The 72089-nt window shown below is 36.1% G+C and overlaps 3 protein-coding genes across 4 annotated transcripts; 2 read left to right on the top strand and 1 right to left on the bottom strand.

Annotated features, from left to right (window-relative positions):
- Window positions 1–34772: 34772 nt before the first annotated feature.
- Window positions 34773–46133, top strand: LOC104086420 (linoleate 13S-lipoxygenase 2-1, chloroplastic-like). The gene is made up of 10 exons (XM_033653454.2): window positions 34773–35167; window positions 36486–36754; window positions 39231–39468; window positions 40411–40731; window positions 41487–41572; window positions 42616–42726; window positions 43210–43511; window positions 43640–43906; window positions 44111–44451; window positions 45629–46133. Exons 1-10 carry the CDS (start codon window positions 34813–34815, stop codon window positions 46045–46047), a joined length of 2709 nt encoding a protein of 902 aa, XP_033509345.1. The 5' UTR covers window positions 34773–34812; the 3' UTR covers window positions 46048–46133.
- A 2725-nt stretch (window positions 46134–48858) lies between these two features.
- LOC104086421 (linoleate 13S-lipoxygenase 2-1, chloroplastic-like) lies at window positions 48859–58420 on the top strand. Of its 2 annotated transcripts, XM_009590666.4 has the most exons (10): window positions 48860–49276; window positions 51117–51385; window positions 53109–53346; window positions 54007–54324; window positions 54556–54641; window positions 55020–55130; window positions 55750–56051; window positions 56615–56881; window positions 57072–57412; window positions 57931–58420. In XM_009590666.4, the coding sequence occupies exons 1-10, from the start codon at window positions 48931–48933 to the stop codon at window positions 58347–58349; spliced, it is 2697 nt and encodes an 898-aa protein (XP_009588961.1). In that variant the 5' UTR covers window positions 48860–48930; the 3' UTR covers window positions 58350–58420. The 2 variants fall into 2 exon arrangements, with proteins under 2 accessions (XP_033509346.1, XP_009588961.1); XM_033653455.2 differs by lacking the exon at window positions 56615–56881 and having other exon boundaries at window positions 48859–49276.
- A 515-nt stretch (window positions 58421–58935) lies between these two features.
- Window positions 58936–67654, bottom strand: LOC104086422 (G-type lectin S-receptor-like serine/threonine-protein kinase RLK1). The gene is made up of 2 exons (XM_009590667.4): window positions 66993–67654; window positions 58936–61093 (listed from the first exon to the last, which is right to left on the bottom strand). The coding sequence occupies exons 1-2, from the start codon at window positions 67519–67521 to the stop codon at window positions 59211–59213; spliced, it is 2412 nt and encodes an 803-aa protein (XP_009588962.1). The 5' UTR covers window positions 67522–67654; the 3' UTR covers window positions 58936–59210.
- Between the last annotated feature and the right edge of the window lie 4435 nt (window positions 67655–72089).

The raw sequence follows: 72089 nt of genomic DNA, 5'->3' as shown, positions 1-72089 counted from the left end.
ACGCCCACACGCCCATCACCTAACATGTGTGTCACCTCAAAACCAATCACATATCACAGAATCCGGGGTTTCATACTTTCAGTACCAAATTTAGAACTGTTACTGACCTCAAACCGTAAAATTCTTTATTCTGTTATGCCCTTGCCTCGCGAATCGGCCTCCGAACGCCTTGAATCTAGTCACAATTAATTTGATTCAGTCAATATAAATTATAGGAATTAATTTCATATGAAAATACAAAGTTTCCAACAAATTCCGAAATTGCACTCAATATTCACCCATGGGGCCCACATCTCGGAACCCGACAAAAGTTATAAAATATGAATGCACGTCAACCCCCGAGTCTAACCATATAAATTTTACCAAATTCCAATATCAACTCGACCCTGAAATCTTCAAACTAAACCAAGAGGGTTTTCATAATTTTTCAACTTAAATCACCAATTAAATATTAAAAACAACCATGGATTCAAGTAATTTGACCAATATTGAGTTAAGAACACTTACCCTGTTATTTTCCTTGAAAGGCTCCCGAAACTAACCTCTTCCCGAGCTCGAATTCGTCAAAAATGGAGTCCCATTTTCAGAACTTAGACTTTCTGTCCAGACCTTTCTTCTTCGCGTTCGCGGCCCTAGCTTCGCGTTCGCGAAGCACAAAAATATGCTGCCAAAATTTTCTCCTTCACATTCACGACCTCCTCGCCGCGTTCGCAAAGCCTTCCGACTTCTTCCCTCCGCGTTCGTGAGCCACGAGCCGCATTCGCGAAGGCTTAACGCTAGACAGGCCCCCAGCTCCCCTTCCTCTTCGCGTTCGCGTCCGCCCACTCACGTTCGCGTAGGCTTCCCCAGCCTCTTCTTCTCATTCACATCTCCTTCATCGCGTTCACGATGGGAAAATCCCGGCAGCCCAAAAGTCCTTCTTCGCGAAAGCATGATACCCTTCGCGTTTGCGAAGAACAACACCAGACACCAGTTCCAGCAGTTGCAAAACAAGGAAAAATGGTCTGAAATCACCCCGAGTCACACCCGAGGCCCCCGGGACCTCAACCAAATATACCAACAAGTCTTAAGACATCATACAAACTTAGTTGAGACCTCAAATCATATCAAACAATGCTAAAACCACGAATCATACCCCCAATTCAAGCTTAATGAAACTAAGAAATTCCAACTTCTACATTCGATGCAGAAACCTATCAAATCAAGTCTGATTGACCTCAAATTTTGCACACAAGTCATTAATGACATAACATACCTATTCAAATTTCCAGAATCAGATTCTGACTTCGATATCAAAAAGTCAACTCCCCGGTCAAACTTCCAACTTAAATTTCCTATTTTTGCCATTTCAAGCCTAATTTAGCGACGGGATTCCAAATAATTTTCCGAACACGCTCCTAAGTCCAAAATCATCATATCGAGCTATTTGAATCATCAAAATGTTATTTTGGGGTCGTTTACACATAGGTCGACATCCAACCAACCTTTTAACTTAAGTTTTAAACTTTGGAACTAAGTATTCCAATTCATTCCAAGACCTCACCGGACCCGAACTAATTACTCCGCTAAGTCATATAACAACTGTAAAGTACAAATTGAGTAGTAAATGGAGAAACAGGGCTGTAATACGCAAAATAACTGACCGGATCGTTACAGATGTATAAATTTATTTAGCATTTTCCTTTAGATCTTGTGACTTATTTCTACCGCGTTTTTGGAGTTATAACTATTTTGAATTATAGTTTTTATATTTCAGATGATGAGGTTCGAGTTTCAGCTTTATATTCAGTTATTCCGCATAATTGTTAGACTTAACTAGTCTTGGAGACTAGGTGAATCTTACAAATGGAATTGGGGTCATGACAGAAAATAATTATATCATCAGCATATGCGAGGTGATTAATGATAGGACCTCTATGTTCCATGGTAAAAGATGTAAATTTTGTATGGCCAGTAAGATTGTTCAAGAATCTTGTAAGTACCTCAACTCTAATGATTAAAAGTGATGGTGATAAAGAATCACACTTTTTAAGACCTTGTGTGGAGGTAAAGAAACCTTTTCTGGTGCCGTTAATAATGATTGAATACCAAACCTCATCCACCAGACCCCAAATAAGATCTATCAATTCTTTTGAAAATCCAAACTTCTTCAAAACAGACATTAAAATATTTCAAGATATTTTGTCATAGGCTTTAGCCATATCCATCTTTATGATCATGTTTCCTCCTATGTTGCTTTTGTTGATATTCTGGGCAATTTCTTGAGCCAGAAGGATGTTTTCAATAATCATCCTTCTTTTGACAAATCCACTTTGACTTTTTGAAATGAGTATTCCAAGCATAGGACCTACTTGAGAGAAATTTTGATATGATATTGCTAGTGAAATTTCTCTGACTAATATGACTAAGCTCAGAGAAGTTAGTTTGGGCATCCAATTTTGGAATAAGGACCAGACAAGTGTGTGAAAAAAATAGTCATTCTTTTTTATTGAAACAATCCTAGATGAAGTCCTTGATATCCTCCTTAATAATCTCCACATTTATGAAAGAAGTGCGATTGTGACCATCTGGACATGCAGCACTAAAGGCACTCATGTTGAAAATAACTTATTTAATGGAAGTAAGAAGAGTATTGTCCTCAACAATGATGAATTTAGGAATAGAGTTGAAAATGTCATAATCACTAAATTGATGCTTGATGTTAAACAACTTCTAGAAATGATGAATCGCAGCATTGGATATGTTGTCATCACATTCAACCCATTTATTTCTGTGATCTTTGATTTTATGAAGTTGAAGCCTCATTCTCCCGTCTCTGATGATACTATGAAAACAATTGATATTGGAGTCTCCTTCTTCAAATCCTTTTATTCTAGACTTCTGTCTCAAAAGAGCATCTTGTATACTCATCCATTTGATATATTCAGCCTGGCTGTTATGCAGTTCCACTCTTAATGTGTCTGTGTTGTTGTCCAAGTCCAGCTCCTCTAGATTATGTACTTTTGCCTCCCATACATGAACTCGATCATATATATTATCTAAATACTCGTTGAACCATTGAGAGAGTCTGCTATTAAGTAGTTTCAGCTTTTGTTGTAGTCTCCATATAGTGTTTTCATTTATCCAAGTGTTCCAAACTTCCTCCACCAGTTGCATAAGACAAGGTTGCTCTGCCCAGAAGTCCAAGAATCTAAAATACTTTATCCTATTCTGGCTATCATTGTAACATTTAATCATAAGTGGCATGTGGTCAGAACTGATTCTTGGTGGGTGTCTAACTATATTATTTTAAAAAGGTTTGCACCATTGGTCGTTAACAAAAAATCTATCCAATCTTTTCTAGATTCTTCTTTTAGGTTCCCAGTTGTTACACCAACTGAACTTAGGCCCAACGAACCTCAAGTCTATAACTTCATAATTATCCATACAACTGTTAAAATCCAATCTTTTGTATATTTTGTGAGGTATACCTCCTTTTTCATCTGGATCCAGAATAATATTGAAGTCTCCTCTGATGTACCATGGTCCATCAATTTGCGCATTGAATATTTTTTAAACTACACCATAAGTCTTTCCTTTCTTCTACAGTACATTTAGCATATACAGAAGTTAAGAAAAGATTATCATCAGTAGTCCCATTTTGCATTTTGATGGTAATCGGTTGATCATCGTTCTCAACCGCACTTGTCTGGTTGTTCCCTAGCCATATAAGCCAAATTTTTCCATTGGTGTTGGAGATGTAGTATTGAAATCCTAAGAATTTCATGTACCTCTCAATTTTGTTCATACTAACAAAAGGTTCCATGATGGAAATGAACTCAACTTTGTTGATGATACTAAGTGTTTTGAGCCTTGGCAAGGCTCTTTTGGTGTTAACTCCTCTCATATTCCAGAAGATAGCACTTATCATGGAAGAAAAGAGGGGGATTATTTTGATTACATAGGATTTGTCTTTATTCTTTTTTCGCTTCTTTTTTTTTATGTTCCCACCATTAATAACTAGAGACAATCCATCATCTTCACCCTCGTTTCCTTGTTCATATTGCACTTAATCTTCAGGAATGACTACAATGACTATATTTGGGGAAGTGACTTCTATTTGTTGTTGAGGCACCTCCAAGTCTTGACCTCTTTTCATGTATTTTTGCTCTTTTTCAGAATTTAGATCCACTACCAAGTCAATTCCCGGCATAGCCTTAATTTCTGTTGAGATACTAGTAGATCCATTAGCATATTCCTGCAAATTTGGAATTTCCTAGTTTTTGACATCCTGAATGTTGGTCGACTCATGTACAATCTCATCTAGATTGTAGGAGGTTGTGTTGACAGCTTCCTTACAAATTGCTTGAGTGTTTTCTTTGATTCCATGATTCTGATCAATCTCCCTTGAACCATGAGTTTCTTTAGTCTCACTTGTGTTGTTGCCCTCTTGTTTAATAGTTTTATCCTTTTCCTGCACATCTTTAGCCATCCCTTGACACTTTTCCTCTAGCTGCCTGTTGGTAAATAGGTTTAAAGGTCACCTTGGATTCCTTCTTCAGAAGTTTCTTATATTTGACAGTGTTCTTCTTTTTTAAAGTTCTAGCTTTGATATTTTGAGCCTTCTCCTACTTGTACTCTTCCATCCCAGCAGTAGTATTTTGTTCTATATATCCACTTGGACTCTCTTTGTTCATAACCTTGTCGTGATCTCCATTGCAAGTACTCTGATATTTGCCCTTATGTCCCGGCCTAATGTTGCTTTCCTGTTCCAATATTTCATTTGTGTTTTCCCCTCCCTTCTCTAGTTGTACATTCTTTACCTTTTCCTCATTCTCTTTTTTGTTGTCTTGCTATTTATTCTTTACCAATTTCTTTCTCTCCAAAACTCTACAATTAATCATATTATGCCCAAGTTTCCTACATATACAGTCTCTGGTTGTTGCTTTAGCAAGTTAATTTCGATTCTTACCATAGCCATACTAGGCCTCGTTCTCCCCCTTGTTGCCTAATCCATTTTCGGCGGTATACTAATCGAGCTAACTACTTGTTTAACATAATACCATGTATGCATCTGAAAATGGAGGCCAGGAAGAAGTACCCATGTCGGAGCTACGGGAAGATCTTCCTCTGGTTTGAAATCGGGAGACCACTTATATAGCCACATCTGTTGTCCCTCAATCTCAATTACAAGCTTATACCAGACCATGTTGAAATCATCTTCATTAATGAAGACAAGAAACACATTGTAGTTATCAAATACTCCAATTTTTATTGAACCCTTCATTGAGATCAGTTCCTTGAATTTTGACCTAATTCGGTCAATTTGGGGTCTGGGTTTGAGAAATCTCCCCACAATAGTGAGCCTGCATTCCGCCGCCATGACGTCGCAGTAGTCACATGCCTTGAAAAGGACTGCCGGCATTCCATTATGTGTGGTATGTTTTGCTATTATAACCTCCTTTTCCCGGTGAGTAGGTGGAGCCAAAAAGTGAGTGGAAGTGGCGATGTTCGCCGCATAAGAGAGTTTTCCGTCAATTGTTTCATTACAAATAGTCGACGTTGGATTTGGGATAGATTGACCTTTCAGACGCGTCAGAATGGCCCCATCCGGTGGATCCATTGGCTGGAGCGTGAAGTTACTCGCTTATCGTAAGTGCCGTTGGTGTTTTCTACGAGAGAGAAAGAGTTGCAGGACGTGATGCATTTTATCATTAATTGATCCACTAAGCTATTTTTGGCAAATACCGAAAATCTGTTCAAAAAGCAAAAACAATAGTATGTACTACGTAAGTAATAATAATCTATACTATATTAAAAGCACGAAAGACCTTAATAAAATGTCGTTCGTCCTTTTTACCCTTTTAAAATATAGTTCACACTAGACAAAATAATCATTTAATTATTATTCCTAATATTTAGCATTTTGAAGTCAACTAAAACTTTATTTATTAAAGTTTTCCTTATTTGAACAACTACACAGAAAATTCTAATATTTAGGGCATCAAAATCAATTATATTTACCATATATAATATTATAATATTATAATACAAAAAATATAAATGTTTGCGTGTCATATTTCCTAAGAGGATGTGCATATAATGTAATGGAAGGAAACGGCCAAAATTATAATAGAATAGTCTGACCGTAATTTGAAAACTAACAAAGGCAGCAAAAATTTTATATTAAAATAAATAAATAATGGAGCTCTTAATTAACTGATAAAAGAAAACATTCAATTTAATTCTTTTTCAACTTCATCATACTAGTAAATTTATTTTTCAAATTGACAAATAACTTTTGAAAAAAAACTTGACAATTGTACTTCAGGTTCAAATAATCTAATTTAAGAGGAGATATAAAAATACGATCTTATCATTTTACTTAATTATATCAAGCATATGCTAATGTCACGACCCAAAATCTCACCCGTCGTGATGGTGCCTATCTCGATACTAGGCAAGCCGTTAATCTCACTAAGCCACAATTTCTTTTATGTTTGAAAATATAATATTTAAATATAATACAAAATTTCCCAAATACAAATATTAACGCTCCCCAAAATCTGGTGTCACCGAGTACATGAGCATCTAATATGAATACAAATCTAGAAAAGTACGGTCTACAATAGTCTAAGACAAAAAATACAGTAATACAGAGATAGGGAAGGAGAGACAAGGTCTGCGAAATACGACAGCTACTTCTGAATCTCCGGAAAATCAGCTGTACGAAAGAATCAACACCCGCTATGTCCGGGAATACCTGGATCTGCACACGAAGTGCAGGGTATAGTATGAGTACAACCAACTCAGCAAGTAACAATAATAAATAAGGAACTGAAGATAGTAATGAGCTACACAGTTATGGTTCATTTCCAGTAATCTCAGCAAAGAATAGATATGCTATCAAATCTGGCAGTTTAATGTCAAATCAATTTTTATACAGTTCCTGTTCATGTAATCCGTATATCAATAATTTTTCAGAAATTTCACAACAATGACAGATAGCAACGAAATGCAACAACAAATGGAATGCAAGTACAACCTCTCAGAACAACAATCACTCACTGGGCTCCCAGCCCTCATCACTCTCTGGGCTCCCAGCCTTCATCACTCAGTCAATGGGTACCCGCGCTCACTGGGAGTGTACAGACTCCGGAAGGGCTCCTACAGTCCAAGCGCTATAATTTACACGGATAACTCACGTGCCATAATATAAATATCTGGATCCGCACGGCCAACTCACGTGCCATAATATAAATATCTGGATTTGCACGGCCAACTCACGTGCTGCACGGCCAACTCACGTGCCATAGTATAATATAAGGATTCGCACGGCCAACTCACATGCTATAGTATAATATAAGGATCTGCACGGCCAACTCAGGTGCTGCACGGCCAACTCACGTGCCATAGTATAATATAAGGATCCGCACGGCCAACTCACGTGCTATAATATAATGTAAGGATCCGCACGGCCAACTCACGTGTTATGGTATAATATATCTCACAATCACGCCCTCGGCCTCACTCAGTCATAAATCTCTCTAGTCTCTCGGGCTCTCAATTATCATGAAATCAGCCCAAACAACAATGATATGATGTATTATTAATAATAACCGAGACTGAGATAAAATGTGCAAGGAAAAACTGAGACTAAGTGCATATAGCATTTAGCAGGTAATTCAACAAGTACGCGATCTCTGTAGGTCCCAACAGTACTATCACATAGCCTAAGCATGATTTCTAACATAATTTACAGTCAAATTTTATCAACACATAGAGAACATATAGCTAACAACTAATTATTCAACTTTACAGATTCCCGGGACGGACCAAGTCACAATCCCCTCGGTGCACGCCCATACGCCTGTCACCTAGCATGTGCGTCACCTCCAAAATAATCGCATGATACCAAAATTCGGGGTTTCATACCCTCAGGACCAGATTTAAAACTGTTACTTACTTTAAGCCGTGAAATTCTTATTCTGCAATGTCCTTTCCTCGTGAATTTGTCTCCAAACGCCTCGAATCTGGCCATAAATAATTCGTTTCAGTCAATAAAATTCATTAGAATTAATTCCATAAGAAAATAATAATTTTACATAAAATCCAAAAATTAGCTCAAAAATCGTCGTGGGGCCCACGTCTCAGAACCCGACAAAAGTTACAAAATCCGAAAGCTCATTCAACCACGAGTCTAACCATACCAATTTTACCAAAATCCGACCCCAACTCGAGCCTCAAATCTTCAATTTAAACCAAGAGGTTTTCAATTTTTCCTAACTCAATTCACCAATTAAATGATAAAAACAATCATGAATTCGGGTAATTTAACCAATATTGAGTTAAGAACACTTACCACGTTGTTTCCTCTGAAAATTGCCTCAAATTCGAGCTCCAAATCGTCAAAAATGAAAATGGAACTCACTGCCCAGGCTTTTCTTCTTCGCGAACGCGGTCAGTGCATCGCGTTCGCGAAGCACAAAATATCTCCCGTCCAATTCCTTCTTCGCGAACGCAACATCACCCTCGCGTTCACGAAGCACAAATGCCTCTGCCTCAATGCCTTCTACACGAACGCGTTCAACCCATCGCGAACGTGATGCCTCTTTCCCCCTCACTACGCGAACGCGACTTCCCCTACGCGAACGCGTAGACCAATTGCCTGAGGTCCTCAGCTGCTTCCTCTCTTCTTCGCGAACGCGTAACACCTCTCGCGTTCGCGATGCACACCCAGTCCACCCTTCGCGAGCGCGTGCTCCTCTTCGCGAAGGTGAAGAGCAAATATTTCCAGCCTCTTAGTTCCTCTTCGCGAACGCGAGGCTCCACTCGCGAACGTGATGAAGGAAACCAGATAGAGCATCAGAAATATTCCAGTAGAGTTCCAAGTCCAAAATCCAACCCATTAACCATCCGAAACTCACCCGAGCCCCTCGGAACCTCGACCAAATATACCAACAAGTCCTAAAACATCATACGGACTTAGTCGAATCCTCAAATCACCTCAAACAACGCTAAAACCATGAATTACACCCCAATTCAAGCCTAATGAACTTTGAAATTTCTAATTTCTACAAACGACTCCGGAACCTAACAAATCACGTCCGATTGACCTCAAATTTTACACACAAGTCATAAATAACATAACAGAGGTATTTCAATTTTCAGAATCGGATTCCGACCCCGATATCAAAAAGTCAAACCCCCGGCCAAACTTCTCAAAAATTAAACTTTCGGCATTTCAAGCCTAATTCCTCTACGGAGCCCCAAATAATATTCCGGACACGCTCCTAAGCCCAAAATCACCATACAGAGCTATTGGAATCATTAAAATTCAAATTAGAGGTCGTTTACACATAAGTCCATATCCGGTCCACTTTTCTAGCTTAAATTTTCAATTATGAGACTAAGTGTCTCATTTCACTCCGAGCTCCTTCCGGACCCGAACCAACTAACCCGATAAGTCATAAATCAATTACAAGACATAAATTGAGCAGTAAATGGGGGAACGGGGTTACAATATTCAAAATGACCGGCCGGGTCGTTACATTCTCCCCCTCTTAAACAAACGTTCGTCCTCGGACGAGTTTAGAATAATACCTGGAGTCTCAAACAAGTGTGGATATTTGTTCTGCATCTCCTGCTCAGTCTCCCAAGTAGCTTCTCCGACTGGCTGGCCTCTCTACTGCACCTTCACTGATGCTATGTTCTTTGACCTTAGCTTTCGAACCTGTCGGTCTAAAATAGCCACCGGCTCGACATCATAAGTCAAATTACTGTCCAGCTGTACTGTACTGAAATTCAGAATGTGAGACGGATCCCCGACATACTTTCGAAGCATGGATACATGGAACACCGAATGAACACCTGATAGACTAGGTGGCAAACCAAGTTCATAAGCCACCTCCCCAATTTGCTTAAGTATGTCAAAAGGCCCAATATACCGAGGGCTCAACTTTCCCTTTTTCTCGAACCTCAACACACCCTTCATGGGTGAGATCTTGAGCAGAACCTTCTCCCCAACCATGTGAACAACATCACGAACCTTCCTGTCGGTATAACTCTTCTGTCTAGATTGTGCCATGCGAAGCCATTCCTGAATTACTTTGACCTTCTCTAAAGCATCCTGAACCAAGTCATTACCCAATAGTCTAAACAAGCCATCTGAATGCTTGACTGGTGGCTATTATTGTAAGCAAACTCTGCGAGTGGCAGAAATTGATCCCAAGAACCCCCAAAATCAATGACACAAGCGCGTAGCATATCCTCCAATATCTAAATAGTGCGCTCGGACTGTCCGTTCGTCTGAGGGTGAAATATTGTACTCAATTGAACCTGTGTGCCCAATTCTCGTTGCACTGCCCTCCAAAACTGTGAGGTAAGCTGCGTACCCCGATCTGAAATAATGGACACCGGCACACCGTGTAGGCGAACAATCTCGCGAATATAAATCCCAGCCAACCACTTCGAAGAATATTTAGTACCAACTGGAATAAAATGCACAGATTTGGTCAACCGATCTAGTATCACCCAAAAAGCATCAAACTTTCTCAAAGTCCGTGGGAGTCCAACTACGAAGTCCATGGTAATATGCTCCCACTTCCACTCCGGAATTTCAATTCTCTATAGCAATCCGCCCGGTCTCTGGTGCTCATACTTTACCTGTTGACAATTTAAACATCGAGATACAAACCCAACTATATCTTTCTTCATCCGCCTTCACCAATAGTACTGTCTCAAATCCTTATACATCTTTGCGGCGCTTGGATGAATAGAGTACTGCGAACTGTGAGCTTCCTGGAGAATCAGCTCACGCAAACCATCTACATTAGGTACACATAGCCTGCCTTGCATCTGTAATACGTCGTCATCTCCAATAGTGACTTCCTTGGCATCACTGTGCTGAACCGTGTCCTTAAGGACAAGCAGATGTGGATCATCATACTGGCGCTCTCTAATGCGATAATATAAAGAAGACCAAGAAACCACACAGGCCAAAATTCGATTCAGCTCGGAAACATCCAATCTAACAAAATGATTAGCCAAGGCCTGAACATCCAAGGCTAAAGGCCTCTCTACTACCGGTAAGTATATTAAGCTGCCCAAACTCTCCGCCTTATGACTGAAGGCATCGGCCACTACATTGGCCTTTCCGAGATGATAGAGAATGGTGATATCATAATCCTTAAGCAACTCCAACCACCTTCACTGCCGCAAGTTAAGATCCTTCTATTTAAACAAATATTGCAGACTCCGATGATTTGTATACACCTTACACTGGACACCGTACAAGTAATGCCGCCAAATTTTTAAGGCATGAACAATAGCTACCAACTCAAGATCGTGGACTGGATAATTCTTCTCATGTACCTTTAACTGCCTGGACGCATAGGCAATCACCCTACCGTCTTGCATAAGTACTGCACCGAGACCAATCCGCGACGCGTTACAATACCTGGTATAAGACTTTGAATCTGTAGGCAACACCAATACTGGAGCTGTAGTCAAAGCTGTCTTGAGCTTCTGAAAGCTCTCTTCACATTCATCCAACCACCTGAACGTGGAACCTTTCTGGGTCAATTTAGTCATAGGCGATGCAATATACGAGAAACCCTCCACAAAACGATAATAACCGGCCAAGCCGAGAAAACTCCGAATCTCAGTGACTGAGGATGGTCTGGGCCAATTCTGAACTGCCTCTATTTTCTTCGAATCCACCTTAATACCTTCACTGGACACTATATGTCCCAAGAATGCCATTGAACTAAGCCAGGACTCACACTTCGAGAATTTGGCATAAAGTTTCTCCTCTCTCAGCCTCTGTAATACAATACCCAAGTGTTGGGCATGCTCCTCCTGGCCACGTGAGTACACCAGAATATCATCAATGAATACCACGACAAATAAATCAAGATATGGCTGAAATACACTATTCATCAAATACATAAATGTTGTTGGGGCATAGGTAAGCCCAAAAGACATCACAAGAAATTCATAGTGGCCATAACGAGTCCTGAATGCCATTTTTAGAATATCCGAATCCCAAATTTTTAATTGGTGATACCCAGACCTCAAATCAATTTTGGAGAATACCCTCGCTCCCTGAAGCTGCTCAAATAAATCATCAATATGCGGCAATGGATATTTATTCTTGATTGTAACTTTGTTCAACTGCCTATAATCAAAGAACATCCGCATAGTACCATCTTTCTTTTTCACAAACAGAACTGGTGCACCCCAAGGTGACACACTAGGCCTAATAAACCCCTTTTCAAGGAGTTCCTGAAGTTGCTCTTTCAATTCTTTTAACTCTGCTGGTGTCATGCGATACAGAGGAATAGAAATGGGTTAAGCGCCCTGCACCAAGTCAATACCGAAATCAATATCCCTTTCGGGTGGCATACCCGGCAGGTCTACAAAAAATACATTCGGAAAGTCTCGCACGACCGGTACTGAATCAATAATAGGAGCATCTGCATCAACGTCTTTTACAAAGGCCAAATATGACAAGCATCCCTTTCCAACCATATGTTGGGCCTTCAAATAAGAAATTACCCTGCTAGGAACAAGATCTTGAGAACCCCTCCATTTAACCTTTGGCAACCCCGACATCGTCAACATCGTAATTTTTGCGTGACAGTCCAGAATAGCATGACATGGAGACAACCAATCTATACCTAGGATTTCATCGAAATCAACCATACCGAGTAATAAGAGATCAACTCTAGTCTCCAGTTCCCCAATAGTTACTACACACGACCGATCCACACGATCCACAGTAATAATATCTCCCACCGGTGTAGATACACAAACAGGTGAAATTAAGGACTCACAGGGCATATCCAGATAATGAACAAAATACGATGATACATATGAATAAGTGGAACCAGGGTCAAATAATATAGAAGCCTCCCTATGGCACACTGAAACAATACCTGTGATTACTGTGTCTGAAGCAGCAGCATCTGGCCTGGCAGGAAAAACATAGAATCAAGCCTGCCCGCCTCCTGATCGGCCTCCCCCTCTAGGGCAACTCCTAGCTACCTGACCCCCCCACCCTACGATGGTAGGGCGGGTGGTGTAACTGCTGGTGCTGGTGTCGTCGGTCGAGAACTCTGTTGTGCAACCCCACTCAATAGCTTAGGACACTCTCTCTTGAAATAGCCAAATTCTCCGCACTCGAAACAACCCTTCCTCTGACGGAACTGCTGATCCTGCTATCCCGAGGGATGACCTGCCGAAGCCTGTACGGATGAGGCATGATGAGAAATCTGCGCTGGTAGTGCACTGAATGAAGACTTACCTGAGTGAGCACTGTAAGAACCATGGCTAGCTGATGCACCACGATGAGTTGGACGACCCGTCTGAGCGTGTCTGTAAGAACGACCCTTACCTCGGTGAAACTGACCCCCTGAAGGAACACCGCTGTAATCACCCGGACCACGAGGCCTCTTAGCCTCTCTCTCACCACGTTCCTGGCTACGAACCATCTCTATCTGCCAAGTAATGTCCACTACCTCATCAAAGGTAGCACCAGATACTCTCTCCCTAGTCATAAGTAACCGCAGCTGATATGTGAGGCCATCAATGAATCTCCTAATCCTCTCCCTATCAGTAGGAACCAACTAGATTGTGTGATGAGCCAACTCAGAAAATCTCATCTCGTACCGCGTCACGGACATATCACCATGGCGAAGCTGCTCAAACTGTCTGCACAGCTCTTCTCTGCGAGACTGAGGTACAAACTTCTCCCAAAGGACCACGGAGAACTGATGCCAAGTAAGGGCTGTTGTGCCAACTAGCCTACGCCTCTCATAAGTCTCCCACCATCTGAGTGCAGACCCAGAAAACTGAAAAGTAGTGAATGAGACCCCACTGGTCTCCAGAATACCTGCTGTCCGACGCATCCGTTGACACCTATCCAGAAAATCCTGAGCATCCTCTGACTCAGTACCGCTAAATGGTGGAGGTCGAAGCCTCTAAAATCTCTCAAGTCTCCTCTGCTCATCATCTGCCATAACAGGAACTACCGGGGCCTAAGCAGCTGCAACCGGTTTGGGCTGGTACTACCCCCGGTATCTGAAGTCCCTGTACTACCTGGTCTGGAGTACGGGCAACGGGGGTATGAGTACCTCTCCCAGCCTGAGAAGTGGCAGGTGCGGCATGAGCCGAAACCACCTGAGCAAGACCAGTGCAGGGCGCCAATATTTGGGCCAAAGTCTCCCGAATGCCTGCAATCTCAATGGGCACAGCTGGTGCTTGAGCTGATCCTGTCGGCTCAACTATATCTGGAATCTGCCCCTGAGCTGGAACAACTAGTGGTACTACAGGTGTTGTTCCAACTATGGTACGAGCTACACCTCGACCTCTACCTCGACCCCGGCCTCTACCATGGTCTGGCCTCTCGCGGCCCTAACTGGTAGCACTGGTGGCTGATAGTCCGATCCGGTAGTACGTGTCCTCACCATCTATGAGAGAATAGAATAGCAAAAATTTAGTTTCCAGAATCAACAAATTCGCATGACAGAATACAAGAAAGTGAAATTTGCCTAAGGTTTCTGCAGCCTCTCGAAGATAAATACAGACATCTCCGTACCGATCCGCAAGACTCTACTAAATCTGCTCATGACTCGTGAGACCTATGTAACCTAGGCTATGATACCAACTTGTCACGATCCAAAATCTCACCCGTCGTGATGGCGCCTATCTCGATACTAGGCAAGCCGTTAATGTCACTAAACCACAATTTCTTTTATGTTTGAAAATATAATATTTAAATATAATACAAAATCTCCCAAATACAAATACGAACACTCCCTAAAACCTGGTGTCACTGAGTACATGAGCATCTAATATGAATATAAATCTGGAAACGTACGGTCTACAATAGTCTAAGACCAAAAATACAGTAATACAAAGATAGGGAAGGAGAGACAAGATCTGCGAAATACGGCAGCTACCTCTGAATCTCCAAAAAATCAGTTGTACGGAAGAATTAACACCCGCTATGTCCGGGAACACCTGGATCTGCACACGAAGTGCATGGTATAGTATGAGTACAACCAACTCAGCAAGTAATAATAATAAATAGGGAACTGAAGATAGTAACGAGCTACACAATTATGGTTCATTTCCAGTAATCCCAGTAAAGAATAGACATGCTATCAAATCTGGCAGTTTAATGTCAAATCAATTTTTATATAGTTCCTGTTCATGTAATCCGTATATCAACAATCTTTTAGAAATTTCACAACAATGACAGATAGCAACTAAATGCAACAACAAATGAAATTCAAGTACAACCTCTCAGAACAACAATCACTCACTGGGCTCCCAGCCCTCATCACTCACTCAATGGGTACCCGCGCACACTGGGGGTGTATAGACTGCGGAGGGGCTCCTACAGCCCAAGCGCTATAACTGCAGGGATAAATCACGTGCTATAATATAAATATCTGGATCCGCACGGCCAACTCACGTGCCATAATATAAATATCTGGATCCGCACGGCCAACTTACGTGCTGCACTACCAACTAACGTGCCATAGTATAATATAAGGATCTGCACGGCCAACTCACGTGCTATAGTATAATATAAGGATCTGCACGGCCAACTCACGTGCCATAGTATAATGTAAGAATCCGCACGATCAACTCACGTGCTATAGTATAATATATCTCAGAATCAGGCCCTCGGCCTCACTCAGTCATAAATCTCTCCAGTCTCTCGGGCTCTCAATTATCATGAAATCAGCCCAAACAATAATGATATGATGTATTAATAATAATAACAGAGACTTAGATAAAATGGACAAGTAAAAACTGAGACTGAGTACATATAGCATTTAGTAGGTAATTCAACAAGTACGCGACCTCTGTGGGTCCCAACAGTACTATCACATAGCCTAAGCATGATTTCTAACATGATTTACATTCAAATTTTATCAACACATAGAGAGCATATAGCTAACCATAAATTATTCAACTTTACAGTTTTCCGGGACGGACCAAGTCACAATCCCCTCGGTGCACTCCCACATGCCCGTCTCCTAGCATGTGCGTCACCTCCAAAATAATCGCATGATACCAAAATCCGAGGATTCATACCCTCAGGACCAGATTTAAAATTATTACTTACTTCAAGCCGTGAAATTCTTATTCTGCAATGTCCTTTCCTCGTGAATTTATCTCCAAACGCCTCGAATCTAGCCATAAATAATTCGTTTCAGTCAATAAAATTCATTGGAATTAATTCCATAAGAAAATAATAATTTTACATAAAATCCAAAAATTAGCTCAAAAATCGCCGTGGGACCCACGTCTCGGAACTCGACAAAAGTTACAAAATCCGGAAGCCCATTCAACCACGAGTCTAACCATACCAATTTTACCAAAATCCGACCCCAACTCGAGCCTCAAATCTTCAATTTAAACCAAGAGGGTTTTTAATTTTTCCCAACTCAATTCACCAATTAAATGATAAAAACAATCATGAATTCGGGTAATTTAACCAATATTGAGTTAAGAACACTTACCCCATTGTTTCCTCTGAAAATCACCCAAAATCGCTTCAAATTCGAGCTCCAAATCATCAAAAACTGATTCATAACTTAAACTCACTGCCCAGGCTTTTCTTCTTCGCGAACGCGGTCAGTGCATCGCGTTCGCGAAGCACAAAATATCTCCCGTCCAATTCCTTCTTCGCGGACGCAACATCACCCTCGCGTTCGCGAAGCACAAATGCCTCTGCCTCAATGCCTTCTACGCGAACGCGTTCAACCCATCGCGAACGCGGTGCCTCTTTCCTCCTTACTACGCAAACGCGACTTCCCCTACGCGAACGCGTAGACCAATTGCCTGAGGTCCTCAGCTGCTTCCTCTCTTCTTCGCGAACGCGTAGCACCTCTCGCGTTCGCGATGCACACCCAGTCCACCCTTCGCGAGCGCGTGCTCCTCTTCGCGAATGCGAAGAGCAAATATTGCCAGCCTCTTAGTTCCTCTTCGCGAACGCGAGGCTCCATTCGCGAATGCGATGAAGGAAACCAGATGGAGCATCAGAAAAATTCCAGCAGAGTTTCAAATCCAAAATCCAACCCGTTAACCATCCGAAACTCACCCGAGCCCCTCGGAACCTCGACCAAATATACCAACAAGTCCTAAAACATCATACGGACTTAGTCGAATCCTCAAATTACCTCAAACAACGCAAAAACCATGAATTACACCCCAATTCAAGCCTAATGAACTTTAAAATTTCTAATTTCTACAAACGACTTCGGAACCTAACAAATCACGTCCGATTGACCTCAAATTTTACACACAAGTCATAAATGACATAACAGAGGTATTTCAATTTTCAGAATTAGATTTCGATCCCGATATCAAAAAGTCAACCCCCGGTCAAACTTCTCAAAAATTAAACTTTTTGCATTTGAAGTCTAATTCCTCTACGGACCTCCAAATAATATTCCGGATACGCTCCTAAGCCCAAAATCACCATAGGAGCTATTGGAATCATTAAAATTCAAATTAGAGGTCGTTTACACATAAGTCCATATCCGGTCCATTTTTCTAGCTTAAATTTTCAATTATGAGACTAAGTGTCTCATTTCACTCCGAGTTTCTTCCGGACCCGAACCAACTAACCTGATAAGTCATAAATCAATTGCAAGACATAAATTGAGCAGTAAATGGGGGAACGGAGTTACAATACTCAAAACGACCGGCCGGGTCGTTACAGCTAATTAATCAAAAAATTAAGAAGATAATTAAATAACTTCGATAAGCAAAGCGAAAAATCATAATAAAGCATCTGACGATTTATGTAAGACATGATTTCTTCTTAAGCTAGCTAAATAGGATTAACATTCATCATTTTCAGGACTTTATATTTTTTCCTATAATATTTTTAATAACTCATACACATTGGTTAATATGGATATGCAATATTTAAAAGTTATATGTTCATGAATATAAAGTTGCCTTTTTTATCCTTAAAAAATAGAGTTCGCTAAACAAAATAGTCATTTAATTATTATCCTAATATTTAAGACTTCTTACTATTTCTTTTAAGTTAAGGAGTCCTTTTTTTCCTTTGGTAGCACAATATTTTACTTAACCAAAAATAGAATTCTAAATAAACGTTGCCTCTGTGAACAATTTCAATACAAATATAACTCCTATCAAGTCGACAAAAATTTATTGTATATTTCTTACCGCCTTATAGTCATAATGGGATTCATATAGCTATTGTTGAGTCTAAATCAAAATCTAACATGTAAACTATTACAAGTATTTTTAGTGCAAGTTAAAGTTAGCCTCCGACCAAATCGTCGCTACTTATATGTTCTTGGTCAGGTTCGTAAAGTTCGGATCTTTATTTTATTCATCTTTGATCTTTATTTTATTTATCTTTATTTGTTTTGTATTTTTCGTCCTCCTGTGTTATGGTATAAAAGCTGATTTTTGTCTATGTGAAGCTATTGTATATCTTTCATATAGAACTTTTGTGACTACCAAGTATTGATATGTGAAAATGTCTTGATTATGGAATCGATCTGTTGGTTGATTTTCTATTATTTATGATCTATTAAATTTATTAACACTTATATGTTCTCCGGATTCTTTGGAGCACTAGAGTGAAGATAACATGAGTATCTTTTAGAGTAAAGATAGCATGAGTACCTTTTTTCTTTTTCTTTCTTTAATGGGTACGAATTATTCTGTGTGTTCTTCTATTTTTATTTGTAATGACTAAGAAATTTTTTAATTCTATATGTAATTTGTGTATCCTCTAACTCGAGCAAAGGTCTGGTCAAAAGATAGGCTCAATTATTAATTTTCCTTCGTAAATATGCTATAAAGACTAAATTGATAAGAAAACAGTAATTGATTCATCCATTTTTATCGTGGCTACAGTTTTATTTGGAGCTTGATTATATTTTATTTTGGGTGAAATAGATTGAGTCATATTAAAACTTTTAGTTATGTTTTTCACACCTTGTTACCATTTTATAATCTTATATATAACTTATTTTATTGGACATTTTTGAAAAAATAAAGTAGAACTATCACACATGTATTTAATCATTAATTTTTAACAATCTGTTCTTTGTGTGCAACACATAGTATCAGAAGATTTTGTATGTAGGTAGATTAGACTATGGATGCTTTGTGCATATGAAGTAAGAGACTACGGAAATTGAAGAGGGCTATAAAACATGGTCAAAGTGTTTGTATTTGTTTGTTTATAGACTATGTGTTGTCGTTGAGCGCCTTTCTATTTTCCCTGTAGAAGATTCAACCCATAAAGATCTTTTGAATTAGATTCTATGCAAATCATATAGTTATTAATTTTGTAATTTTTTGGGTATCGCTGAAGATTTTAGCTTAATCTAGAGATTGAATTCTTGTTCACATTTGTTCATTACTGTGGATTGTTTTTGTTTAATGATTAGAGAATGATTTTTTGCTTTTTAGAAGAAATTAATCTACCCGTGGACCAACTGTGGTACCTTTTAAAAATATATTTACAAACTTGTAATTTAATTTTTTTCTTAATTTAGGATTTTAAAATCAATTAAAACTTATATATTATATCTTTCCTTATTTGAACTATGTACAAATTCTAATACTTAAAAATTTAAAATCAATTATAGCTTATATAATATTTTTTTCCTTATTTGAATTCTTTTAAATAACTATAATACATTCCATATTAATTTTTCTAAGGATTCATCTCCACATTGATTTCTTTCCAAGTTTTTGCTTCATGTTTGAAACACATATGAGTGTAGTTATTGCTTTTATTGCTCTTAGCAATTGATATAGAGACCATTATAACCAAAAAAGAATTAATTCTTAAAGTGGAATGTCAATCACAAAAATATTTAAAAATATTCATTGACTCTTATTAGGTGCCAGGTTTGAGAGTGGTTTAGTTATTCTACCTAAATTTAACAACAAATTATAGACTATCTTGGTAAATAGAATAATTTATAAATTTTCCTAACAATCTGAATTATCACTTCAAATTGATAATAAATAAGTGTTCCCGTTGGTTTGATACTCTGTTGATTGAATCACGACAACACTGATCATGAAGTCCAAGTCGAGATCTAATATATAAAAGTTTCAATCACTACAAAGTATTGAGTATGAAGTCCAAATCAATTTCTAAAATAACAACGGTACAATTTACAACTAGATGATCCAAAATGTCATCTTTAAATTTAACAATTAATTTTGTATTCTAAGACCTCGAAAAGTATTATTTATCATTCCTCGACTTGTGTGCGCAGTCCGTAAAATATTTCGGAAAGTTTTCAGGTGAAAAATGAATTAAATTGTGAATTAGAGCTATAAAACTCAACTGAGTTGACTTTGGTCAACATTTTGAGCAAACGGACTCGGATCAGTATTTTGATAGTTTTGGTAGGTCCATATCGTGATTTGGCACTTATGCGTATGCCCTGAATCAAATTCTGAGGTCCCTAGCCCGAGATATAGAGTTTTGATGAAAAATTAAAAGTATAAGTTCAAATAGTGACCGGATGTTAAATTATGTGTAAACGACCCCAGAATAGAATTTTAATGGTTCCAACAGCTCCGTATGGTGATTTTGAACTTAGGAACATGATCGGAATTTTATTTGGAAGTCCATAGTGGAATTAGGCTTAAAACTTAAATTTTAGGGAAGTTTGACCGGGGGTTGACTTTTTGATATCGAGGGCGGAATCCGATTCTGGAAATTGGAATAGGTCTGTTATATCATTTATGACTAATGTGCAAAATTTGAAGTCATTTCGAATTGATTTGATATGTTTCGGCATAAGATATAGAATTTGAAAGTTCAATATTCATAGATTTTGATTTGATGTGCGATTCGTCATTTTGATGTTGTTTGATGTGGTTTGAAGCCTCGACTAAGTTTGTATTATATTTTGGGATATGTTGGTATAATTGATTAAGGTCCCGAGGGTCTTGGGTGGATTTCAAAAGGTAAACGGAATGGATTTCGGACAAAGAAGGCTGCTGGAAATTTCTGTTGTAGAAATTTCGCCAAAACTTTCTGGTGCGTTGAGCCAAATTTGGAAGCTTATATCGCGCAATCTATAAGGAATCCGAAAAGTTTCAAAACATACATGTTGTAGCCCTTTGATTCTAGTTTTTCGAAAGTTACACCATTCATCATTTAGACATTTGTACAGAAAGTTATGATGGATTGAATGAAGGCTGGTAGAGCAGTTTTGCCGGAAATTTCGCCAGAAATTTTTGATGTGTGGAGCCGACTGTGGAAGCTTATATCTCGAAATTCATAAGGAATCGAAAAATGTTCAAAACATGAAAGTTGTAGTCGTTTGATTCTAATTTCCAGAAAGTTACACCATTAATCATTTAGACATTTGTAGATAAAGTTATTATCGATTGAAGGAAGGCTGGTAGAGCAGTTTCTGGTGGACTTTTAGTGACGAAAAATGGACTTTTAGTGATGGAAAATGGACTTTTAGTAACGGATTGGTAGAAACTTAAGGACCAAAAATGGTCATTTCATTCATTTCGTTGTGGATTTTTGGAGCACGGTTTTTGTGCAATTTTTGGGCGATTTTCACAGGAAAATATTGGGGTAAGTGTTGCTTATCCTATATTGATTATATTTCATGATTCCATACTCATTTACATCATGAATCTGTGAATTTATGGAAGAAAAATTAAGATTTTTGTAAAATCTTCCAAAAACGAAAATTTAAGATTTGGAGGTCGAGTTGTTATCGGAATTTGGTAAAATTAGTATGGGTGGAGTCGTAATTGAATGGGTTGTCCGATTTTGTAAGTTTCGCCGGATTCCGAGATGTGGGCTCCACGAGCAAATTTTGAGCTAATTTTGGAATTTATTGAAAATATAATATTTTCTTATGAAATTGATTACTATAATTTTTGTTGACTGTATCAAATTAATTATGACTAGATACGAGTCGATCGGAGTCAGAAAATCGAGGAAAAAGCATAATACTTGGTTAAATTGGAGCAAGTCGAGGTAAGTGACTTGTCTAACTTTGTGTGGGAGAAATTTCCCTAAGATTGATAATTGTAATGTGTGGAAAGTCGTTTGAGGTGACGAGTGTGTGCACGGGCTAAATGTGAAAGATTATGTTTTAAATTGTGTAGATCATTGTTGCGCATTGATTAAATTATTTCATTTTGTTATATTCTTCATTATTGATTTAATGTTTATATTTTTTAAATTTGCTTGACCTTTTCCTGTTAATTATTTTTTTTGTTTAATTGAAACTTGATTTCTTTTATACTGTGCATTATTTGAAGGTTGATTTTTTTTAAATTAAATATTATTAATATGAAGTATTTGACATTTTTAAATTTGATATTGAAGTAACGTATTAAAAATTTAAAATATTATTTTTCTGAATTATTTATTCTTGCATAGTTTTGTAAGATTGTTTTTTTTGGATTATTCAGGCATGAGCCGTGAGCTCTTTATTATTGAAAACTATTGTTGTTGATTTTTTTGTGGAAAAATTGAAATATTGGGCACTTTAGGTGCAAATTGTGATATATTGTGATATTGATACGCATGCGGTGGTATAAGGTCTGGGTGTTGAAACGCATGCGGAGAGATAAGGGTGGCTTGATACGCGTGGCTAGTAGGGGTGACTACTAGAAGTCATGCGGTGTGATAAGGGTGGCTAAAACGCGGGATGCTATTTCGGAAAAAAATATGTTTTCTTTAAATAAATTGTGAAGACTCCTGCGGTGATATAAGGAAATGAGATATTGTGAAATTATTTATAACTTGGGACTACGAGGCGGTACCTCGGTAGTGCCCTTGTTGATATTGATTTATGGCCATAGTTGCTTTCGATTAATTGTTGTGATTTTCATAAAGTTGAAGGAAATTCTGTTTCGATTCCACGAGATATTATTTGCAATTATTTGGTGTCATTAAATGTGACATACTATTTGATTCATTTCCAATGTCATTTTATTTTACTACATTGATAAATATTTTACCATGCCATTATTATATTCCAGTAGGGCCTCAGCCGACCTCGTCACTACTCTACCGAGGTTAGGCTTGGCACTTACTGGGTACCGCTGTGGTGTACTCATACTATGCTTCTGCACATCTTTTTGTGCAGATTCAGGTACATTTTTACCAGCCTAGACATCAGTGAGTTACCTGCGCACAGAGACTTCGAGGTATCTGCCAGCGTCTGCAGACTCCGGAGTCCCCTTCTATCATTTTATGCTGCTTCCTTATATTTTATTTAGACCTTGACATATAGAGACGTTGAGAATAAATTCTTAGAAGCTTGTGACTTATTTCTACCGGGTTTTGGGAGTTGAAATTGTTTGAATTTTAGTTTATTTATTTCAGATATTTATTATTATTCTGCATTGATAGGCTTACCTAGTCTTGGAGACTAGGTTCCATCACGACATCCTACAGAGGGAATTTGGGGTCGTGACAAGTTGGTATCAGAGCACTAGGTTCATAGGTGTCATGAGTCACAAGAAGGTTTAGTATAGTCTTGCAGATCGGTATGGAGACGTCTGTACTTATCTTCGAGAGGCTATGGAACTGTTAGGAAATATTCACTTCTTTGACTCCTTATCGTGCGGCATTGATTTAGCTTGAAACATATATCTTATATTCCTTTGTATCCACTCGTGTATGACATTGCACACTCGGTATCAGTTGTGCGTCGACGGTTCGTGATGCCGTAGATGGACTATGAGGGAGCCAGAGATGCTCAAACATTGCCTCAACGTGTGGTTCCGACTGAAGATGCGGGCGTATTGAGAGATCACCTAGTGAATCATGTGGGGGTGCAACGGACGTTGGCGTCTGATTGATTTATACAAGCTGTGAAGGTTATTATTGTGGATCATCGGACGTTGTGACCTATGACTTCGCGCCGAGTAGGGGGAGTCCACTACGAATGGGTGGATTGCGGGGTCATGTATTATATCAGTTTTGGCCTGAAATGTATATATGTGGTACTTAAAGGTTCCCTAAAATTTACACATGTTTAAGACCTGAGATTTTGTAGAGGATAAGGTTGGGACTTGCGGTATGTCCGCCTCCTTAATAATCCAATACTTCAAAACCAAAGGAGTTATAGAAATAACTCTAAATTTGTAGAAGGTCTACTCAGCGTGGACGTCACTGTTGTGGATTTTGGGGTGCTTCGGAGTAAGTACACTTGTTGACGAGAGTCTGGACGATGTGGTTCGTGACAAGATTTGTCTGTATGGAGCTCTACTTTTGTGATCGTTGTGTATAAATAGGGGTAAGGGTTACCCCAAAGAAGAGTCGAAGAGTATGTTAAGAAATTGGTCAGCTCAACAGTGTAGAGTCAGTATAACAAAAGAAGAAATTCGCCTTGGGAGAGATAATTCTCCACCGGTGTTCGTGGCAAGCCTATGAAGAGAGCAGACCGTCCAATACAACACCACCCACTTGGCTCAGTTCTCAGAAACGCTTTTGAAAGAGTTTATTTTCTGGACTCTCCGTAATACGTGGCGCATAGGATTTGAACGGTTGCGTCATGTCACCATTGACAATGTTAGAATATGCCATCAAGTTCAATAATTTAGCCCGTCATACTCCTACTTTGCTTCCTACAGCCAGAGGGCGAGTCTATAGACTCATTAAAGGACACAATTATGATCGTAAAATTTTGTACGACTCGAAAGCTACAAGTTGATACTTCATTTCTGCTAGTTGTACAAATTGCCAAGATATTAGAATGTGTTCGGGGTGAGGAAAAAAAAGGAAACTAAGGAGACCAAGACGTCTCAAAGTTCTGGGGGATTCAGTGGATTCTACACTACAAGTATAAATCATTATGGAGGGGGGTCGGGCAGTCGGTCAGCCTAGTCCGCACATCGGATTACTCGGGGTATTCCAGTAAGTTCTTTTAATGCACCACCGACATGAGTTCTTACAATGGTTATTCCAGTTATCTGGCACATACTCAATATGAGCAGCCTAACCCGTAAAAGGGTTGTTATGAATACGGTGATACTAGGCACATCATGAGAAAAATTGTCAAAAACTTGGGAGAGACTTATTTCATCAAAGCACTCAGGCTACGTGCCCCATTGCAGTTACAACACCACCCACACGACCAGTTAGGGGTGGAGGACAGACGGGTAAAAGGCGTCCTAGAGGTGGAGACCCAGCCGTTGATATATCTGTTTTACGATATGGCGGGGGTCGCTACATCAGATGGTGTCGTTACAGGTACGACCTCGATTTAATATAAAGAAATAATTTCCTTAAGTTGATTCGGTTCTCAATATCGAAACGAGTCTTCCTATTGTGCTCCACTTATGAGTGAGCTTCATAATTCTATAATCTACTTATGTGTTTACCCCTGTTGGGAGATTTTATGGAGATAACTATGCCTATCATTTCGTGTTGGTCACTAATAAGAGCTGCGAGGCTAAATGTGGCTTTCTGTTACTCATTTCGATAAATTTTGATGTAAATTCCGAATAATTAATTGCAAATTATGAATTATATGCCCTACCGGTGTGGGGTTCATTATGTGTTGTGATTTGGTGTAACCAAAATTATTTAAAAGGAGAAAATGGAAATTTTCAATTGGCACGATGTGCATATTACTTGTGATTCAGAACTGAGGACGAGATCCTCATATTTTTATATAAATTGATATTTTTAAACCGGGCTACGAGCTGCGGTGGAAGTTATATAAGGACGAGATCCTTGTGAGGAAAATTCTTGTGTTTAAGTTCTCCCTTGTGAAATTAAATTTGTACTATAGTACTAATAGGGAGTCATGCCTGTTAGGCTTATTTGAAAATTCTTATATGAAATTCTCTGTGCATAGTTGTCAAATTCGTGTTGTAATTATTAATTTTTAACCTACGAGGTAGGTGCCCGCCTAGGTGGCGTTAAATGTGACTCGTTAATTAGGGTAAATAATTATGAAGTCTTCATGCCTCGCATCTAGTTATCAGTATTATGAAGGTTTGCAACGAGATTTTTGTTAACATGTGGTTAAATAACGATTCTGTAATTGATTATGAACAACTATTAAGACCAAATTGATCCAAGAGGGTGCCCCATTTACAGGGTCAGACGAGTGTGAGTTAAGCTTTCAGAAGCTCAAGATCACTTTGACTCCGACACAAGCGTTGGTATTACTTACATGTTCAAGGTCTTATACTGTGTATTGTGACGCGTCGTGTATTGGTCTCAGCGCGATATTGATGCAAGACGGTAGGGTGATTGCTTACGCGTCCAGACAGTTAAAAGTACATGAGAAAAATCAAAATTCGGTCCATGGCCTTGAGTTAGCAGATATTGTTCGTGCCTTTAAGAATTTGGCGGCATTATTTGTACGGTGTCCATTGTGAGGTCTACATCGATCACCAAAGTCTACAACATCTGTTTAAACAGAAGAATCTTAATTTACGGCAGCGGAGATGGTTGGAGTTGCTTAAGGATTATGATATCACCATTCTCTATCATCTTGGGAAGGCCAATGTAGTGGCCGATGCCTTGAGTCGTAAGGCAGAGAGTTTGGTCAGCTTAGCATATTTACCGGTAGTAGAGAGGCCTTTGGCCTTGGATATTCAGGCCTTAGCCAACCAGTTTGTCAGATTGGATATTTCCGAACGGAGTCGAGTTTTGGCTTGTGTGGTTTCTCAGTCTTCTCTTTATGATCGTATTAGGGAGAATCAGTATGATGACCCCCATTTGCTTGTCCTTAAGGATACAGTTAAGCATGGTGATGCCAAAGAAGTCGCAATTGGAGATGACGATGTATTACGGATGCAGGGAAGGCTATGTGTGCCTAATGTAGATGGTTTTCGTGAATTGATTCTCCATGAGGCTCACAGTTCGCGGTACTCCATATATCCGGGTGCTGCAAAGATGTAACAGGACTTGAGTCAACATTATTAGTGGGGGAAGATGAAGAAAGACATAGTGGAGTATGTAGCTCGGTGTCTAAATTGTCAACAAGTGAAATATGAGCATCAACGACCGAGTGGATTGCTTCAGAAGTTAGTGATTCCAGAATGGAAATGGGAGAGGATCACTATGGATTTCGTTATTGGGCTCTCACGGACTCAGAGGAAGTTCAATGCAGTTTGGGTGATTATGGATAGATTGACCAAGTCAGCTCATTGCAATCCTATAATGACTACCTACTCTTCCGAGCAGTTGGCTCGAATCTATATTCGCGAGATTGTCAGATTTCACGGCATACCATTATCTATCATCTCTGACTGGGGTACACAGTTTACATCACGGTTCTAGAGGGCAGTACAACGTGAGTTGGGTACTCGGGTAGAGTTGAGTACAACATTTCACCCTCAGACGGACGGGCAGTCCGAACGCACTATTCAGATACTGGAGGATATGCTTCGTGCATGTGTGATAGATTTTGGGGGTGCTTGGGATCAGTTCTTACCACTTGCGTAGTTTGCTTACAACAACAATTGTCAATCAAATATTCAGATGGCTCCGTATGAGGCCTTGTATTGTAGGTGGTGTCAGTCCCCAGTGGGTTGGTTCGAACCGGGCGAGGCTAGGCTATTGGGTACAGACTTGGTTCAGGATGCCTTGGAAAAGGTTAAGTTGATTCAGGATTGACTTCGTACAGCCCAATCTAGATAGAAGAATTATGCGAATCGGAAGGTTCGTGATGTTGCATTCATGGTTGGTGAGCGGGTATTGCTCCGGGTTTCCCCTATGAAGGGTGTGATGAGGTTCGGGAAGAAGGGCAATTTGAGCCCTAGGTATATTGGGCCTTTTGAGATTTTTGAGAGAATTGGAGAGGTGGCTTACAAACTTGCACTACCACCTAGTCTCTTTGCCGGTCATCCGGTATTCTATGTTTCCATGCTTCGAAAATATCACGGCGATTTGTCTCATGTGTTAGACTTCAGTTCGGTTCAGTTGGACAAGAATCTATCTTATGTTGAGGAACCAATGGCTATTTTGGATAGGCATTTTCGAAAGCTGAGGTCAAAGAACATTGCTTCCGTGAAGGTTCAGTGGAGGGGTCATCCAGCCGAGGAGGCAACTTGGGAAACCGAGCATGATATACGCAGCTGTTATCCACACTTATTCACCAGCTTAGGTACTTTTTCTAACTCCGTTCGAGGACGAACGTTTGTTTTAGAGGTGGAGAATGTGATGACCCAAAATGTCATCTTTAAATTTAATAATTAATTTTGTATTCTAAGACCTCAAAAAGCACTATTTATCATTCCCCGACTTACGTGCGTAGTCCGTAAAATTTTTCAGAAAGTTTTCAGGTAAAAAATGAATTAAAATATGAATTAGAGCTTTAAAACTCAATTGAGTTGACTTTGGTCAATATTTTGAGCAAACGGACTCGGATCAGTATTTTGATAGTTTTGGTAGGTCCGTATCGTGATTTGGGACTTAGGCGTATCCCCGAAATCAAATTCCGAGGTCCCTAGCCCGAGATATGGAATTTTGATAAAAAATTAAAAGTTTAAGTTTAAATAGTGACCGGATGTCAAATTATGTGCAAACGACCCCGGAATAGAATTTTGATGATTCCAACAGCTCCGTATGGTGATTTTGGACTTAGGAGCATGATCAGAATTTTATTTGGAAGTCCATAGTGGAATTAGGCTTGAAATGTCAAAAGTTGAATTTTTGGAAAGTTTGACCGGGGGGTTGACTTTTTGATATCGAGGTCGGAATCCGATTCTGGAAATTGAAATAGGTATGTTCTGTCATTTATGACTTGTGTGCAAAATTTGAAGTCATTCCGAATTGATTTGATGTGTTTCGGCACAAGATATAGAATTTGAAAGTTCAAAGTTCATAGATTTTGATTCGAGGTACGATTCGTCGTTTTGATGTTGTTTGATGTGGTTTGAAGCCTCGACTAAGTTCGTATTGTATTTGGGACATGTTGGTATGATTTGTTAAGGTCCCGAGGGTCTCGGGTGGATTTCGGAAGGTAAACGGAATGGATTTCGGACAAAGAAGGCTGCTGGAAATTTCTGTTGTAGAAATTTCGGGTGCGTGGAGCCAAATTTGGAAGCTTATATCGCGCAATCTATAAGGAATCAGAAAAGTTTTAAAACATACAAGTTATATCTCTTTGCTTCTAGTTTCCAGAAAGTTAAACCATTCATCATTTGGACATTTGTACAGAAAGTTATGATGGATTGAATGAAGGCTGGTAGAGCAGTTCTGCTGGAAATTTCGCAAAATATTTCTGATGTGTGGAGCCGACTTTGGAAGCTTATATCTCGAATTTCATAAGGAATCGGAAACGTTTCAAAACATGAAAGTTGTAGTCGTTTGATTCTAATTTCCAGAAAGTTACAGCATTAATCATTTGGACATTTGTACATAAAGTTATGATCGATTGAAGGAAGGCTGGTAGAGCAATTTCTGATGGACTTTTAGTAACGAAAAATGGACTTTTAGTGACAGAAAATGGACTTTAGTGACGGATTGGTAGAAACTTAAGGACCAAAAATGGTCATTTCGTTTTGGATTTTTGGAGCACGGTTCTTGTGCGATTTTTGGGCGATTTTTACGGAAAAACATTGGGGTAAGTGTTCCTTATCCTATATTGATTATATTTCATGATTTCATACTCATTTACATCATGAATCCGTGAATTTATGGAAGAAAAATCAAGATTTTTGTAAAATCTTCCAAAAACGAAAATTTAAGATTTGGAGGTCGAGTTGTTATCGGAATTTGGTAAAATTGGTATGGGTGGACTCGTAATTGAATGGGTTGTCGGATTTTAAAAGTTTTCCCGGATTCCGAGATGTGGGCCCCACGAGCAAATTTTGAGCTAATTTCGGATTTTATTAAAAATATAATATTTTCTTATGAAATTGATTACTATAATTTTTATTGGCTGTATCGAATTAATTATGACTAGATACGAGTCGATCGGAGTCGGAAAATCGAGAAAAAAATATAATACTTGGTTAAATTAGAGCAAGTCGAGGTAAGTGACTTGTCTAACTTTGTGTGGGAAAAATTCCCCTACGATTGATAATTGTAATGTGTGAAAAGTCGTGTACACGAGGTGACGAGTGTGTACACGGGCTAAATGTGAAAGATTATGTTTTAAATTGTGTAGATCATTGTTGCGCATTAATTAAATTATTTTATTTTGTTATATTCTTCATTATTGATTTAATATTTATATTTTTTAAATTTGCTTGACCTTTTCCTGCTAATTATTTTTTTTGTTTAATTGAAACTTGGTTTCTTTTATATTGTGCATTATTTGAAGGTTGATTTTCTTTAAATTAAATATTATTAATATGAAGTATTTGACATTTTTAAATTTGATATTAAAGTAACGTATTAAAAATTTGAAATATTATTTTCCTGAATTATTTATTCTTGAATATTTTCGTAAGATTATTTTTTTTGGATTATTCAGGCATGAGTCGTGAGCTCTTTATTATTGAAAACTATTGTTGTTGATTTTTTGTGGAAAAATTAAAATATTGGGCACTTGAGGTACAAATTGTGATATATTGTGATATTGATACGCATGCGGTGGTATAAGGTCTGGGTGTTGAAACGCATACGGTGAGATAAGGGTGGCTTGATACGCGTGGCTAGTAGGGGTGAGTACTAGAAGTCATGCGGTGTAATAAGGGTGGCTAAAACGCGGGATGCTATTTCGGGAAAAATATTTTCTTTAAATAAATTGTGAAGGCTCCCGCGGTGATATAAGAAAATGAGATATTGTAAAATTATTTATAACTTGGAACTACGAGACGGTACCTCGGTAGTGCCCTTGTTGATATTGATTTATGGTCATAGTTGCTTTCGATTAATTGTTGTGATTTTCATAAAGTTAAAGAAAATTCTGCTTTGATTCCACTAGATATTATTTGCAATTATTTGGTGTCATTAAATGTGACATACTATTTGATTCATTTCCAATGTCATTTTATTTTACTACATTGATAAACATTTTACCATGCCATTATTATATTCCAGTAGGGCATCACCTGACCTCGTCACTACTCTACCGAGATTAGGCTTGGCACTTACTGGGTACCGCTGTGGTGTACTCATACTACGCTTCTGCACATCTTTTTGTGCAGATCCAGGTATATTTTTACCAGCCTAGACGTCAGTGAGTTACCTGCGCACGGAGACTTCGAGGTATATCTGCTAGCATCCGCAGACTCCGGAGTCCTCTTCTATCATTTTATGCTGCTTCCTTATATTTTATTTAGACCTTGACATATAGAGACATTGAGAATAAATTCTTAGAAGCTTGTGACTTATTTCTACCGGGTTTTGGGAGTTGAAATTGTAGTTTATTTATTTCAGATATTTATTATTATTCCGCATTGATCGACTTACCTAGTCTTAGAGACTAGGTGCCATCACGACATCCTACGGAGGTCGTGACACTTCTCTCTTGATGAATACTAAAAAAATAGTATGACAATTTGGTAGGATACTATTTAACAGTTTCTTAAGCGATGTTATATGTTATTATCATTGAAATTTGAATTACTTTCTGTACTTGTATATAGGGCTGCTTATTGGGCGGATTGGGCAGTTAATTACTCTTAACGATTTGGCTTAACAGTTATCGGCTTTTAAATGTATTAATCCGCTAGCCACCCGATAAGATATCGGGCGGATTGATATCGGTTTAGCTCTTATCGGGCGGTTTATCGGCCTAATTCAATCTATATTGCGTGTGTTAATTGTTTGTTGACCGCCTAGCATACAAATTCAGAATAAAAAATTATACACTGAGTCCAGACATACATGTCTGTTAATGCCTACATAAGAATGATGTAGTGTGTGATGTGGTATAGAGTGAAAAAAGCAGAACACATTGTAGTCTACATTACATGCCAAAGCAGACTATGATATGATGTAATTAAGGAAAAAGTAGTTCTAATGGATATGCCACTGTAACTCTTGCTAGCTATAACATGGATCATACAAGGATATCAAATTTCATTGAGATAACTATGTGATTGCCTGGGTTTAGATGCAAAGGAACAATTTCAGTAGTTTAGCTCATTAAATATAATGGTATCTAAGCTTTTATTAATTTATTCATAGCACAAACGAAGCAAAATTATAATAAATGTGCGGCCCTTCCCTTTGTTTCTTGTTCATTTCTCTTAGAAAGGTAACAATATATTAATAATTAACACAAAGGCTGTGCTGGAGCCATATTTACAATTTTAAAAAGCAAAAATATGAGCTTGCTCTTCATACTAGGGCACTAAGATAGAGTGCTGGAAGCCTGGAAGTCGACGAGATAGAGTATTGCGGGTGGCTGCTGGAGTACTGGTTGAATTCCTACTAAAGCTGGTTGAATTATGGTCGAATAAAGAGAACCATAATTCTACTGGTGGCTGGTGGCTGAAGTTTAGGCATTAGGGTTCTGATTATTTAGGAATTAGGCGTTAGAACTTAGAGATAGAGTACTGGAAGAAGCGGAAGGGGTTTTGATATTTAATATATATATATATATATATATATATATATATATATATATATAGATAAAAATAAATTTTATATATATTCTTAACGGGTTAATGGATTATCCGTTAAGAAAATTAAATAATCCACCCCCAAACCGATAAGCCGTTAATAAAAAAAATTCAATCCGTTCCCCATCCGTTAAACCGTTAACCCGATATCAATAAGCCATTAAGCTTCGGTTTCGGTTCAGTTTTCGATTTTGGTTCGGTTTTGAACACCCCTACTTGTATACAATATTTCTATTATATAGAAAAGCCAAGTGTGGTCGACCAATGGTATTACTGTAATTTTAGCTCAAGGGTAAAATTGTAATTTTAATTAACAACTCAACACAATTTTAGACACATTGATTCTTCCAAGCCACACCAAGAAATGTCGGTTTTCTCTAGTTCTCAATTTGTCCTCTCAAATAATATTTTTTTTCATTTCTCTTCATCTTCGCAGTTGGGTGTTGCAACTTTCAGGTCTGTTCCTCTCTCAATTTTTGCCCAAATCTTGTTCTTTTTTTCATTAATTTCTATTACGGCTTTTTTTCCTATCCGGTTTATTTTTTATAATTAGAGAGTTGGTGTGAGGTATACGAGTTTAGGGCAAAACTTAGAGGTATTTGCCGACGATAATGGTGGTCTTTTATCATGTATTTGCTGTTCTTAAAGGTTGAATCTCTCGAAACAAGAATTATGATTGATTATATTATTAATAGACGCGGAACACACGTACACGCATCGTACACTAAAGCTAGTGCTAATAAAATATAGCATAATGAGTATATACATATTTCTACTGAAAAAGTAAAAATGGTTACTTCAATCTCTAGTCAAACATAATAAACTCCTCTACAAAAAAAAAAAATAGTTAATGCTCGCCATATTTCATATACATTGGATGTTAGATTGCCTTATCTTTGGTTGGGTTCCTTTCAAGTACCCAAATTAGGAAAGCTTAGAAAGAGAAAAATAAGAAAGCACATATGTATGAAAAATCCAAAAATCTCTGAGTCTTTACAAAATTACAAAAATAATGTCCCAATGATTTTAGGCCACTTAATGATTCGGTCCTGAGACTATTTTGGACGATAAAATCATATCAGTTTTGGTTTCTCCTTTTTTTTTTTCGTTCCTTATAGACAAAATACATCCATGTAATCCATCCTCACCCTTGACCGAAAAATGTTAAAAACAAAGAAGGAAATTTTTTTAATATGTGTAGAGACATTATAAGTAGGAAATTATACGTATATTATCCCATCTCCTAGCAATTTTTAGGAAGCGGTCGGGTTGGCCACTATTTAGGTTAATTCTTCAATAATAACTTAATTCTAGCTATACCATCTCTTCTTCCTTTTGCCAACTTCTATTCTTAACATTCACTACACATTTGAGAGTTTAATCTACTACATATAACAGTAATATTACAAAACCGTTTTCAACTTTATCCACAGTAATAGTAAAGTTATACTTTGTCCGCTAACACTAAGTCTCAAAACTTTACCCCTACACCTATAAAGTATACGTCGATAATATTAATAGTTCATTGAAACTTTTCTATCTCTTTGAATCAACTACTTCACAAACTTGTGGTTGGCTATATATGAAAGAAAGAATTAACAATTCCTACTTCCTTCCACAACTGAACAGTCACATTATGCATCGAGAATGGACTTATGAGAGTTAGAGACAGATCAAGAATTTAGCCGTATGGATCCGAAACCATTATATTTAAAGTTATATGTTTATATTTAGTATTTTTGTAATTTTTGTAAATTTTTACATATAAATTTATAAGTCGCATTGAAAGTAGTACTGAGTTCAAATGAACCTGATGTTCTCATCCGCCCCGGATGAGAATGACACAAATTCATGTGAAAGACAATTGTCCATTATTACTACACATGAATGATAATAACACAAATAATGTTGTGTCATTTGGCTCATAAAATTACTGTTACGCTTACTCATGCACCAGAAATTCGAAGCTTTCTGGAAAAAAAAAACAAGCAGAAGAAACTTGAAGTTCAAAGTGATAGTTTAAACTTCACTCCACAGCTGGAAATTATAAATATCAGTAGACAGAAATTACATATATCTACGCGATTTATCATCTGCAAGAATCTGTAACCCTAGCCATGCAAATAAGAGCTACAAGCCAAAGATATAACCAAAACAATAAAAGAAAAAAAACATAAAGCAAAACAATCATCTATATAAAGAGAACCCTTTATAGAGCATTATACAAACCAAATCATATATCTTCTTAACCAAAGAAGAGAAAAAGAAATTAAAAGAATGTTGAAGCCTCAGCTTCATCAAACATCACAACCTACAAAAACCCTAATCCCATGGAGTACTACTAATTCATTCACTTCAGGAGAAATCTTAGCCTCTTTTCCTATCAATATTTTAAGTAAAAACCTTAGACAAAAGCACAAGAAGAAGAATTTTAGGGTTCATTATTATGCTGCAAATAACACTAAAGCAGTGCTTACTTCTACTGAGAAATCAAGTGGTGTAAAAGCAGTGGTGACTGTACAAAAAACAGTTGAAGGTACTAACTTAGGTTTATCAAGAGGGCTTGATGATATTGGTGATTTGCTTGGTAAAACTCTCGTTTTGTGGATTGTTGCTGCTGAGCTTGATCCTAGTAAGTACATAATTCACTCATTAAGTTCCGCACTGAATTGTTTAAACTCGATTGGTTCAACCTTTAAAAGTTTTAAGCATTGCACTCATTATACTTTTAAAATTATGATTTTCAGACTTGATATTTGTTGAAATTTTAGCGTTTTTCCAGACATATAACTATGCTTTGCATGAAAAATACTAGCCGGTTCAATTAAACCCGTTGAAACTAAATTAAACTGTAACCTCTAGGATTTAAACTTGATGGGTTAACTTTATGTTCTCGTTACCGAACTCATTGCAATTATGGGTTCAGAACTTATTTGTTGATATTTCATAGTAGTAGTTTATATATCTCTGTATATCAAAAATATGGAGTTAAATATTTGAGCCCGTTAAATCTAAAGGGGATGGTTAGAGCCAGTACATATTTGCTCCCATTCTCCTATATAGGATTAAACAACAGAATTAAGTACCAAGAAGATAATTTTCAAAAATTTCAAAAAGGTCTTGCATTAAGCAATATGGGCAATGCATTGCTAGATGCAATTCAATCACTAAATTAATAAATGACACTACATATGATTTGATCAAATATTAATTTGCGGTGAACATAACCAAAATATGAAAGAAATAAGTAAGAATATATAGTAGAAGAATACATAAAAGTTTAATATGAAAAGAACCTCTCTCTTTCCAATGTCAAACTCAATCAGACTACGAGTACTCTACGACCATATATCGTCCAAACATAATTTCTTTTTTCCACGTACTTTTTTTCTTATTTATAAAGTTGTTCAAACGGAAAATAAATTTTATTCTTTCCGTTATATTTTGTGTGAGCGTGTTCGACTGAGTACACAATTTAAGGAAGAAAAAAAAAGACATTAGGAACTTGTGGTTTTAAACATGCCATGATATCATTAGGAACTTGTGGGCTTGAGCATGCCATAATATTTTTATGACAAAAAAATAATATTATTAAGAATAAAATAAAAAGTTTAAAGTTAAATTATTTTCAAATATAGATGACTATTTTCATCTCATCTGAAAAAAATTAATATTTTATAAAAAAAAAAAGACTTTATTATCTACTATTAATTTATGTTTACAACCTCATCTATATAGAAGTATGTTTACCGCCTGATCTTATAAATGGGAAAAATCAAAAGGTCAATATCTCTTTTATGCTAATTTCTTGCTTCAAAATTGTTCAAGCTTCTCCTCATTTTCTTTAATTCCTAATAAAATTTCCATTCGTATTTCCCAACTTGCATTTACGTAATTGTTATACTCTTTGAATATTATTAATTATTTTGTTCTCTATTGATCTTTTAAAGAAACTGGAATAGAGAAACCCAGCATTAAGACGTTTGCACATCGTGGACGAGATGTGGATGGTGACACACATTATGAGGCTGATTTTGTAATTCCTGAAGCCTTTGGGGAGGTTGGAGCAATTTTAGTAGAAAATGAGCACCACAAGGAAATGTATGTCAAGAATATAGTAATTGATGGCTTCCCCCATGGCATGGTTCATATTACTTGCAATTCTTGGGTTCACTCCAAATTTGATAATCCTGAGAAAAGGATTTTCTTCACCAACAAGGTTTGCCAAAAATTCCCTCTTCGTTTATGCTTTATTTATTTTACCCAAAATAATTACTATCCTATTATATTGTTGGAAAAAGAATAATGATTTTTTCTCATAGTAGCCTAACTATAAGTATTGACGAACTGGGTAATCTAAAAATGGAATCATTACTCAAATGGTCATTCAACTATTCGAAATTATCTATTAAAGTTATTTTTATTTCGTTTGTAAAAAAAACACTTAACTAAAGTTATTTTTCTTTTGTTTGTAACAAACAATCACTTAACTATGTCTACTGCACTCAAAAGATCACTCAATTAGATTTCTCAAACTTTTGATTGCCAAATACCTATTTCACCCTTTAAATTATCAAATTTTATAATCTTTTTTTTTTTACTTTTTAATATTATGCTTTTTTCTCTTTTAAATTTATATTATGGACTTACCTAAACAATAAATAAATTTTATTTATAAAGTAAAAAAAAATAGTATTTAATTATATATAATGTGGGAATAATAAAATATTGAGCATAGTAAAAAATTTAATTAGAATAATTTGTTCGTGGTAATAATTTTGATATTAATAACAAAAATTCAAAAATTTATTTATGCAATTACGAACGAAAGAAAATATTTTTAAAAAAAATACATATCCCATGCACGTAATATAAAAAATATTTATTTAAAATAGAGGTATATTTCAAATATACATTGTATATTCTTGAAAATTATGCTCAATTATTTTATTATTCCGATATTATATATGGTAGGAAACTAATTTTTTATTTTGTTCTATAGATAAGTCTGTAATATAGATTAAAAAGAGAAAAAAAATTAAAATAAAAAGAAGATAAACGTTGATAATTTAGAGGGTAAAATATGTATATGACAATCAAAAGTTTGAAAAATCTAGTTGAATGACCTTCTGAGTGATATAGGCATAATTAAGTACTTTTCAGTAATGAACTCTCTAAAAACATGAGTTATTTAATTCTTTTCATATATTTCGTGATTTAGACATGATTTTTTCGTCAAGAATAAGAAATAGCTGGTTTGATTTTCATTGTGGACGGGAATATGATCTAGCTATAGAAGAATAGATTCAAAAATCTTTCATTCTTTTTTAAACTTCATGATCAATTAAACTGTACTATCACATAAAATAGAACAAAGGGAGCATGATTCTTCGTATACTTTCTTTGTTTCAATTTGAATGACACACTTTATTTATTAGTCTGTTTTAAAAAGAAATGACACATTTATATATTTAGAAATAATTTAACTTTTAAGGTCTTTATTTTACCATTTTACTTACCCTTAATAAGAAGATTTTATTGCTAATCAAATATCATGGCCCACAAAATTTTTGCCCTTTAAGCTTTTAAGATACCACATGTTTCAAAAATCTTTTTTTTTCTTAAATTTTATTTCAAGTCAAACTATATCATTTAAATTGAAAACGGAGAGAGTAATAACCTAATGGGGTCCATTTCTCGTAACATGTGTTTTGTTATTTTTCATTTCACTTATAAACTAGACAAATGTATCACAGTTATATATGGACCTAGTGGTCCTATTAATTATGTCATATAATATTACATACACTGGGCTTCTCTTCTTGTGTCCTTTCCGCTAGCAACATGTCTCTATCTAACGGGTAAAGAGCAACATGCATGCAGCACTGGCGGCACAACAATTATTGATGGTCCAGAGCCAAACCTCGATAAAAGGCTTAAATTTATTTAATAAAATATTATTTTTTGTAATGATGGTATGGCGATCATCTTGTATGTGTTTTGATAATTCATTTATTTACTTATTACTCTCATTTAAATATGTAGTAATTCTACTCGTTAAGGTTTAGATAATATTTTTACAAAATATATATATATATATATATATATGACGGTTTAGATAATATTTTTATAAATTAATAATCACAATTTTGTACCACATTTCATACGTTTAAAAATGGTTCAAGTCTATTCTGAAGTGACAAAAGGTTACTCCAATTATACAAGAGATTTCGTTCTTTAATTATTGCAGTCGTCATCAAATTGTTTACTTCATATATTGCATATTTATAATACTCGAGTTATTTATTTGAATAACCTCTATCGCAGTCTAAAAAACAAGTATAAAATCTAGTATCTTTTACTAATAATTTTATAATATAAAATAAGTATATAATTTGAAAATTTTGGGGCCGTCAATTCTAGGAGGCATAAAGCAATTGCTTTAGTGGCTTTCCCCCTAGAGTCCTAGACCAGGCCAGGCTTATGTTTCAATATTGTCTGCATAATATTGAGATGCAGGCCAGCCTTAGGTTTTCACAAACATATTATCATTAAATTATAGTAATTAACTTATATACATTCTTTTCTTTATTTAATTCAACCAAAATAACTTAGTATAATTTGATATAAAATACTTAGTGCGGATAAATTTACTGCTTATTACTAATAGAGTTTTGTTCTTTTGGCCATGACAGTCATATCTACCATCTCAAACACCAAGTGCAATTAAGAGATTAAGAGAAAGAGAACTTGTAATAATGAGAGGTGATGGATTTGGAGAACGTAAACAATTCGAGAGAGTATATGATTATGATGTATACAATGATATTGGAGATCCTGATGCTAGTGATGATGCTAAAAGACGGGTAATAGGTGGCAAAGAATTACCTTATCCTAGAAGATGCAGAACTGGTCGCCCAAGGAGCAAGAAAGGTACTCCACGTTTCAATTTATATGACACACATTTTTATTAATCCGTTCGAAAAAGAAGAATTAGCCTAAATTGTCGTCCATTCAATCGCTTAAACTAAATATAACTAGTTAATATATAATATATGTATCCATATATAATATGTGTATAATCGTATATAATCTATGTATACCGTCTAGGAAAAATGAACAGTGAATCCGGCCGGCTATTTGTGTAAAGATCCCTATAAAAAAGGACAACATATTTCTATATTTGAAAATAAGTTAAATTTACACTTTTCATTTTACACATTTTACTCTTAATAAGGAACTTTTACGGCCGTATGGAATATTTAAGACAATAAATTTCAAATGTCTTATAGCCACGCAAATACTATAGCATGCTTAAGAACAAAAATTTCAAAAATCTTATCTTAGCCGAGTCAAACTACGTCACATATATGGAATAATACTTTCTAAGTTTATAATATTTCTAAACAAACTTAACTGATTATACACTGTAGTGTAAATAATTTTATAATATTATGTAATTTAATCTGTTGCAAGTGATTGCTTGTCTTATTATCCAAGTTGCTAATTATACTTATTATAGGTAGTTACCCATAATTAATTTTTAGGTGATTGTGTTAAAGTTAAACTTAGCTTGACTCGAAATTATATGTACATTAACAGGGAAAAACAAAATTTACACTATCAGTAGATTGTCATGCTATAACATGTTAGACTTATTATGGGCATGTTACCAAGCCTTGCTTTTTGCACAAAAATCTTGTAAAGATTTAAGGTATACACACTAATAATATAAAATATTTTATCTATTGTAATTTAACCTACATATGTAATAAGCTTTTTGTGACCAAAAAATGAAAAAAGTTCTATAGAGAGTGCATAAAAATTAAACTCGAATTGGATTTTATAGTACTCGTTTTTGTGGTTGCATTGCAGATCCATTATCTGAATCAAGGAGTGCCTTTGTATATGTACCAAGAGATGAAGCATTCTCAGAAGTGAAGAGCTTAACATTCTCAGGCAACACACTTTACTCCGTTCTGCACGCGGTGGTACCGGCGTTGGAGTCCGTCGCCATCGATCCGGACGTCGGATTTCCACATTTTCCGGCCATTGACTCACTGTTCAACGTCGGAGTCAGACTTCCACCCCTTAACGATAAAAGTACCATGTTGAATATCATACCAAGGCTCATTAAGGCCATTTCTGATACCCAAAAAGATGTCTTGCTCTTTGAAACCCCTGAATTGCTTCAAAGTAAGTTCCTATAACCTGTAAATATAGAAATTTGTGTTGCTCGGATCCTTAAAAAATTCATAAATCAAAATATTACATTGCAAACCTATGTATGTTGCCTAGATGCTCCAAAATAACGTCGCACCTATCTAGATACTCTGAAAATGCAGAATGTTTGGATTCGATAAGGATGCTGCTACATTTTTCGAGGATCCGAGCTACAATTGCTGATATCCTTTAAAAATTCACAAATCAAAAATATTACACTTCAAATTTATGTTTGTTGCTCGGATGCTGTAAAATGACGTCGCACCTATCTGGATCCTCCAAAAATGCACAATATATGGGTTCGATACGGATGCGGCTATATTTTTTAAGGATTCGAGCAACATTGTTGAAATCTATACCTTACAAAAGTGTGTATTAAATCTTTATTGAAAATTTTTACAAAACTATTTGGAGTATTTAATACCCCCTGTCTCAATTTATGTGGAATACTCTTTTTTAGTGTGTCCTAGAAAGAATGTTATATTTCTATATCTAAAAATAACTTAACTTTAAAATTTATTTTACCATTGATGAGATAATTTATAGCAATACAAGTATCTGTAATTTACTTAGACCACAAATTTAAGGTAAATATAATTAAGGCGAATATTTTGGTAAAAAGTTAATAAAAAAGAAGTAATATATTAAATTCATCCAACAGTAAATTGCAACTAATCTGATAAAAATTCTTGTAAAAATTAAGTTATATATTTTCATGGTCATGGCAGGGGACAAATTTTCTTGGTTTAATGATGTGGAGTTTGCTCGTCAAACCTTAGCTGGTCTCAACCCGTGCAGTATACGCTTGGTTACGGTATGTTATCCCCTTTTTTTTTTTCTTTTTTTTCCTCTTACAATCGCGATGTCTGAACCACCTTATGCTTATATTGTATTATCCAGTGTTTTAAAAGGGTTGGCGTAAGGCGGGACGTTTTACCTATGCCTCAGCGGGGCGTAAGCCCCGAGGTACGGGGCGTAAGCCCCATAGGTATTTAATTTTTAATATTTTATAAAATAATATAATAACAGTTAATATTTATAAACAGGTAAAATTGCATAAAAATTGAAGAAAACTATATATATGTGTGCTCCATCCCCACAAAAAACTAATCAAAACAATCTAATATACGTTACTTACAAACACAAGTAATTTGAGTTTAAAAGAATAAAATTTTCTATATGGAGGAACAAAAAGGATGATTAACCTTCAATTTGAACTTTGAATTTGCTGCTATGAAGAAAAATGTAGTTCTCTTTGTATTTGTAAAAAAAATTAAATATTCGTTGCTTTTGAGAAATATTAGCAGACTAGCGGACAAGATAAAAAATTGGGAAAATCATGAATTAGGGCTTAAATCAATAAAAAAAAAAAGGTCTTTACTTTTAAATTTAATACTTTTGAGTTCCTTTTTAAACTTTTTGAGTAATTACCAAACTGACTTTTGAGAATTTGGGTATTATATGAAGGATTAATTCAATAAATTTTGTTTTAATTTGAAAAAGTCTCTGGGGCTTATTCCTTACTAAAAAACGCACCCCGAACACCCGGGCGTACGCCTCAAATTGCGGAGAGTATGCCTCTTGAGACTTTCGTCCCACACCATCGCCCCGAGGCGTTTTTGGTATGCCTCGCCCCGGAGCTCGCCCCAGAAACACCTTTTAAAACAGAGGTATTATCTTGTTTATTTTATGTTATTTTACAATTATTGTTTTAGTGCAGCTCAATTCCTTACTTCTTGCTTTAGAAAAATTGCTCGATAACTAATGTCTTTTCTAAACCTGTCCATACATTAATTTGGTTAAACGATCAATTTATTGATTGAAACACTAAGCTAAAATAGTTCATGAAAATTCCAGGAATGGCCATTGAAGAGCAAGTTAGACCCTGAGATCTATGGACCTCCTGAATCAGCAATCACAAAAGAGCTAATTGAACAAGAAATTGGAGGACTCATGACTGTTGAAGAGGTATATACAAATCCTTCTCTTTTTCGAAATTGCGAGAAAAAACATTAATTTCTGTTTTGTTTGTGGACACACATCCTTTTATTGCATAAATAGCCTTTTTGGAGGTCACTCTTTAAATTATGTCCTCTATTAGTTCATTTGGCTGCAAAAAGACAAAAAGTAATTCATCCAACTATTTTTAAAGGCGAAATTTAGTCCATTGAACTAAAAAAAGAGCAGACGGATCACAAGGGTCTATTGTACGCAGCCTTACCCTGTATTTCTGCAAGAAGCTATTTCTTTGGCTCGAACCCGTGGCCTCTTAGTGACATGGCTGCAACTTTACCAGTTACGCCAAGGCTCCCCTTCAGTCCACTGAACTAAGGGGATATAATTTAAACAGTGGCCTCAAAAAATGCCCTACAGTGCAAATAATCCATTGACAAGCCTGTGCCTATAGTCTTCCTCCTGCTTAATTAATTCTTGAGTTATATGTAAATGCAGGCAGTTGAACAAAAGAAGCTGTTTATCCTAGATTATCATGATTTGCTGTTACCATATGTTAACAAAGTGAATGAACTCAAAGGAAGAGTGGTATATGGATCAAGAACTCTATTTTTCTTGACACCAGATGGCACATTGAGACCTTTGGCCATTGAGTTAACAAGGCCACCAGTATATGATAAACCTCAATGGAAACAAGTATATTGCCCTACTTGGCATGCCACTGGTTCTTGGCTTTGGAAATTAGCTAAAGCTCATGTTCTTGCTCAAGACTCTGGCTATCACCAGCTGGTTAGTCACTGGTAAGTGATCAGGACACATGTATTATATTCCCGGCCGCTTTCAGTTAGTGTTCATAGTTGAGTGATCGCTCTCTATCTGGCTAGAAAACATCATAGGAATATTAATACTATGAAATTGGTTTTTGCAGGCTAAGAACTCATTGTGCTACAGAGCCATACATCATAGCAACAAATAGGCAACTTAGCGCAATGCACCCGATATACAGATTACTGCATCCTCATTTCAGATACACAATGGAAATAAATGCCTTAGCTAGAGAAGCTCTTATTAATGCCAATGGAATTATTGAGAGTTCATTTTTCCCTGGCAAATACGCCGTGGAGTTAAGCTCTGTTGCTTATGGTCTTGAATGGCGATTTGACCGACAGGCACTCCCAGAAGACCTCATTAGCAGGTAATTCGCTATCAGTGTATTTTAACGTGTCGTAGCAAGTTATTATCTGTCTGATTTTTCATGTTACTGATCCCACTTATTATGGAGAATTACATGCAGTTATGTTTTAAGTGATCTGATAGTATAAAAATTATTTACGCTAAAAATACCGAGTGTTCCATTTTATCCTTCCACATAACATGTTATTTGTGCAAACTTTAATAGGGGAATGGCTGTGAAAGATTCAGATGCACCATATGGTTTGAAACTAACAATAGAAGACTACCCTTTTGCAAATGATGGTTTAGTACTATGGGATACCCTTAAACAATGGGTAACAGACTATGTCAACCATTACTATACAGAAACCGAACTCATAGAATCCGATACAGAACTCCAAACTTGGTGGACAGAGATAAAAGATGTTGGACATGGTGACAAGAAAGACGAGCCGTGGTGGCCAGAACTAAACACCCCAGATGACTTAATTGGAATTATCACAACAATAATTTGGGTAACTTCTGGACACCATGCAGCAGTAAACTTTGGCCAATACAGCTATGCAGGTAAACCCACCCCCCTCCCCCGGGCCTTATTTTTCGAGTTAAAGATCTCAGTTCTTGTGGATAGTTACTTGTAGTTATCTTATAGTTGACCTGATAGTATAAAAGTTCTTATACACTATCGATGTCTAGAAGTTAAACTCATTTTAAAACAAATTTTAGTTCTATGCACGGCTAATGTGAAAACACGTTTACACAATCAGTCATCTATAAGCTAACTACAAGCAAATCCCTACGATAAATATTAAGCAGTAAACTGATAAAAATGATAACTATCTACTATCATAAGTTAAAACTACGCTTATAGCATATAAATCCTCTGTTTTAAAAGGCGTTTCTGGGGCGAGCCCCGGGGCGAGGCATACCAAAAATGCCCCATGGCAATGGTGTGGGGCGAAAGTCTCAAGAGGCGTACGCCCCAACGCCCGGGAGTTCAGGGCGCGCTTTTTTAGTAAGGAGTAAGCCCCAAAGACTTTTTCAAATTAAAACAAAATTTGTTGAATTAGTCCTTCATATAATACCCAAATTCTCAAAAGTGAGTTTGGTAATTACTCAAAAGGTTTAAAAAGGAACTCAAAAGTATTAAATTTAAAAGTAAAGACCTTTTTTTTATTGATTTAAGCCCTAATTCATGGTTTTTCCAAATTTTTATCTTGTCCGCTAGTCTGCTAATATCTCCCAAAAGCAATAAATATTTAATTTTTTTTACAAATACAAAGAGAACTATATTTTTCTTCATAGCAGCAAATTCAAAGTTCAAATTGCAGGTTAATCATCCTTTTTGTTCCTCCATATAGAAAATTTTATTCTTTTAGACTCAAATTACTTGTGCTTGTAAGTAACGTATAATAGATTGTTTTGATTAGTTTTTTGTGGGGATGGAGCACACATATATATAGTTTTCTTCAATTTTTATGCAATTTTACCTGTTTATAAATATTAATTGTCATTATATTATTTTATAAAATATTAAAAATTAAATACCTATAGGGCTTACGCCCCGCGCCTCGGGGCTTACGCCCCGCCTTACACCCACGCCTTTTAAAACACTGTATAAATATTTACATTGTCATTGTAATCATCAATCCACTTTCTCCAAATTTCTTAAATATGGAAGTTCCATTTTCTATTTATTGTATTTATAAATCATAGAATATTGACTGTGCTATTGCATATGTAGGCTACTTTCCAAATAGGCCAACAACTGCTAGAGCAAAAATGCCAACTGAGGATCCAACTGATGAAGAATGGGAGAGTTTCTTGAAAAGACCAGGGGATGCACTATTAAAATGCTTCCCATCACAAATGCAGGCAACAAAAGTCATGGCAATTTTGGATGTTTTATCTAATCATTCTCCAGATGAAGAATATCTTGGAGAAAAAATAGAACCTTACTGGGCTGAGAATCCTGTGATTAATGCGGCGTTCGAAATTTTTTCTGGAAGATTGAAAGAGCTTGAAGGGATTATTGATGGTAGAAATGCTGATAGCAATTTGATGAACAGAAATGGAGCTGGAGTTATGCCTTATGAACTGTTGAAACCATTTTCTGGACCTGGTGTTACTGGAAAAGGTGTTCCTTATAGCATTTCCATTTGATTTTCAAGACATGAATTTTGTAATAAGATGCAAGTGAAATAACAATAATGCAAGCCAAATGTGCTGTTTTTAGTTTCTTTTGTAAATGTTCATTGAATCAATATCAGTTCCTACTGGTACTTCTAGTTCTAATGCCTTCTCTCTGTCCTTTTTGCGAAAAAATATTAGAACTCTGTTATCCTTTCTTTCATGAAGACAGATTTGGGTGTATAATGTATTCACAATGTAGTTTGATGCATTAGAACCATTAATACTCATTTATATGCTCACTTGGCAAGATTATGAACAGATAAATTTGACTATTACACATGATAAAAAACAATACTCAGCGTAAAACAACCTTGATCAGAATTTATTACATGTTCATCTTGACATGTGAAAACGCATAGCTCCCCCCTTTCCACTAGTTATATACAGATCAACAGTTACCAGCACAAATCTAATCTCTAGTGATGAGTTTCTCATAGAGATTGATAAGGATTTTGGAGTACTCTGCATATTGTTTTAACGTTTTGGTTTGAATGCTCAAATTCTTTGACATGATATCAGAACGAATATTTTATAACCAAAATTGTTCTTATGATGTCTAATAGTAACATTTATCTAGCAAGAAAGGACCTTTTGCTTCCTTTTGATCAGCTGCTAGAACCACATCTATAGCAATGTACAACATTCATCCATCCTTGGCTTCAACTTTATATTTAGATATAAAGATATACCGCGGCGGAAATTGCACAGCAATGAGGCTCATCTTAAATAGTAGTGCTGAAAGTATAAGGGAAAGGTGGAGTAGTCACTTCAACAGATCCATCAAGCATTTGAGTGACTTTCCTCATAGTAGGCCTCATCGTTGAATCTTCTTGGATGCACCAAATACCGACCATCACAAAGTACAAAAGCACAAATTGACAAAGAGAATGAAGTTCAAAATGTGGGACAACTCTAGAATCAAAGATTAAAAATCAGATTTTGTATAAATTGTCAAATATAAAATATAAGAGGAAAACATGAAGAGAAAAAATCAGGAAAGAGGAATTGAAGAAGAAAGAAGGGTCTAACTTCTAAGAGAGTAAGAGCATACACAACGAGAACTTGAGGGCATCCGGCTCCGGCAGAGGGTTGTAGCAGCGATCAAATCATCAAAAGATTGACAGGCAAAGAAATCTAACTTTTTGATTTGAGAATTAGAAAGACAGAAGGTGTGTTGGCACTTGGCTGTTTTTGTTTAAAATGAACTGTTTATTAGAAAGAGAAAACGCTTTATGTTTTATGTATTAAAAAGAATAAATTTTAGTCTAAAGTAAGTCAAAAAGTGTCCTTTGGAGTTGTTTGAGAATTACATGTCGGTAATTTGTGCTTTTTGAAATTCTTTTTGTAGTTGTTCGAGAATTACATTGTCCTTAATTTGTATTTTCTGATATTTGTTTTGTAAAAAACAATTGTGCTTTCTGATATTTTTTTTTGTAAAAAATAATAAAATAGCACACTGCTTCGAGCGGCATTCGAACCCACATGTTCTCTGCGCGAACCAAGAACTCTTACCATTGAATCCAAGCCTCTTTTGTTACTGGGTTCGGCAAGATATATTTATATAGAAACAGTAAATTTTTCAATACAATTACAGGGTCTCGAAAAAAGTCACTGAATTCGCCCGAACCCGCACCCTCTACTGTAGCTCCTCCCCTGCGTATCACCACTAGGGGCGTATTCAGCTCTTTAATACCTAATTTATCTGAATTCGATACTTTTAACGCGGAACATAAATTTGGGTATAAAAGTTCACAAATATTTGATTGAACCCATAATTTTAACAATATAATGGGTTCAATGCTAAAAATCTTAAAGGTTGAACCCATAAAATTTAAATCCTAAATTCGCAAAACGCTACTGTATCTAATACCCTCATGTTCAATGAACTATATACCTACCAAACTAAAGGGCTAGCTCATAGGTAATTTGGCAAATTGTCCTTATATACATAGTCTAGCCTTTTTCCCATCCAATCAGTGAAGGAATTAGAAATAAATGGATGCACATGTTAAATGACTTTCTGCATACCCTTTTTTATGTTATTAAATTTGTTTTAATATATTGATAGAGATTTGCTAATATTAGTTTTCAATCACTCGCACACACTCTCTCACTCTTTCACACACACAGAGAAAAGGAATTTGGGAGAAGCTGTTCGCACATTAATTTATGATCTCTGCAGACTCTCTAAAATATTGTCGCATCTGTATCGGATCCTTCAAAAATACACTATTTTTGAAGGATCCGATATGGCGATATTTTCGGAGAGTCGAATAACATAGTTTATGATACTTTAAATCTACATGTCCTCGATGTTTACCCCAAAACTACTAGCATTAATTTTTAAAAATAACTTTTCCAAAACAAAATTTCCACCCATCAAACAAATACTCTACTAAAAACCATTTCGTATATATGGAAAATAAAATTTTCATGAAAAATGATTTTCATCGTACGCTCAAAGTAGTATAGTGAAGTTTTCCTTGTCCTTCTCCTTATAAGCTAGATTATCCACTTTTTTTCTTTTCTGTAACTCCTCTCTGCAATCGATTAATCTTCTCCGTACCGTTTCAATTTTATCAGATTCTCCGAAGGGACTAGACACAAATTACATATATCTACAACTACACGTTTATCATTTGGAATTATCTGTAACCCTACTTTCCATGCAATAACTAGAGCTAAAAGCCAAAGACATCACACAAAAAATAAAAAGACTCTATACTTACCCCAAGCTAAGCAAGAAAATGTCATCTATATAAAGAGAACCCTTAGCATAATTTAAAGCAAATCATATATCCTCTTAACCTTACATCCCAAAAATACCAAAGAAGAGAAAAAGAAAATTAAAGAATGTTGAAGCCTCAGCTTCATCAAACATCACAATCTATAAAAACCCTAATCCCATGGAGTACTACTAAATCATTTGTTTCAGGAGAAATCTTGGCCTCTTTTCCCATCAATATTTTAAATAAAAACCTTAGACAAAAGAAGAATTTTAGGGTTCACTATTATGCTGCAAATAGCACAAAAGCTGTGCTTAGTTCTACTGAGAAATCTACTAGTGTTAAAGCAGTGGTAACTGTCCAAAAAACTGTTGGAGGCACTAACTTAGCTTTAACAAGGGGACTTGATGATATTGGTGATTTGCTTGGTAAAACACTCCTTTTGGAGATTGTTGCTGATGAGCTTGATCCTAGTAAGTGCTCTCTTTTTCCAAATTTTTTTCCAGGTATACGGGTTGGAACGAGGGGCAGATCCAGAGTTTAAACTCATGGATTTAACCAATTTTAAAGTTTTTAGTATTAAACTTATTGACTTTTGAAACAGATATCTATGCTAGCTTAAAAGATAGGAGTATTGCGGTTCAATAGAACTCGGTCCGTTCAAAAGTAATAAAGATTTGGATTTAAAAAAACAGAAGTACCAAGATGATAATTTTCAAAAAATTCAAAAATTAAAGGACGTGCATTAGGCAGTATGGGCTATGCATTGCTAGATGTAAAATTAGTTTGAAATTCAAACAAAGACTTAATTAATGACACTACATACAACTTGAACCAATATTATTTGTGATGAATATATAATGAAAATATGAAATAAACAAGTTAGTAAGAATACATAAAATTTTAATATGAAAGGAACCTCTCCCTTTTCCGTTCCTTTTTAATCTTTTAGTCAATGAATAAATTACTGCAATTGGGAAGTGGTTTGAGGGTGTTTTTTTAAAAAGAAAGTTCTTTTTTCCACTGTCAAATTCAATCAAAATACGAGTCTATATAATTTTCACAAAGTTTTTTTTGAAACGGAAAATCAATTTTATTCCTCTTGTTTTATTTTACGTGAACTTATTTGATTGAGCACAAAGACTAAGAAAAAAAATACGAAACTTCTAGTCTTTATTATATTATGAGATTTATATGACTAAAAAATTAGTATTATTAAGGATAAAATCAAAAGTTTAAATTTAAGTTATTTCCAAATATTAAAAAAAAAATCATTTTTCTTTTTCTTAAACAGACAAAAAATAAAAAGGATCAACATAACATGGAATAGAGTGGTAAAAGAAATGTCCTTCTGCATACATCAAATTTCAAATCAGCATCTGTTGTCTAACCTTTTATAATAGTGAAGTAAATAATTGTACTCTTTTTTTCCAACTAAGGCAATTAATTTTAGTACTTTTTTTTATAGTAAATAATTATACTTAGATAAGCCATTTGTGGATGCTATTTCGTTTGCTCCTTCTATCGCATTCACTCAGTTCAGAAACAAAATACGAATGTACGTAACGTGCAAAACTGAAGCAAACTGCACTTTGAACATTTTTTTCAAAATTGAAAACAATTTAAATAATTAACCCATAACTTTGAAAAATAAGTGATTTACGCTATTACTGAAAATTTCTACAGAATCAATTTGAGGCATTATATATCTTTAATATCCTCCCGTACATAGCACGTTATAGGGTTAACAAGTCGGTTGAAGATAAAAGTTTGTTTACCACCTCATCTTATTAAAAAAAAAACATAATCATGCAAAAGGCCATTCAATCTCTTTTATGCTAATTTCTTGCTTTATAATTGTTCAAGTTCTTCCTCATTTGTTCGCTACAAAAAAAAGGTAAAATTTAACTATGAAATTTGTCACTAATCTATTACTCCCTAAATAGCCCGTAGCTGATAAGATTTTTTGGTAATCCTTCGTTGAATTGGTTTAGCGACGGAAATATGTTGTTTATGTTGTTTAGCAACATCCGCACCGACATTAATTCCAGTTTTTTCTTTTGTCTTAATTACTAATATAATTTCCTCTCTTGTTTTGCGACTTTTATATTTAATTTTTTTCTTTTTGCAATTGTTATTCTTTGAATATTTTTTTCTTTTAAGTTTCTCTTTTGTTGGAGCTATCGATTCTTTAGTGACTCGAACCCACAACTTTAGAATTGTAGATGGAGGATGCTGACCATCCGAGAAATCACTCTTGTCGATATTCTTTGAATATTATTAATTATTTTGTTCTCTATTCATCTTTTAAAGAGGCTGGAACAGAAAAACCAAGCATTAAAACGTTTGCACATCGTGGACGAGATGTGGATGGTGACACACATTATGAGGCTGATTTTGTAATTCCTGAAAACTTTGGGGAGGTTGGAGCAGTTTTAGTAGAAAATGAGCACCACAAGGAAATGTATGTCAAGAATATAGTAATTGATGGCTTTCCCCATGGCATAGTTCATATTACTTGCAATTCTTGGGTTCACTCCAAATTTGATAATCCCGAGAAAAGGATTTTCTTCACCAACAAGGTTTGCCAAAAATTCCCTCTTCATTTATGCTTTTGTTTTTTAATTTTACCCAAAATAATTACTATCCTATTATATTTTTGGAAAAAGAGTAATGATTTTTTCTCATATTAGCCTAATTATAAGTATTAAAGGGCGGGCAATCTGATGCGCTAAGCTCTCACTATGCGCGGGGTCGGGGGAAGAGTCAGAATACAAAGGTCTATTGTACGCAGCTATACCTTGCATTTTTATAAAAGGTTGTTTCCACGGCTCGAACCCGTGACCTGCTGATCACATGGCACCAACTTTATCAACTTTATCTTTTACATATATTTCGTGATTTAGATATGATTTCTTCGTCAAGAATAAGAAATAGCTGGTTGATTTTCGTAGTGGATAGGAATATGATCTAACTATAGAAGAATGGATTCAAGTTATATTTTCCAGGTTACTGCTTAATGCTTATAATCAAATGCGGACCCAGAATTTTACGGGACGAGACACATTATTCTGCTCAATCAATGCCCCCTAAATGCTTTTATTATTCAGGGTACCAACTGCTTTAAATTAACCATTTTCAAGTATATATATATATATATATATATATATATATATATATAGGATTTCGGCCGAAGTTTACGGGGTCCGGTGACCCCTCACCCATACACATGGGTCCGCCTCTGCTTATAATAGAAATTTACTTGTAATTATTTTATAATTAGCGACTTAATTGTATAACCTTAATAAAACTCAGTAAAATTATCGTATCTTAAAATAAACAGTTTAAAGTACCCTATGAATCTTTGCTAATCACTATTATGTGCTTTACCTTCTTTTCTTCAAAAACTAAAAAGAATCTAATAATCACGTCCATATTTCACCATCCCAATTTCGTTAGTACCCGACCACATAGGGATAACATGATACACTAAACTTTCGCTATGCATGATATAGGGGAAAGAGTTATACCGCACCGACTCTTATATACACAGTTTTGTTATGCATTTTTACAAGAAATTATTTTTGCAACTTATAATATCCTGATCACTAAAACAATCTTATGGTTGCGTCAAGCTCCCTTTTGTACAAGACCACATATACTAACCTAGAACATTGTAGTGGTCCATTCCATATACAATGTTTTTGTTACATCTCACTTATAAAGTAGACAAATGTATTAAAAAAAGTATATTGTGGACCTAGTGGTCCTATTAATTGCATTTAATTATTATTACACAACCACAGGCTGCTCTTCTTGTGTACTACATTTCTTCTAGCAACATGTCTTTTGTCTAATGGGTACACAACAACATGCATGCAGTTAATTATCCAACGTTAAAAATAGTCTACTGACATTTAGGTAACTCCTAGGACTCATACGAGAAAAAAGAAAGAGATTAGACAAACCAGTAATTTCGGACACATCACTGGGCGGGGCAGTTCGGTACACTAAGCTTTCACTGTGTGCGGAATTTGAGAAGGACCGGACCATAAGGGTCTATTGTACGCAACCTTACTCTGCATTTCTATAAGAGGTTGTTTCCACGGTTTGAACACATGACCTCGTGGTCACATGATAATAATTTTACCAATTACGCCAAAACTAAAAAAAAAATTACTTCGTAGGGACGATTTGATAGTCAAGAGATTACAAATTTAGTGCATTACGTATATTTGATTTCAATAATTTCTTTATTGCAAAATATTTTCTAATTCCCTCTTTTATTTCCATATTGATACACAGTCATACCTACCATCTCAAACGCCAAGTGCAATTAAGAGATTAAGAGAAAGAGAACTTGTAATAATGAGAGGTGATGGATTTGGACAACGTAAACAATTCGAGAGAGTATATGATTATGATGTATACAATGATATTGGAGATCCTGATGCTAGTGATGATACTAAGAGACCAGTACTTGGTGGTAAAGAATTCCCTTATCCTAGAAGATGCAAAAGTGGTGGCCCACGAAGCGAGAAAGGTACTCCCGACGTTTCAATTTATATGACACATTTTTTTTAAAACAAATTCATGTCATTTTTCTTAGGATAGACCAAAAAGGAAAAAGTGTAACGGAAATTAGGACAAAAGGAGTATATACTATTTTTAAATAGACTTAAACTTATACTCTACAATAACAATGTAAATAATTTTTATATTATTATGTTATTTTCTGATTGTTTGTCGTATTGTCCAGATGCTAATTTTACTTATTATGGGTAGTTATCCGTGGTTATCTTTTAAGTGGCATGATAATATGAAATTTTTATTAAGTTTATAGAAGTTAAACTTTGATTGAATCTAAATTATATACATTAACAGTGTAAAATAACATGTTACCATAGTTTGCATGTCACCAAACTGCTTGTAAAAAAAAAAATATATCTATCAGTGTACTGTAATATCCAATAGCAAGTTAGTTATCGTTTTTACCAAACTACCACGTAATGCTTATCATATAAATATATGTAATTATCTTATAACTGACCAGATTATGTACATATTTTTTACACCGTCAATACATAACTCTTTTTGTAAAGTTTTTTCTTGATCTATAGTGCAAAAATTCAATAGTTTCCAATGATTAAAAATTAAACTCAGAATTGAATTTTATACTACTCATTTTGTGGTTGCATTGCAGATCCATTATCTGAATCAAAGAGTACCTTTGCATATGTACCAAGAGATGAAGCATTCTCAGAACTGAAGGACTTATCATTCAGAGGCAACACCCTGTACTCAGTTCTACACGCGGTGGTGCCGGCGTTGAAGTCCGCCATCAATACGGACGACGGATTTCCACATTTTCCGGCCATTGACTCACTGTTCAACGTCGGAGTAGACCTTTCACCCCTTAACGATAAAAGTAGCCTGTTGAATATCATACCAAGGCTCATTAAGGCCATTTCTAATACCCGAAAAGGTGTCTTGCTCTTTGAAACCCCTGAATTGCTTCAAAGTAAGTCCCCATTATTGCTCGGATCCATCAAAAATTCATAAATCAAAATATTATATTGAGAACTTATATTGCTCGGATCCTCAAAAATGATGTCACGCTCATCTGAATTTCCAACAATGCATAATATATCTGTTGAAAATAAAAAATAAAAATAAACTAGAAGTAATTTTATTGCACCTTTGGTAAAGTTCTTGTAAAAATCTAAGTTAAATATTTTCAACGTTATTGCAGGGGACAAGTTTTCTTGGTTTAAAGATGTGGAATTTGCTCGTCAAACCTTAGCTGGTTTGAACCCATATAGTATACGCTTGGTTACGGTATGATTCCCTTAATTAGTTATTTTTATTTCATTTTATCATACTGTATTACTTAATTATTGTTTTAGTGCTGATCAATCCTTCTTTTTTTCTTGTTATAGAAAGATTATTGCTCATTAAATAGGTCGTTTATAAATCAAGGCATACATTATGGTTAAAAGATGAAATTATCGATAGAAACACATAACTAAAAGGGATTTGTACACAAATAGCCGGCCGGATTCGTTTAGTTTTCCTAAGCAGTATACATAGGTTATACACGTATTATATATGAGTTATACATATAATATATATTCGCCGGTTATTTTTAGTATAAACAGTTGAGTGAATGACTATTTATGTTAATTCTTTGAACTAAAATACTTCATGAAAAAACAGGAATGGCCATTGAAGAGCAAGCTAGACCCTGAGATATATGGACCTCCTGAATCAGCAATCACAAAAGAGCTAATTGAGCTAGAAATTGCAGGATTCATGACTGTTGAAGAGGTATATATAAACAAATCCTTTGTTTTGATATATATATATATATATATATATATATATATATATATATATATATATTATGAGAAAAACACATATTTTATATTTTCTTTGTGGACACACGATATCCAACAGTTGGCGGAAGTACACAAATAATCATTCTTAGGGTTGTTATTTAGGAATCAGCCAACGCCTATTTTGTCCTGAAACTTTAAAATAAAAATCTTAATTTCGGTACAATTTAGGACATTTGTATCAGAAAATTGTAGCAGCCCTTTAGAGTGGCTACTTGGTGTCATTTCTAGCCAATGGTTGGATCCCTTTATTTGCATAAATGGCTTCTTTTAGGCCAGTATTTAAATTATCCCCCCCCCCCCACCCCCCACCCCACACACACACAATTATTCCAATGAGCTAAATTTGTCTGAAAAAGAATAGGATTCGTCCAACCACTTTAAAGGTGAAATTTAGTCCATTGAACTTACAGGGGATATAATTTAAACAGTGGCCTCAAAAAAGGCCATATAGTGCAAATAATCCACCGTAAAGTCTGTGCTTAATTATACAGATCTGTACATAGTCTTCCTTCTGTCTTAACTAATTCTTGAATTATGCATAAATGCAGGCAGTTAAACAAAAGAAGCTGTTTATTCTAGATTATCATGATTTGCTGTTACCATATGTGAACAAAGTGAATGAACTCAAAGGAAGTGTGGTATATGGATCAAGAACTCTATTTTTCTTGACACCAGATGGCACATTGAGACCTTTGGCCATTGAGTTAACAAGGCCACCAGTATGTGATAAACCTCAATGGAAACAAGTATATTGCCCTACTTGGCATGCCACTGGTTCTTGGCTTTGGAAGTTAGCTAAAGCTCATGTTCTTGCTCATGATTCTGGCTATCACCAGCTTGTTAGTCACTGGTAAGTGATCAGGACACATGCATTATATCAGCTTGCTATTTGGCCGGAAAAGATGGTCCGAATGTCCAACTTCTTATCTCACTCATCATTTAGAGGTTGCTTAGATAAGTTTATATTATAAATAGATTGAACCAGTTTATATTTATTTTTTAGTTTATCTCCATGTTTGGTAAATATTAAAAGTTCTCATAAACTAAAATCTATAAGTAGGTCACTCCCATTTTAGTCATTATAACGTAAAATAAGTTTTCAAACACTTTCTCCCCTAACATATGAACAACACTTAATTTCAGTTTCAAGACTTCTATTTAAACATGTAATTGCTATTTTATAAAATTAATTTTAGTACTTATAGTTCGTTCAACACTTGATACTTATTAGCTACTTTGAATCAGTCGAACCAAACGGGCTCTTAGTAGTTTTGAGTAATTTATGGCTCATGTTATTCCAATTTCTGAGATTGAGAAACTTAATCTAAGTTCCATTGCCAAAAAAGATAAGTAAAAATTATCTACTTTCATCTAAATATTAATACTTGAAAAAAAAATTTCAAAATTTTGCAGGCTAAGAACTCATTGTGCTACAGAGCCATACATCATAGCAACAAATAGGCAACTTAGTTCAATGCATCCAATATACAGATTACTGCATCCTCACTTCAGATACACAATGGAAATAAATGCCATAGCTAGAGATGCTCTTATTAATGCCAATGGCATTATTGAGAGTTCATTTTTCCCTGGCAAATACGCCATGGAGTTAAGCTCGGTTGCTTATGATCTTGAATGGCGATTTGATCGACAGGCACTCCCTGAAGACCTCATTAGTAGGTACTAATTTACTACTATCTGCGTATTTTAACATGTCAAAATTTTCATGTTACTGGTCCTATTTATTATGGAGAATTACATGCAATTATGTTTTAAGTGATCTGATAGTATAAAAATTATTTACACTAAGAATACCGAGTGTTCCATTTTATCCTTCCATATAACATGCTATTTGTGCAAACTTTAACAGGGGAATGGCCGTGAAAGATCCAAATGCACCATATGGTTTGAAACTAACAATAGAAGACTACCCTTTTGCAAATGATGGTTTAGTATTATGGGACACCCTTAAACAATGGGTAACAGACTATGTCAACCACTACTATACAGAAACCGAACTCATAAAATCCGATACAGAACTTCAAGCTTGGTGGACAGAGATAAAAGATGTTGGACATGGTGACAAGAAAGACGAGCCGTGGTGGCCAGAACTAAAAACCCCAGATGACTTAATTGGAATTATCACAACAATAGTTTGGGTGACTTCTGGACACCATGCAGCAGTAAACTTTGGACAATACAGTTATGCAGGTACTCACCTTAGCCTTTTGTATTAGTTTCTTATATTAGTAATATCACTTATTATGAACGGTTGCTTTTGTAGTTCTTTTAGGTGATTTGCTGGTGTAAGAGTTGTTTTATAGTTACAATGGACAGTTAACTTATAATTAACTTTTAGGTGAACTGATAGTGTAAAAATTCTTTTATAATGCCAGTGTATGGAAATTAAACTCATTTTAAAAGAGTTTAAGTTTTATGCACAACAGATTCACGTCATTGATAAGGTTATTACGAGTACATCCTTGATAAGCATTAATAGACAACTTGACAAAAATGGTTCTCCTAACCAACATACGAAAACATATTAAACTACACTGATATCGTAAAAGAATCTTTACATTATTTGTGTAAATAAAAAGGAAATAAAATACATTTTCATAATCCCACTTTCTCAAAATTTATTAAAAATGAAAGTTTCATTTTGTACTAATTGAATTTATGTTGTCTCTTCACTTCATAAAATATTGATTTTGCTATTGCATGTGTAGGCTACTTCCCAAATAGGCCAACAACTGCTAGAGCAAAAATGCCAACTGAGGATCCAACTGATGAAGAATGGGAGAATTTCTTGAAAAAACCCGAGGATGCACTATTACAATGCTTCCCTTCACAAATCCAGGCAACAACAGTCATGGCAGTTTTGGATGTTTTATCAAATCATTCTCCAGATGAAGAATATCTTGGAGAGAAAATAGAACCTTACTGGGCAGAGGATCCTGTGATTAACGCAGCGTTCGAAAAATTTTCTGGAAGATTAAAGGAACTTGAAGGGATTATTGATGGTAGAAATGCTGATTGCAATTTGATGAACAGAAATGGAGCTGGAGTTGTGCCTTATGAACTGTTGAAACCATTTTCTGGACCTGGTGTTACCGGAAAAGGTGTACCTTATAGCATTTCCATTTGATTTTCATGACATGAATTTTGTAATAAGATGCAAGTGAAAGAACAATAATGCAAGCCAAATGTGCTATTTTTTCTTTTGCAAATGCTCATTTATATGCTCACTTGACAAGTTTCCCAAGTGAGCAAGAAATTTCCCCTTGAAAATTAGTCTTTGACCGAGCAGAAGAAAACTTAAATTCTGGATCCGCTTCTGACACTAGTAACGAGCCAATTGTCATATCGCTTTCAGTTTAGGACAATGCAAAATTTGGTGGTAAAAACAAGCAGTTGAGTAAGAAATGAAGTAAATTCACTTTGTCCATTTTTTGATTCCATGATAGTAAAAATAACATGGACATACAACCACTTTAAATAGAATAGAGAAAATTGCCTTTGAAACAGAATAGACATTGGTTTCTTATTTAAGTCGTTAATGGAAGCCAAAAATTGCAGAAGATACATTTTACTATGTTAAATGGCTTCTGCTTTTGAATTTTAAGAAGCTAAATCTCGAATGACTAAGTAGGATTCCAAAGCCAGAAGGTACTTAACATAAATCATTTCTTAAACAAATCAAGGCCATCCACTTGTTCTCAACGCGGCAAAGATTATGAGCAATTAACTTTGACTATTACACATGATATGAACATCAAAACAATCCTGATAAGAATTCATTACATGTTCAGCCTGACATGTGAAAACGCGTAGCTCCCCCCTTTACAGTAGTTATACATAATACAGATTAACAGTTACCAACACCAAATTGAGAAAATTATACAGATCATACAACTTAAAGAACATGCAATATGATGAGTAACATTACCTTAGTATTTAGATATTAAAGATATACAGCGGAGGAAACTGCACACAATTGAGGCAGATCTTAAATAGTAGTGCTGAATGTATATGGGCAAGGTGGAGTCGTCACTTCAACAGATCCATCAAGCATTTGAGTGACTTTCCTCATAGTAGGCCTCATCGATGAATCTTCTTGGATGCACCAAATACCAACCATCACGAACCTCTCGAGCTGCTTCTTGTCATTCAAGGCTTCAGTATCAGTTTCTACCAAAGCTTCAAATTTTCCCTCTTGAAAGCAATCCAAGACCCAATCTGTAAGAATTGCCTCCGGTCCATAGCTTTCCTCATTCTCCAAGCTTTTCCGGCAAGTGATGATCTCTAGTAGCAATACACCAAAGCTGTAAACATCCACCTTAACCGTGACCTGACTATTCCTGAACCATTCTGGAGCAACATAACCTCTTGTTCCTCTAATATTAGTAAGCGTTCGGCTCTGGTTAATCCTCAGCAGTTTAGACAATCCAAAATCTGATATTCGAGCAACATAATAATCATCAAGAAGAATGTTTTGAGGCTTTATGTCACAATGGATAATCTGTGTACTGCACTCTTCGTGGAGGTATGCAAGTCCCCTTGCGATTCCCATTGCAACTTTTGTCCTCTGACTCCAAGTAGGTTTTTGATCACAAAAAAGGTAACTTGCAAGAGTGCCATTACTCATATACTCATAGACCAACAAGCGATGAGGTCCCTCGTTACAATATCCAAGAAGACGGACCAAATTTTTGTGATGAGTCTGACTAATCACATTTACTTCATTCATGAATTCCTTCTCTGTCTCGTGAGCAACTCTATCCAGCTTCTTTACAGCAACAACGTTTCTTGAACAGATTGGCATTACCCCTTTGTAAACAATCCCAAAGGCACCCCTGCCTAGCTCATCCTTGAACTCGTTTGTGGCTTCGACAAGTTCTTTGTATGTAAAACTATGACAAATGGAGTCAGGTACATGACTTGCAGGACGAAATGTCTTGGCTTTCTTTTTGTAAACATGGAAGAATCCCCAACAAAATACACCAATAAAGACAACATTCACCAACACAGAGCTACCTAAGAGTGTGGACGACACAACTGCCCAATTTCGCCAATTCTTGCTTTGGCGTGATCCTGGATTTGGAAGGCCAGGACTTAGAGGAGGAACACCACCTTTCCTTATTTTAATAAACGCTTTCGCATTCAGACTGGTGTCTATTCTCCCATTCCAGAGTGGCAGCTTCTTTTTCCAGCAGCTATCGCTTCTATAAATGGCAACAGCACAAAAACAATCATTCAAACAGAAACGTTGGCAGTCTTGTTCAGTAGAAGGGCTAAGCTTCTGAAAGTCAGATGTTGGCCAATCAGTATCACGAACCGTGATAAAACTGTACAAATCTTCAGGTGAACCCCTCCCAACTTCATCACAACTTACAGCAGAATCTGGTTTGCAGTTGCCATAAGTATCATTTGGATCAAGTAGTGAATATCCTTTAGGACAGTTACAAACTGGTCTTTTGTTTGTACCAAGATTGCACACATTATTGTATCCACAAGCCCCTATTCCTCCTCCAAAAATATTGAAACATATATTATCTGGTTGAGACCATAAAATATTCCAGCCACTTCTATTAGAACTCCTCGAGCGATAATAATGAGTGAGAACTCCATCAAAGTTAAGTGTCACGCGGTGATAATTTTCCGAAGCTGAAGGGATGGATCTGGGAGTAAGAAATTGCCTTTGATTGTTTCTCTTCAATACATACATCATGCCATTCTCTTCAAAAACCAATTTATCACCAGAATTGGTTACATTTGTTTCGTCAAAAGTTTGACTGTTATAGTACGCATCATCATAATCTGAATTGGAAGGCACACTTTGTGTAACAAGTATCAAATTCCCATTATCAATCATGCGAAGATAAAATCTACCTGTTGAGACATAATATAATTAAAACGTTAAACTCATTATCGCTCTAACAGTTAATTGTCTGTCTAACGAGGGAAAAAATCAGGCCCAGACATGAGGGGCGCGTTGAGACATACAACTACAACTACGCCTCTATCTCAAACAAGTAGAGTCGGCTATATCAATCCTCACTGGCCATGTTCTTCATTTAAATTTCATCTCAGGCCATTATAAACGAAAAGTACTAGAACTCTATATTCTCTACTGGAATGAAAACCTCAAGTGAGGCTAAGATACTCCTAAAAAGCATAGGATCTAAAGTAAATATACTGACATGACTAAAACATATTCCTAACTCCACCGGTCTCAAGTTCGGATAAAGGAAGAGGATTGCAGTAGACTGGCAGCCAGTAAAAAACTAACCAATTAGTCATGATGATTCTCGTAATACATATACCATGTTGACACATTATATAATTAAACAATTAAAATGAGTCAGTCACACAATTTGTTAGGATCGGGAATCCGGATAGTGCGGAATTTAGCCAAACAACGGTATAATGACAATAACAAAGACAATAGAAGTTGATAATAACGGTAATTAAAGAATATAAAGAAGACACAAATTTAACGTGGTTCGGTCAAGGTGACCTACGTCCACAAGCAGAGATGAGCAATTTCACTAACCAACAAGAGTACAAAAGAAAGTACAAAATTAGGGTAAATACTCTAATTAATCCCAAATACCCCAAGAGAATAACCTCACAATATCACTCCAAAGAAAGGGTTCACACAAGTGTTTCCCAACACTCACTCTCTTACAAAATACTCTATAATGAAATAAAGGAGGAGAAAGAAAGACAAGAGTGAAAAACTCTTGAATTGGTGTGTTTGCAAATGAGGAGAAACTCATCTATTTATAGCAAGAAATCTTTGGCCTAATAATGGATATTATGTCATGGCAAATATCATGATCCACAAATTTGTTATAATGGATATTATGTCATGGCAAATGTCATGAACCACAAATTTGTTATAATGGATATTATGTCATGGCAAATGTCATGAAAATTTGGCCATATTACAAATCTCCACCTTGGTCTAATTTCGGCTTATATATAGTAAATTTGCTCCACCTTCTCTGCGAAAAAAACCCCCAATGGGAAAAATCATTATTCATAAATGCCAATCAAGTAGCTTGAACTTGGACACTGGAAGAGGTTTTGTGAACATGTCAGCAAGATTGTCTCTAGTGTTGATCTTCTGAACAGAGACTTTTCTTTCAGCAATGGTTTCTCGGATGAAATGATACTTTATATAAATGTGCTTCGTCCTCTCATGATATATTTGATCTTTAGTCAAGTGAATAGCACTTTGACTATCACAGAAAATGGTAATACCACATTGGTGTAAACTGAGTTCCGCAAATAGACCCTTCAACCATAAAGCTTCTTTGATCGCCTCGGTCACTGCCATATATTCTGCTTCGGTAGTAGATAAAGCTACTACATGTTGTAATGTAGCTTTTCAACTAATAGCGCAACCCCCGATGCAAAATACATAGCCTGTCAGTAATCTTCTTTTGTCAAGATCACCTGCATAATCTGAGTCTACAAAACCAACCAAAGTGTTAGTATTTCTCCCAAACTCCAAACATGTGTTTGAAGTACCTCGCAAGTATCTGAGAATCCATTTCACAGCATGCCAATATGTTTTACCAGGGCAAGCCATATATCGGCTTACCACGCTCACTGCTTGTGAAATGTCTGGACGTGTACAAACCATTGCATACATAATACTGCCGACTGTACTGGAATAAGGAACATATGTCATGTACCTCTCTTTTTCCTCTGACTGCGGGGACTGAGCAGCTGATAACTTAAAATGAGCAGCAAGAGGGGTACTAACTGGTTTAGCATCTTTCATGCCAAACCTCTCCAAGACTTTCTCCAAGTACTTCTTCTGGGTCAGAAATAGCCTGTTGGCTTTTCTATCTCTTTTGATCTCCATGCCAAGGATTTGTTTAGTTGCTCCCAAATCTTTCATCTCAAATTCACATTTCAGCTGACTTTTCAAGTTATGAATTTCTGTTAAATCCTTAGCAGCAATGAGCATGTCATCAACATATAATAATAGGTACACAAATGAACCATCATTTAACTTCCGGAAGTAAACACAACTATCACACATGTTCCTCGAATAACCATGACCCAACATAAAGGAATCAAACCTTTTATACCATTGTCTTGGAGACTGCTTTAATCCGTACAAGGATTTCTTCAACCAGCAAACATGATCTTCTTTTCCTTCAATTTCAAATCCTTCGGGTTGATGCATGTATATTTGTTCCTCAAGTTTGCCATGTAAGAAAGTTGTCTTAACATCAAGTTGTTCTAATTCCAAATCATACATGGCAACGAAGGCAAGCAAGACACGAATAGAACTATGTTTAACAACAGGTGAGAAAATATCATTAAAATCAACTCCTTGTACCTGACTATAGCCCTTTGCAACTAATCGTGCCTTATGCCTCGCATCTTCAACCCCTGGAATGCCATCTTTTTTCTTGAAGACCCATTTGCAACCAACAATTCTTTTTTCTGATGGCGGCTTCACAAGAGACCAAGTACCATTCTTGTGGAGAGACTCAATTTATTCATTCATTGCAATCAGCCACTTGGCTGAGTCGGCACCAGAAATTGCTTCTAAATATTTTAATGGTTCTCCAATTTCTTCAGTTTTCTGTGCAACTGAAAAAGCAAATGCAACATAATCTCCAAACCTTAATGGTTGTTTACCTTCTCTTCTTGGTCTATGTTTGGCTATAGAATACTCCTCTTCTTCTGGTTCAACTTCAGGAGTCTCAACTTCAGGAATTTCAGCTTCTGTCTCAACTTCAGGAGTTTCAACTGTATTTTGCTCCAAAGTTAATGAGCTTGGCTCAGAAGGAATGCCAATCTCAATCTCCACTTGGTTCCGTGTACTCTTTCCTTTATCTGTATTACAAGAACTAGAAGACTCTTTTCTAGAATGTAACATAGAGGATTCATCAAAGGTTACATCTCTGCTAATTATAAATTTTGGTGCCATGGGATCAGGATACCATAGTCGGTATCCTTTCACCCCAGATGCATACCCAAGGAAAATGCACTTTTTAGCCCTTGGCTCTAATTTTCTATCATTTACATGCATGTGTGCAGGGCAACCAAATATCTTTAAATCAGAATAATTAGCAGGAGTATCTAACCACATTTCCTCTGGAGTCTTAAAGTTCAAAGGTGCAGAAGGAGCTCGGTTAACAATATAACAAGCTGTAGAGATAGCTTCTGCCCAAAAGGCATTTGTCAACCCAGCATTTGAAATCATGCAACGAGCCCTTCCAAAAGAGTTCTATTCATCCTTTCTGCCACACCATTTTGTTGTGGTGTCATTCTCACAGTACGATGTCGAGCAATTCCTTTATTCTTACAAAATTCGTTGAATTCATCATTACAAAATTCCAAGCCATTATCTGTTCTAAGCCGCTTAACCTGTTTTCCTGTTTGCTTCTCAATCAAAACTTTCCATTATTTAAAATTTAAGAAAATATCACTTTTATTTTTCAGGAAATAAACCCAAACTTTCCTTGAATAATCATCAATGAAAGTTAACATATACCTGGCACCACCTTTAGATGGGGTACGTGAAGGACCCCAAAGATCTGAATGAATGTAATTCAAAGTACCTTTTGTTCTATGAATCGTTGGAGATTTGAAGCTAACTCTTTTTTGTTTCCCGAACATACAATGTTCACAGAACTCCATATTTTCGGTACTTTGGCCACATAAGAGACCTCTTTTGTTGAGGATGGAAAGACCTTTTTTCACTCATATGTCACAATTTGGTGATGTCAGAATCTGATTTATCTGATATTGAAACTGTAGCAGCACCTGTAACAGTAGATCCAAAAAGAGTATACAATGTACCAGATCTGCGTGCTTTCATGATCACAAGAGCACCATGAAAAATTTTCAGAACTCCACCTTCACCTGTGTACTTGCACCCAAGAGATTCTTGAGTGCCCAAAGAAATGAGATTTTTCTTCAAGTCAGGAACATGTCTAACATTGGTGAGAGTTCTCACCACACCATCGTGCATTTTGAGTCGGACTGTACCTTTTCCAATAACTTTGCAGGCAGCATTGTTGCCAATCAAGACAACTCCACCTCCAATAGATTTATATGTGGTAAATAAATCCTGACTGGGACACATATAATAAGAACAACCCGAATCTAAAATCCACTCATTGTTAGATTTGAAACTATTATTAGTTGCTAAAAAAATAGTTCCCTCAGTCTCATCAGCAACTACACTTGCTTCGGCAGTGTCAGTATTTTTGTGCTCATTTTTCTTTTCTGTATGCTTTTCTTTGTTTTTCAATTTAAAGCATTCATAAATAATGTGACCTTTCTTATGACAATATTTGTACATGATATTTCTGCATCTGGATTTTGACCTTGATTTAGGTTTCTCACTATTTAAATCTTTCTTATTGGATCTACCTCTTATGAACAAGCCTTCCCCTTGGTTCCCACTAGTTTTCCCAGTAATATCTCTATCTATTTGTTCTTTTGATTTCAAAATAGATTTGATATCTTTATAAAAGATATTATCCTTTCCATAAACCATAGTATCTCTTATATGTTTAAACGACTGGGGTAAGGAAACAAGCAATAACACAGCTTGATCCTCATCTTTGATTGCAGCATCTATGTTACTTAAATCCATAAGAAGAGAATCAAAAGTATCAAGATGAGTAAGTATAGAGGTACCTTCAGCCATACGAAAAGTGTAGAGTTTTTGCTTTAGGTAAAGCCTGTTTTCTACTATTCTTTTCATATATAGGATTTTAAGCTTTTCCCATATGCCTTTGGCTGAGCTTTCTGCTGCAACTTCACGCAAAACCTCATTTGAAAGATTTAAAATAATACCTGCTTTTGCCTTTTTGTCTAAGACGGCAAACTCCTCGTCCGTCATTTTATCCGGCATCTTCTCCTTTCCTTGCAGTGCCCAATCTAAGCCATCCTGAATTAGGATAGCTTCCATCTTTAATTGCCACGTTCCAAAATTTGCACTTCGGTCAAATTTCTCAACATAAGACTTTGTTAGAGTCATTTTGGCTATTTAAACTAACCCGGTTAGATCTGGCTTTGATACCAATTTGTTAGGATCGGAAATCCGGGTAGTGCGGAATTTAGCCAAACAACGATATAATGACAATAACAAAGACAATGGAAGTTGATAATAACGGCAATTAAAGAATATAAAGAAGACACAAATTTAACGTGGTTCGGTCAAGGTGACCTACGTCCACAAGCGGAGATGAGCAATTTCACTATACCAACAAGAGTACAAAAGAGAGTACAAAATTAGAGTAAATACTCTAAATACCCCAAGAGAATAACCTCACAAGATCACTCCAAAGAAAGGGTTCACACAAGTGTTTCCCAACACTCACTCTCATACAAAATACTCTATAATGAAATAAAGGAGGAGAAAGAAAGACAAGAGTGAAAAGCTCTTGAATTGGTGTGTTTGCAAATGAGGAGAAACTCCTCTATTTATAGCAAGAAATCTTTGGCCTAATAATGGATATTATGTCATGACAAATGTCATGATCCATAAATTTGTTATAATGGATATTATGTGCAAATGTCATGAACCACAAATTTGTTATAATGGATATTATGTCATGGCAAATGTCATGAAAATTTGGCCATATTACACAATTCAACAATACTACAACAACATACTTGTATTTCCACGAGTGGGGTCTGGGAAGTGTAGTACACAGCGTTTACTCTTACCTTGTGGGGGTAAATACGCTATTTTTGATAGAATTTCGGCTCAAGAAAATATTTCAAAGATGGAATTCAACAATACCTTGAGAGAAATTAGCTTCTGATCTTTGAGAAACAAGGAAGCTTCCTCTTTCCAATGTTTGACTTGGCAACAAAGTGTCAGTTGGGTTTCTAAAACTTTCCCACAATGGATCAGTAGAATCATTTCCCATAATAACAAAATTTCCAGTGTCATTCATAAATCCATGGTCAATATTACCAAAAAGCGAATCAGTTCTCCAAATTGTATTTCCTTGTGCATCACTAAGTATGAGACCATTTTGAGAATCAAGCTGTAATCTTGATCCACGTGGCACTGGATTACTGATATTTGCATGCCACACTATGGTGTTTTCCCGTATGTTTGCATACCATATGCAAAGCAAGAATTGATCTTTATCTTGAAGTTTTTGGAACCCAAATGCAAAATCACCAGATGGTGAAAACCATGGGGTGGTTTCATCTGTTGCAGTAAGAGAAGTGCTAGTAGCTACCCTACCATTATTTTGAGCTAAATTGTGTAGTGGAAAGAGAAACAGAAACAATAGAACATAAAAAAGGAAAGAAACCATTGCAAGAAAACTTATGATTTGTTACACAAATCAAGAACATTACTCTACTCAGAAGAAAATTAATGGGGCTATTTATTTTTCTTAATTTGTGCGTGAGTTTTGGATCAACTACAAAGACTTCAGAGTCAACTTTTACTTTTCCTGGTAAGTTAATGTTTTGTGTCCTTTCTATTAGTATTGACTAGTGCTAATTAGTGAAGTACTATTGTGTGTATTTTCCCTTTGCCGGCCCCTCAAGGGTATGACCAATTAATAATATCACGAGGTAAAAATATTCTTCATTTCATGTCAAGAATTTATATAAGAAAATTTTAAAAAATACTTAAGTGTCACAGTTAGATTAAACCTGCGGCCTAAAATCATTTTTGAACTTATTTGTCATTACGCTATTTATTAATATAAAAAAGTTTATACATAACCAAGAAATTATTTTTTTACCCTAATAAATATTTTTGATGAAGGAGATTTCAATTGAACTCCTTGCCGCGACTAAGATATTTGTACTCTAAAACCACAACAATTGTGGTGATTCAAGAAAGGAGTTAGAGTTTTAATGCATTTTTAACCTGAATCTGGTAAAATTATTCATCTAAATGTAACCTTTTTCTTTTTTATAAGGAACAGATTTTAGACTATTGACTAGGTCAATTCCATAGTCTAGAATGATGAAACAAATAGGCAATCAACTTTATGGCCCTAGAACATTCAATGTATCTGCCCTACTTGACTTTACACTATTTCACAAGACAAGATTAACGAAAATCTTTAGCCAAATATGTTGGAAATTCAATAGTTTAACTGTTGACTAATCTCTTACTATAACAAGAATAAAAGAAAATATCTAGTAAATTGAAAGTGATCCTTTTTCTTGTCTATCCCTAAATTCAACAAAATACTTAATAGGTATCAAAAACTCTTATTTATTCTTTTTCTTGTCTATCACTAAGGGCATTCCCAACTGGAGTATTGGAGTTTAAACTTATGATTATATATAAGCAATTTCAGAATACATAACACTAATCTTCAGTACATTTTCTTTACATGTATGAACTTGATTAGCTTTGATCATTGAACCGACTTTTCAAGAATCCCTACATAGCAAGGAAGAAAATAAGCTTATATTTGCCTAAAAACAAAAAAGATTATATTGAAAAGTAGGAACCTACAGAATATGATATTGTTGCTACTTTAACTAGTATTTCCTAATGCAGTAATAGAAAAGCTAAAAGATCAGCAGTCAGAAGTAAACATTGCTGGCCAGGCAAGGTACTACCATAGACGTGCTCTGATTGCACGATGCTGCCCGAGTGACATCCACTTCATGACATTTGAAAAATGGATTGAACTCCAGCTCTTCTGATTCTTCTTTACTGAGAGTTGTATCAATAGTTATGTCCAGTGTTTTAAAAGGCGTGGGAGTAAGTCCAAGCGTTTCACATAAGCCTCAGCGAGGCGTAATGTCGCGGACCCATTTCTACCCAATGTAAGGATTTGGGCCCGTGACAGTAAGCCCCATAAGTATTTAATTTTTAATATTTTATAAAATAATATAATGATAGTAAATATTTATAAACAAGTAAAATTGCATAAAAATTGAAGAAAACTATAAATATGTGAAATATATATATATATATATATATATATATATATATATATATATATATATGTTCTCCATCCCCACAAAAAACTAGTCAAAACAATCTATTATACGCTACTTACAAGTACAAGTAACTTGAGCCTAAAAGAATAAAGTTTTCTACATAGAGGAACAAAAAGGATGATTAACCTGCAATTTGAACTTTGAACTTGCTGCTATGAAGGAGAATGGAGTTTTCTTTGTATTTGTAAAAATAATTAAATATTCGTTACTTTTGGGAGATATTAGCAGACTAGAGGATAAGATAAAGAATTGGGAAAGACCATGAATTAGGGCTTCAATAAATAAAAAATGTATTGACTTTTAAATTTAATACTTTTGAGTTCCTTTTTAAACCTTTTGAGTAATTACCAAACTAACTTTTGAGAATTTGGATATTATATGAAGGACTTATTCAACAAATTTTGTTTTAATTTGAAAAAGTCTCTAGGGCTTACTCCTCACTAAAAAACACGCCTCAAACGCCCGGGCGTACGTCCCGAATTGCTGGGCGTACACCTCTTGATACTTTCGACCCACACCATCACCCCGGGGCGTTTTTGGTACCCCCTCGCCTCGAGGCTCGCCCAGAAACGCCTTTTAAAATACTGGTTATGTCTCTTATTTCAATATTAGGAAATTCAGTCTCATCCTATGTCTTTGTATACGGGTAAAATCGAACTCGAGATTTGACCGAGCATCCAGGATGACAATTTGGGATCGAGAGATGGTGATAAAATCCCGGAGATCGGTTCTTGCCTTACCAAATTAGCCATCGGAACCACCAAACTTGCCTTCGAGTTTATCAGGGTCATAACCGGTCCCGGTCATAACGGTCTCAAGGAATATATCTCCAGCTTATCTTACATGGGTCCGAAATTCCCGCAACTAACCAGGCATTACGGCGAAAATCACGGGACATACTAAAAAAGGGACCAACGGTCAACAAATCAAGGACCTTTTTACTTTTTATGGAATAATAGAATAATACCTTAAACGTAGGTTGAAACACATTGTAACATACACTCATAAGCAATACATTATCGTTATCCTTTCAGTTCTTATTCTTTGGTATTTTGGGTTCAATCGAAGTACATTCAACTCAAGGGTGGTCAGCTTTCCTAGGCTAAAATTATCCAATTCGTGTGGTTTGTAGTTAATTTATCGTTATCTATTTCAATTACAATCTAATTTATCGTTCAGTATCAAGTTAATCTGCATATCCTTTATACCACTAATAAATTCAATTTTTATCCAATTTTGAAGGTAAACAGTTTGGCACCCACCGTGGGGCTAAGGATAATAGCGGCAATTTGATACATATCACCATAACACACCCCATTTTACACTTGTTCTTTGAAGTATTTATGATTTCAGGTCAGGATCGAAAATGTCAAACCCGCAGTATGTCCCTCTAAACATAGACACAGAATCTGGCCACCACGGCAGGAACACCAATGCAGCGCTCGGTAACGATGCAACACTGGTCGATCTTGGTAGAATCCCGGTGGTGGTTCCCATTGACGCCTGTTCGCATATGGCCATCGACACAAACTAGCCCACTGACGCCGAAAATAGCGTGCGCAGGGAAGTACGTTTAATTGCCCAAAACACTCACGATGGCAAAAATGATGGGATCAACCTTCGTCTGATCTTCGAAATGCTACAGGCTCAATATTCGGCGATAGCTCAATTGCAGAACCAAGGTCGAACGCTGAGCATGAATGAACCCGAACTACCTCGGGAAGCCATCTGCAGGAACGAACTAACCTCGGAAAGAACGAGCAAGAGTGAATCAGGGACTAACCCCGTAATCATGAAATTGCTCGAAGAATTGACGAAACGGATAGAAACAAGGGAAAAGAAAATCAAAGCCAATGATAAGAAGGTGGAAACCTACAACTCCAGGGTCGACCAAATCCCAGGAGCACCCCCGATATTGAAGGGCTTGGATTCCAAGAAATTTATTCAAAAGCATTTTCCCCCAAGCGCGGCTCCAAAGCCGATCTTCAAAAATTTTCGCATGCCTGAAATCCCTAAGTACAATGGAACGACTAATCCAAATGAGCATGTAACTTCTTATACCTGTGCCATCAAAGGGAACGACTTGGAAGATGATGAGATCGAATCCGTGTTGTTGAAAAAATTCGGAGAGACCCTGTAAAAGGGAGATATGATATGGTACCACAACCTTTCTCCTAATTCTGTTGACTCGTTTGCTATGCAGGAAGATTCCTTCGTAAAAGCACACATCGGTTCTATAAAGGTCGAGACTAGAAAGTCAGACCTTTTCAAAGTAAAGTAGAGGAATAACGAGGTGCTCAAAGAGTCAGTTTCTCGATTCCAGATGGAAAGGATGGATTTGCCCCAGGTCACGGATGATTGGGCCGTTCGGGCTTTCACCCAAGGACTCAACATTCGAAGCTCATTGGCTTCACAACAGTTGAAACAGAACTTGGTATAATATCCAACCATCACTTGGACCGACATCCATAACCGGTATCAATCAAAACTCAGGGTCGAGGATGACCAACTCGGGACCCTTTCCGGATTCGTACACCCCGTCAGGATCACCGACCAAGTCAAGAGATACACCGATCACGAACCTAGATCAAACCGGGATCGATATCAACCATACAAAAGGGAATGGAGAAGCAGTGGGTCCGGGAGAAACCCTATGAGAAATGAAAGAAGGAATGATCTACAGAACAATCGAGGACTCATGAGCAAAAACAACTTCGACAGACCCATCGGGCCTAAAGAAGCACCGAGGCTCTCAGAGTATAATTTCGGCATCGAGCGATGCCACCGAAAATAACCACTCACAAGCTAAGCTTGGATCTGAAGTTCCACCCGGTCAAGCAGAAGAGGAGGCCCCAGTCCGAGGTCAAACATGCTTTCATCAAGGACGAGGTATCCAAACTCCTTAAAA

This window comes from Nicotiana tomentosiformis, chromosome 11 (assembly GCF_000390325.3).
Source record: "Nicotiana tomentosiformis chromosome 11, ASM39032v3, whole genome shotgun sequence".
Taxonomy (NCBI): Eukaryota; Viridiplantae; Streptophyta; class Magnoliopsida; order Solanales; family Solanaceae; genus Nicotiana; species Nicotiana tomentosiformis.
The sequence above is the reverse complement of the archived record's forward strand: the minus strand, read 5'-3'. Positions and strand labels throughout refer to the sequence as shown.

Excerpts from the sequence above, each read along its gene's own strand:
- LOC104086420 (XM_033653454.2), top strand. The coding sequence starts at position 34,813 with ATGTTGAAGCCTCAGCTTCATCAAACATCACAACCTACAAAAACCCTA. Across the intron at positions 39,469-40,410 it reads TCGCCCAAGGAGCAAGAAAG|ATCCATTATCTGAATCAAGG; the intron begins GTACTCCACGTT and ends GTTGCATTGCAG. Across the intron at positions 42,727-43,209 it reads GACTCATGACTGTTGAAGAG|GCAGTTGAACAAAAGAAGCT; the intron begins GTATATACAAAT and ends ATGTAAATGCAG.
- LOC104086421 (XM_009590666.4), top strand. The coding sequence starts at position 48,931 with ATGTTGAAGCCTCAGCTTCATCAAACATCACAATCTATAAAAACCCTA. Across the intron at positions 54,325-54,555 it reads AACCCCTGAATTGCTTCAAA|GGGACAAGTTTTCTTGGTTT; the intron begins GTAAGTCCCCAT and ends ACGTTATTGCAG. Across the intron at positions 56,052-56,614 it reads CACCAGCTTGTTAGTCACTG|GCTAAGAACTCATTGTGCTA; the intron begins GTAAGTGATCAG and ends AAAATTTTGCAG.
- LOC104086422 (XM_009590667.4), bottom strand. The coding sequence starts at position 67,521 with ATGGTTTCTTTCCTTTTTTATGTTCTATTGTTTCTGTTTCTCTTTCCA. Across the intron at positions 61,094-66,992 it reads AGAAGCTAATTTCTCTCAAG|GTAGATTTTATCTTCGCATG; the intron begins GTATTGTTGAAT and ends ATGTCTCAACAG.